General features: G+C 50.0%; 1 protein-coding gene and 2 pseudogenes across 2 annotated transcripts; all 3 read right to left on the reverse strand.

Annotated features, from left to right (window-relative positions):
• Positions 1 to 17208: 17208 nt before the first annotated feature.
• On the reverse strand, positions 17209 to 28354 carry LOC132516209 (taurochenodeoxycholic 6 alpha-hydroxylase-like). Of its 2 annotated transcripts, XM_060142616.1 has the most exons (12): positions 28160 to 28354; positions 24924 to 25065; positions 24240 to 24284; positions 23636 to 23763; positions 22542 to 22666; positions 22014 to 22168; positions 21444 to 21550; positions 21171 to 21361; positions 20943 to 21076; positions 19978 to 20042; positions 19765 to 19841; positions 17209 to 17377 (listed from the first exon to the last, which is right to left on the reverse strand). In XM_060142616.1, the coding sequence occupies exons 1-12, from the start codon at positions 28352 to 28354 to the stop codon at positions 17209 to 17211; spliced, it is 1533 nt and encodes a 510-aa protein (XP_059998599.1). The 2 variants fall into 2 exon arrangements, with proteins under 2 accessions (XP_059998599.1, XP_059998600.1); XM_060142617.1 differs by lacking the exons at positions 17209 to 17377; positions 21171 to 21361; positions 22014 to 22168 and having other exon boundaries at positions 19761 to 19841; positions 20943 to 21129; positions 21418 to 21550.
• Positions 28355 to 32080: 3726 nt separating this feature from the next.
• LOC132516210 (taurochenodeoxycholic 6 alpha-hydroxylase-like) lies at positions 32081 to 43231 on the reverse strand (annotated as a pseudogene).
• A 3726-nt stretch (positions 43232 to 46957) lies between these two features.
• On the reverse strand, positions 46958 to 58108 carry LOC132516213 (taurochenodeoxycholic 6 alpha-hydroxylase-like; annotated as a pseudogene).
• Positions 58109 to 63631: the final 5523 nt, after the last annotated feature.

A 63631-nucleotide genomic window follows, 5' to 3' on the forward strand; every position in this document is an offset into this window, starting at 1 on the left:
CCACCAACAGTGCAAAAGGGTTCCCTTTTCTCCACACCCTCTCCAGCATTTATTGTTTGTAGATTTTTTGATGAAGAATGGCCATCATTAAAAAGTCTACAAATAATAAATGATGAACCACACATGCATGCCCAGGACTTATCCAGAGGTCCTGCTTTGTCTTCCTACAGAAATTTGCTTCCCTTCACATCAGTAGTTCTTCACAGCTGAAGCTGCTGCATAACAAATGAAGCAAAATATAGGGATGTTTGCTTATTAGTTCTAACTCTAAATATTACAATGCAGATACATACTCAATAATACAATCTCTCTACCTACAATTTATGTAGCATGTTCATTCAAAGGGTACAAATAAGCCTTTCTGAATGATAACCATGCCATATGTCCATGGCAGACACAGAGTCTGTGTCTCAGACAATGGAATGTCTCACAGAGGACTCAGGCGATGCAAAGCCCAGGACTAACCTGTGTACTGATGGACCACTTGGCTAGATTTAGAAAAGATGTGGCCTTGAGAGCTGAATTTGAAAATCAGGTCGTTGTGATACAAAAGACTGTACATGTGTTGGTGGGTGAGTTTGGTAAGGTTGAACACTGCTTCCAGGTAGAATTGGAGGGTCCTGGAAGAGGCAAGATGGGACAACATGTTAGTGGGTGACAAGTACTTTCCTTTGGCCACTGACTTGTCAGTCTGTATGTTGCCCTGCTGGCTGAAGGCACACTTCACAATGGTGTCCAGGGCCTTCAGGGAGACTTGTTCAAAGATCTCCAGGTGTGGGTCTTGGGCAATGATCCCTCCCATTTGTCCTGGGGCTGGAGATGAAGATAATGATTATACACAAGCCCCTCTGCTCCTAATTTCTAAGTTCTTTTGTGTCCCTTGGTCCAGGATGTGCTCTTCCAAGTTATGGAGGCTTGAGTTTGAACCCAGCTCTGCTTCTAATCTTTCTTATAATCGTAAACAAGCTGCTTAATCTCTTAATCTCAATGTCCTTACCAGTAAAATGGGGATAATAATACCAAAGTCATAAGACTGTAGTATTGGGTGGGCCAAAATGTTCGTTCGTTTTTTTGCGTAAGACGGCTCTAGTAGCACTTAGTCGTCTTTAACTTCATTCAAAACCATTTTGTTAGATTGTATGTGACAGCTGTCTTTTCAGCATGCATTTTAAAAAAGACTTATCAAAATCGGTGAATTTTTGTGTAGCCATTTTAATACTGAAAGTGGAAGAAAAAAAAGCAACATTTTCAGCATGTTATGCTTTATTATTTCAAGAAAGGTAAAAATGCAAAAAGATTTGTGCAGTGTATGGAGAGGGTGCTGTGACTGATCAAATGTGTCAAAAGTGATTTGCGAAGTCTGGTGCTGGAGATTTCTCGCTGGACGATGCTCCAGGTTCGGGTAGACCAGTTGAAGTCGATAGCGATCAAATCAAAACAATAATTGAGAACAACCAATGTTATATCACGCGGGAGATAGCCGACATACTCAAAATATCCAAATCAAGCGTTGAAAGTCATTTGCACCAGCTGGGTTATGTTCATTGCTTTGATGTTTGGGTTCCACCTGAGTTAAGCAAGAAAAACCTTCTTGACCATATTTCCGCATGTGATTCTCTACTGAAACGTAATGAAAAACTTCCATTTTTAAAACAAATTGTGACAGGCGATGAAAAGTGGATACTGTACAACAATGCGGAACAGAAGAGATCATGGCGCAAGTGAAATGAACCACCACCAACCACACCAAAGGCCGGTCTTCATCCAAACAAGCTGATGCTGTGTATATGGTGGGCTTGGAAGGGTGTCCTCTATTATGAGCTCCTTCCGGAAAACCAAACGGTTAATTCCACCAAGTACTGCTCCCAATTAGACCAACTGAAAGCAGCACTTGATGAAAAGCCTCCAGAGTTAGTCAACGCATAATCTTCCATCAGGATAACGCAAGACCGCATGTTTCTTTGGTGACCAGGCAAAAACTGTTACAGCTTGGCTGGGAAGTTCTGATTCATCTGCTGTATTCACCAGACACTGCACCTTCGGATTTCCTTTTATTTCGGTCTTTACAAAAAATTCTCTTAGTGGAAAAAATTTCAATTCCCTGGAAGACTGTAAAAGGCACCTAGAACAGTTCTTTGCTCACAAAGACAAAAAGTTTTGGGAAGATGGAATTATGAAGTTGCCTGAAAAATGGCAGAAGGCAGTGGAACAAAAGGGTGAATACATTGTTCAATAAAGTTCTTGGTGAAAATGAAAAATGTGGCTTTTATGTTTACTTAAAAAACCAAAGGCACTTTTTGGCCAACGCGATAGTATGAAAGGATAAAATGAGCCTGACATGTAGTAAGTGCTTAGAAGTATTTGCAATCACTGTATCTGTATGTGTATCTGTATTTTGCTTTGATTTTAATTTTAGAATAGGAGGTGGGCATGGTGACAATGTCAGAAATGATGGCGCTGTGGTGCACTGGAAAGCAGGGGGCCAGTCTGAACTGGCTTAAATCCAAGTTTTGTCATATACGGAAATGAGACATATTTAGGTGATCTCATGCCTCTGACTCCCTGCCCCATTAATACGTCTTTGCGACTACAGCTGAGGTCCTGCGTGTGGAATTACCTCACCCAGTGCCTGGCATCTAGTGGGTGACCAGTAAGGACCAACAACTATTGTTGTTTCCTCAGTGTCTGAACCCTGTAAGTTGGTGGCAAACCGCGTGAAAGCTTGGAAGTTTCTGTCTCCTTCAGCGCTTCACCGGACCCAGCCTACAGCACACAGAATTCAGCCTTCTGAAATCACAAGATCTTTCCTGGGAGTGAATGAGTTTTGTTGCTTCTCTGGGCTACCTGAGACATTAACAATTTGTAAATCACTTAGGCTTTAAGTTCTCACAGTCACCTCATTCAGGACGGCTAAACAGATCGAAACTCCGAGAGGAGGGGCTTGGAGACTCAAAACTGTCTTCTCTGTGGGTCCTCTTGAAAGCCTGTGAATCGTCTCCTGCCTCAGCTGAAGCCAAAGCTCCCCTTTCGCCCAACCACAGGGCTGTCCTCTGTCTGACGTGCCGTATCTATAAATCCTTTCCATTCTCCAAGCCCTAGCTCCAGCTGCTTATGGAGTCTTTCCTGATTGCTCCTGAGCAAGGACTCCCCGCCACGTGGGCATTCCTACTCCTATTTTGTCTGAGCCATAGATGTGATGCTTTGCTCTTCTGCCTTGTTTTCTCCCAATGTGGTGAGTCTGCTGGACTCCGTCACTCCTTCATTCACGTAACTCTCACTGAGCACCTACCCCAAACGCATCCCTGGAATAGGTGCTGGGTATAGAAACATGGTAAGACGAGGGCCTTGCCTCCGGGATGCTCATGGCCTAAGAATCATATAGCCCCATACAAATAGCTGTGAGCATAGCTCTGAGGGAGCCCAGAGTCTGTTGTGCCATGTGCTTGGTAGCACCTCAGTCCAGAGGCCTGATAGAAATGCTCTCTCCTCCTCTTACCAGCTTCATCTGTATTTTCTCAGTTATCATGGTGATGAAAATTTTCAGAATGTGATGTTGAAGCCAGGTCTTACAATCTGGCGGTACTGTAGCCACTTAGAACTGTGCAGGGTCACCAGTCCTCGACCTTATGAAATGAGAAGGGCAAACACTCAGATTGCAGCCCAGGGAAATGAGGAGAGACTGGTGCCCAGGCAGCAATCCTCTGTCTATGGCCCTGGAGGGGAGAAGTCAGAGTGAACAGAGCTCGAAAGAGTGAATGAGGGTGAGTAGACCTTACATTTTGGGAGTTAGGTCCAAACCATGTTCAATTAACTAGTAATTTCACATCTTAGTCATTTTATTCAGCTTGACTCTGAGCTGCTGCTCAAAACCAGGGTGGCATCTCCTTCTCTAAATGCACTGTGGTACCTGGAACAGTGGCGCCTCTCTTCAGACCCTTGTTCTTTTTTTTTTTTGCGGTACACGGGCCTCTCACTGTTGTGGCCTCTCCCGTTGCGGAGCACAGGCTCCGGATGCGCAGGCTCAGCGGCCATGGCTCACGGGCCCAGCCGCTCCGCGGCATGTGGGATCTTCCCGGACCGGGGCACGAACCCGTGTCCCCTGCATCGGCAGGCGGACGCTCAACCACTGCGCCACCAGGGAAGCCCTAGACCCTTGTTCTTTGAACAACCTGATTTTATTGCAGCAAGTGACAGTGGCTCCTGAGGCTCGTGCGCCACCTTTCCCTTCCCACGGTTCGACTGTTCCGTAGATTCCATAAGAAGCCAATAAGTTATCTTTTTGCCTCGTTTAAGTTGTGTTTTTCTCACTTATAATTGAAATAGTCATGATTAAAACAAAACTTACGAGAGTTGTACTTTTAAAAGATCACTGTACAGTTTCCCCTTCTTTGCCCCTTTAGCTCCGGCCACTGCTGTGGTATCAACTCCGTGTGGGCCAGTTTCACTTGGGCACACCTGCACAGCCCTCTGCTGGTGCCCACACTCCTGGTGAGCTGTGTTGTTGTTGATGCCGGGGTGTGAGATGCTTGAGACCTGTTCAGTGTCCATGCAGGTATAACCGGGTACAAGGAAATTAACTCATTAAGACACAAACCCTTGAGCAATCAGAACTGAGAGTTGGTAAATGAATTCTTCTCCCTTCCTTGCCTACATAGGTTGCCCTAAGAAGCTTTAAAACTTATAAGTCCTCTCCAAAGATGGTCCCATAACATCAAACAATCAGTCAACCTTGATGCTACGCACTGATCAGATCAGTCACACACTCTTGATCGGTTTTCCTTCGTACGCTGTCCCAATGCCTTTCCCCCTTATTCCTGCTGCCTTGGATTTTGCTCTCTAAATGAAACAGCAGCACATGTGGCTTGCCTCAGTCTCTGCTTTCAGGGGAACCTAGGGGAAGATGTTTTGGTGGTCAAGCAAAGCACAGATTGGATCATGGTGAGAGTGGATGCAGAAGACCAGTTAGGAAGAAGCCAGGAAGGAAGAGGCTTGAACTTACTTAGGTGGTTGCAGTAGGATGGAGAAAAGTCAATGGATTCATATAATAAGGTAAAGGAGAGGGGGGAATCAAAGATGATACTATCTCAGGCCTAAGCAAATGCATGGCTGGTTCTTAATCTTTGGCCTTTGATCTCCAATTTCACTCTTGTATACATTCTGCTCTCTAATGCTGGGGCTGGGTCTCTGCCTACCATGTTTTAATACTCCTTTTCCAGCTGGCTTCCTGATGGGTCCTGACAATAAGGAGGAAGAGAGAAGAGACTTCCTATCTGTTTTTCAGGTTCTCTCAGCATCACCCCAGCCTCCAGCTTCTTTGAGCACTCCTTGCACCAGCCATGCAATGTCGTCTCCTGAGACATCTGAACACAGCTGCACAGAGCTTCCCTGCTGGAGGTCTGAGCACCAGCCCTGCGGGCCCCTTCCCTGAGCTCTTACTTTCTGAAATCCCATCTCTGCCCTTTGTTACCTCAGCCCTAAGGGTGGTAAGTGCTTCCCCTGGGTTACCTCACTGTACTCTTTTTTTCCCTCTTTCAGTCTTGCAAAACCTATATTAACTATAACCTGTATTTCTTTTTTCTATCTGAAATACCTAGTGTGATTTCTCTTATACTGACTGGTCCTTAAATGTTACAGTTTCATTCTTGTAAGCTAAATGCACAACTGATGAGACGCTACTGTGTGCATCATGTAAATAAAAGAAAATTCATTTTCTCTTTTTAAAAAATACATTAAACCACATGTTTCTAATAATCACAAGCAGCTCTCCCTATTTCCTTCCCGCATTCAGCCCTGAACTTCTGAAATGCACACAAATGGAATCTTTGCAAATTAAATATTGCTTTCCCACTGACTGACACACTCTTTCCAGAATGACTTTCTTTCCCTATTGAAGCATTTTCATAGAAAATAGTTTTATGATATTATACTAAGCATAAAAATACATGCTAATCTAGAGGCTTAAAAAACTCCTTTCCGGAATTGGAAAAATAGAGAAAAAGAGTACATTAAGGGGAAAGCCTTCTGGCAAGGGATACCATCTTGTTCCCATGAATGGAGAAAGGGTACAATTGTCAACTATTCCTACTGCACAGGCAGAAAGGTACTTTCTTCCCTGTTTCCAAAAGAGGTCAGGATAGGCGATGCAGCAATAAAAATGCTATTTTCAAGGAGAAAAAAATCACAGGCAACCACAAATTCTGAAAATAAAGCCAGTAAACGTCTCAGGCTCCCATAGGAAATGAAACAATTGATTGTCCACTCTATGGCTGGCACTGTGATATGTCTTTGCCTGCATTCTGTCATTTCTTCTTCTCAACAACCTTCTGAAGGAAGTTTTGTTATGCTCAGTTCGACAGGAAAAAACTGAAGCTGATGGAGGAATTCACTCAGCTATTAGGAAAGGGAGCCAGGATTTGAAATCAAACATGATTCTGATTCTAAAGCCAGTGACCTGTTCGTCTGTTGTGACCTGCGGGGTTTCTGGAGGTAAAAGTTTTAGTCTGGACAGATGTACCCAACTAGATATCCCTTGCCGTTTGACAGCAGTAGGGGTGGCTAAAATTACTTTATTGGGGCCCGTCCATTTTGTCAATAGTTGGTCTTGGCAGGACCCCCTCTTTCCAGGTTTTAAGAAGAACTTGGTCCCCAGGGTTTATTTGTAAAGGAACTGCTTCTTCCTCTGCAGTTTTAGTGGGAGCTGGCTGTGTCTTGTGGGCCTAGTCCTGGATTGCTTTCTGAACCTGTCCTAGTTTAATAATGTATCTCAGGGCCTGGTTCACTTCCACATCCAGTAGAATGTCAGTAGTAAGAAAAGGCCTCCCGTAGGTCATTTCAAACGGGCTAAGTCTCAGACCACCCCTGGGGGCTACACGGACCCTGAGGAGTGCAATAGGGAGCAAGTTGGTCCAAGGTCATGAGTGTCTTGGCAGAGCTTTGCTAAAGTTTTCTTTAAAGGATGGTTCATTTTCTCTACCTTCCCTGAAGACTGGGGATGCCAAGAGGTGTGTAGCTTGCAGTCTATCCCTAGGGCCGTTGTGAACCCCTGTGTGATTTTGGCTATAAAAGAGGACACATTAGTTGCTCTGGAGGGACTTTGGAAGTCCAAACCGAGGAATTATTTCTTTTAAAAGGGACTTACAGACTTCCATAGCCTTTTCAGATAGGGTGGGGAAGGCTTCAACCCATCCTGTGAAAGTATCAACAAATACCAGAAGGTATTTTTATCCTGATCGTGGGGGCATTTGGGTGAAATCTAACTGCCAGTCTTCCCCTGGATATGTCCCTCGGTGTTGAACTGGCCTGAGTAATGAAGGGGGGATTGGATGGGCCTGTGGGTTATTACGGGCACATAAATCACAGGCAGGTGTTACTTGTTTTACTGTTCTTTTAAGCCCCTTCCCTGAAAAAGCCTTTTGCATCAAGTCCCATAGCGCATCCCTCCCATAGTGGGTGGCGTCATGTAAGCTCTTGGTGAGTTTCCATTGTTGGGCTTCAGGGATTAGAACCCTATCCACCTTTATATACCAGCCTGTGCTTCCCTTCTCATAGCCCCATTTCTCAGCATTTTCTTGTTCCTGTGGAGAATACTGGGGAAGGCTAGGGAGTTCGGAGGAGCCAATCACTAGAGCCATAACCTGCTCAGGTTCCTGCAGTCGAGCTGCCTGTTTTGCAATTTGCAATTTGATCAGCTTTGCTGTTTCCTTGGCCCCTACAGTGGATTACTGCCACCTGGGTGGGAAGCTGCACTGCTTCTAAAAGAGCCAGGATCAACTCTTTATTATGTTTTTTTGTTAGTCTGTTAGTTTGTTTTTGTTTGTTTTGTTGTTGTTTTTTTGGCTGCATTGGGTCTTCGATGCTGCGTGCGGGCTTTCTCTAGTTGTGGCGAGCAGGGGCTACTCTTTGTTGTGGTGGGCGGGCTTCTCATTGCAATGGCTTCTCTTGTTACGGAGCATGGGCTCTAGGCGCATGGGCTTCAGTAGTTGTGGCACGTGGGCTCAGTAGTTGTGGCTCACGGACTCTAGAGCGCAGGCTCAGTAGTTGTGGTGCATGGGTTTAGTTGCTCTGCAGCATGTGGGATCTTCCCTGACCAGGGATCGAACCCTTGTCCCCTGCAGTGGCAGCTGAATGCTTTACCACTGTGCCACCAGGGGAGTCCTTTATTTTGTTTTATGGGGGAATTTCTAGCGGTTAATATTCTTCTTTATTTCTGAATGGCAGCATGAGCACATAGCATGTGGAACCCATATTTAGAGTCAGTAAAAATATTTCTTTTCCTTCCCTAATTGCAAAGCTCTCACTAATGCAATTAGTTCAGCCTTCTTGGCTGATGTCTGGTGTGGCAGGGTCTTGGTTGCTATGACGTCATCTGGACTAACTATGGCATACCCCGCCTTTCGGGTTCCCATTTCTACAAAACTGCTCCCATCAGTAAACCATTCGACCTCAGGGCTTTCAAGAGGCTCACCTAGAAGATCAGACCTGCTGGAGTAAGTTCATTCTCTGGTCTCTATACACTGATGCAGTAAGTCTCCACTCTCGGCCTCTGGAAGCAGAGTTGCTGGGTTCAGAGTTAGGCACACCTTTAAGGTCATGTCAGCGGTGTCCATTAGGAGGGCCTGATATCTTGTTAACCTTCCTCCAGTCAACCAATGATGTCCTTTGACTTCCAGCACAGACTGTACCTGATGAGGGGCTGACACATCAAAGTGTTGTCCCAGGTGAGCTTGGAAGCCTCATTAACCAACAGGGCTGTGGCTGCTACTGCCTGCAGGCAGCTTGGCCATCCCAGGGCCACTGAGTCCAGTTGTTTTGAAAATTAAGCCACTGGTCTCTGATCCGGTCCCAGCTTTTGGGTCAGGACTCCTAGTGCTATCTCTGACCTCTCGTGAACAAATAGGGTAAAGGGCTTGTCCAAACTTGGAAGCCCCAGTGTTACTCAATTCAGTCTTTAGAGTCTCAAAAGCCCGCTGAGGGTCCTTATTCCATCGAAGGAGTTCCCTTTCTCCTCGTTTTAGAGCCTCATATAGGGGTCTTGCTATAAGGCCATAACTTGGAATCCAGATACGACAGAACCCAGCCATCCCGAGAAAGCCTTGGAGTTGCCTCTTTGTGGTTGGAGATGGTAATGCACTAATTGCTGTTTTTTGATCTATGGCTAGGGCTCATGCCCCTGGGGTCAAAACAAATCCTAAATATTGAACCCGTTGCTGTGAGATCTGAGCCTTGGTTGGAGAGACTTTATGTACCTTTCTTGCCAGAAAATTTAGGACCCTAGTAGTATTTTGATCTGAATCTTGTTTGGTCTCACTATTTATCAATAAATCATCAACACCCTTCTCAAGGCTCAGTTCCCTTGCTAATGCATTTTCAAAACGATGGGGGCTGCCCTGAAAACCCTGCGGAAGCACTGTCCATGTATATTGGTTAGCCCACAGGGTGTCAGGGACTCTCTATTCAAAGGCAAAAACATATTGAGAGTCTGGATGTAGGCGAATATAGAAAAATGCATCCTTGAGGTTTAAAACAGAAAAATACTGAGCGCTCCCCGGCACTTGGGTGAGACGGGTCTATGGATTTGGCACCAATGGGTGAATAGGGATGACTGCCTCATTCACTGCTCGTAAGTCTTGCACAAACTGATACTCCCCGTTAGGCTTCTGAACAGGGAGGATAGGGGTGTTGCAAGGGGATTGGCAGGGCCTAATGAGTCCGTGTTTTAGGAATTTGCTGAGCAGCGGGTGGATTCCCCTCAGGGCCTCAGGCTTTCAAGGATATTGTCTCTTCCAGGGGTATTTTTTCCCAGGCCTTAACCTTATTTTTATTGGGGGAACACATTTTGCCTGAGGTATCCCAAACTGTAGGATCTACTTATTCTCTAATTTCTTTCCTTTTTTTTTTTAACATCTTTATTGGAGTATAATTGCTTTACAATGGTGTGTTAGTTTCTACTGTATAACAAAGTGAATCAGCTATACATATACATATATCCCCATATCCCCTCCCTCTTGCATCTCCCTCCCACCCTCCCTATCCCACCTCTAGGTGGTCACAAAGCACCGAGCTGATCTCCCTGTGCTATGCGACTGCTTCCCACTAGCTATCTTTTTTACATTTGGTAGCGTATATATGTCCATGCCACTCTAATTTCTTGGTGGATGTCTTGGGGAGTATTTTGATGCCCAAGAGGTAGGTCATTTGGGGCTACTAATAGATGCATTCTCTGTTTGAATTCTTTACCTCCTTGGACTTCACCGTGTCCTAAGAATATACTAGCTCCTAACTTATTTAGCAAGTCTCTCCTGAGGAGAGGGCCAGGGCATTCTGGCATATACAAAAATGAGTGAGCAATAATAATGGACCCAATTCCGCAGGCAAGGGGAAACATAAATCGCCTTACCTTTGGCTGTCCATCAACTCCCGTCACCGTACAGTCACGCCTGGAGAGGGGGCCGGCTGGCCAAGTCAGAACAGAGCAGGTGGCCCCAGTGTCTACAAGCAATTCAGTTCCCCTGCCTGCCATGTCAAGGGTGACCCGAGGCTCCGCTGGAGTGATGAGGATGGATTGAGTGGGACCTGGAGCCCAGCAGGCGCTTGGGCCCTGTCAGTCGGTGTGCAGGAATCTATCATCCAAGAGATTTGCAAGGAAATGGGGCCGGTCGGGGTCGCCCCTCGGGCATCCCACAGGACAGTGCTCAGGACGTTCCCTCTTCCAGTACCCCCCTTTCTGACAAAGGCACACTGGTTTGGGCCCAGGCGGCTTCTTAGTGGTCTGTCCAGCCTTCTTGGCCCTCCAGGGTCTCCTCGACGTGGTGGGTGGATCAGAGCAGCCAAAAACTGCCTTTTGTTTATTAGCCTCTCATCCTTATTGGCCTTCTCCATTAAGTCTCCATTGTTATAGACCTTGAAGGCTTCCTCTACCAAGTTTGACAGTGGGGTTTGGGGCCCAGCCTCAAGCTTTTGTAATTTTCTCCAGATATTAGGAGTAGGCTGGGTGATAAAATGCACGGCCAATAGTGTCCTCCCTTCTGCAGACTCAGGGTCTGTATTGGTGGACTTCATGAATGCTTCTGTCACCCGGCTCAGGAAGACTGCTGGGTTCTCATCTTTTTCCTGTGTAACCTCTTGGACCTTATCATCATTTACAGGCTTCACCATACACTTTTCATTCCTTCTGATAGACAAGTAATATAATGTCTCATCCTAGCCTGGCCTACACGATCTTCACAGCCCCAGTGTGGGTCATGATCTGGGATTGCGTCCCCACCCACCTGATAAATTTGGTGGCATGGACTGGTGGCCAGTAAGCCACCTGCGCGTTCCCTGGCCTTTCTCAGTATATGCTCCTTGTCATCTGGGGTGCAACAGTGGGCCAGAATAACCATGATGGCCTGCCAGGTGAGAGATCACTTAAAGGTACAGAAACTCACACAAGCTGTTGTCAAAAGCAGCGTTCCAGGACAACTCTGTTCTTTTATGAGAGAGAAACCAAATCCAGTCTTGCATCAGCCTACTCTTAATAAAATCCATTTACCTAATTAAATTTAACCCAACCTTAGAAAATCCTGACCACATACAAAATTGTTTCCTCGGTGTGGTGTTCCTCGTCCGCAAACCTTCTGCAAGTTTCTGTAGCCATAATTTGTCCCTCATCCTTTCCCCATGGAGAAATATCCAGCTCTACCACACGATCACCCTTTTTCCTTTCGACAAAATATATTTCCATTCCTCATACCTTCTTTTCTGAAAACACGCATCCTACTTTCCTTAAGCAACCATGAACTGTCCTATTTATTTATTTATTTATGGCTGCGTTGGGTCTTCATTACTGTGTGTGGCTTTCTCTAGTTGTGATGAACGTGGGTTACACTTCATTGCGGTGTGCGGGCTTCTCATTGCTGTTGCCTCTCTTGTTGCGGAGCACGGGCTCTAGGTGCACGAGCTATGTAGCTGTGGCTCATGGGCTTAGTTACTCCACGGCATGTGGAATCTTCCTGGACCAGGGCTTGAACCTGTGTCCCCTAAATCCCATTGGCAGGAGGATTCTTTTTTTTTTTGCGGTACATGGGCCTCTCACTGTTGTGGCCTCTCCCATTGCGGAGCACAGGCTCTGGACGCACAGGTTCAGCGACCATGGCTCACGGGCCCAGCCGCTCCGCGGCATGTGGGATCTTCCGGGACCGCGGCACGAACCCGTGTCCCCTACATCGGCAGGTGGACTCTCATCCACTGCGCCACGAGGGAAGTCCCCCATGAACTTTTACATAAGCATTCTCTATTGGTAGAGAACATTTCAAGGCAGTACCAAATAGCTTAATTTTTCTCTCACAAGAAGACAAAAGTAGGTAAGTTTAGACCTGTTTAGCAATTAATGTTCCAATATTTTACCTTATTTGAAATGGCCTGAATATTCAATTTAACTTAATTTAGTTTCAAATTTACCAAAATTTTGAGAGACTTGTTTTAGATGGATGTTTCCAAGACGTAATTATTCCTATAGAGGTTATCAAAAACTTATCCCAGTACTTTCACTTAAAAATTTAATGATATCAGGTTACTTCCCCTGTTGACACATTTTATAACAGAAACAATATGCACTTATTGACTTCCAGGAACCTTAGGTACAATGAAAGTTGATGACTCTAAAGACAGGTCTGTATTAATTAAACCCACAAGCTTAAGTTAGACAAGTTAATTTCTACAGAACCAGAGATTTCATAGTTTTCCTGCTTGAATTTAAAATGGCCCTCTTTTTCTTTTTTCCCTCGGTGTGGGGGACTACAGATGGATCAGATGCTTCCTGAGAGCCCAGGCAGAATAGTTACATTGCAAAGGCAGAGGCAGAGATGCAAGCCCCTTGATCCAAGGAAAGAATAGTTATGCCGATCACAAAACTTAAAGACACAAACAAGAAGTTTCAGGATAAAGTGGACGGAGTGTAGGGGTGAAGACCAAGGGGGAGGTAAAGGGAGGAGGGACAGAAAAGAATGTCAGAAAAAGAGAAAGAGACAGAAAGAGAGAGATTGCCCTTTCAACCTGCCCCCGCGGGTGTCCATGCAGGCACCAAACAGCGCTCTTCCAGAAAGGGCCAGTGACGGAGGGAGCCCACGGGGGTGATTAAGCCCGGAAACCAGCCAGTTGTATGTTGTCTGTGGGACTGTCACCCACACGTACACCAGTATATAGAAATCTGCCCCTTCAGCCCGTTCCCAGTGGGACTTTCCTTGGCGGCAGGAAAATAAAGGTGAGAATATTGGGATGATAGGGCTTCCAGCCATTCCACGATATGAGGTTTGAACATCTATCACTCTCATAATCTCTGGTCAGGGAGAGCCCTCTGGACCACGGTCTGCACGGCGTGAGGTGAGCCTCTCCCACCTCTGCCTGTCACCCGTCAAGGTGAGCCGTTGCCGGCCAGAGGGAGCAGGTCTCACAAGCTGAGAGGAGTGATGCTGTAGCTGCCTGATGTCCACTCTCTCGGAAGGACAGGACAGAAGGAGGAGAGGACGGAGAGAGGAGAGGACAGAAAGAGAAGTAGAGAGATTTCAGGAGAGGGAAAGGGACCAAGGGGAAAGGGAAAATGGTGAGGGCAAAAGGACGAAGGGAAGGGGAAAGTGTTGTCTGAATGAGGGTACTGAAGTCCCCAGGGGCCAGGAAGGCAGACTTACCAAACGTGGTGACACTGAAACAAGAGGTTCAGGTGGCCGCTTGTCACCTGCTGTGAAGCTGCGTTTGGTGGTCCCAGAGGTGCCCAGATCCTCTTCCCAGACAGGCACAAGGAAGGGCCCAACGTTGGGTGCCACAAAATATGTAACTGACCAGGGCTCTTGGCCTCCTTAATCAATAGAAGTTGATCAGAGGCCAGACAAGAAATGCAGGCAAGGCTTTATTGGGGCCCCTGCTGCAGTGGGGGAGCGAGAACAAACAACAGGTTCCCTTGCTTGCTCACTCCCCGAAGGGGGTCAAGCTTGTTTCTTACATGGGGTGAGGGTAGGGGTGTATCCAGGGGTTGGGCCAGAGGGTGACTTAGGTGGTCTGCCCACTGCTTAGGTGGTGTCGTGTGCAGGGGGAATGCGCAGCACCCTGCTTTTCCTCCTGACACCCTGTTTTTAATCTAGGCTCTTCAAAAGTGGCAGTTGGGGGTCAGAAGCAAAAGCAGCGTGCTGCCCATGCCCCCTGCACACAACACCACCTAAGGGGTGGGCAATAAGTGGTGCTGGGAGAACTGGACAGCTACATGTAAAAGAATGAAATTAGCACACTCCTTAACACCATACACAAAAATAAACTCCAAATGGATTAAAGACCTAAATGTAAGACCAGACACTATCAAACTCTTAGAAGAAAACATAGGAAAAACGCTCTTTGACATAAACCACAGCAAGATCTTTTTTGACCCACCTCCTAGAGTAACGGAAATAAAACCAAAAATAAACAAATGGGACTTAATTAAACTTAAAAACTTTTGCACAGCAAAGGAAACCATAAACAAGACCAAAAGACAACCCTCAGAATGGGAGAAAATATTTGCAAATGAAACAACAGACAAACGATTAATCTCCAAAATATACAAACAGCTCATGGAGCTCAATATCAAAAAAACAAACAATCCAGTTAAAAAATGGGTGGAAGACCTAAATAGACATTTCACCAAGGAAGACATACGGATGGCCAGGAGACACCTGAAAAGATGCTCAAATCACTAATTATTAGAGAAATGCAAATCAAAACTACAATGAGGTATCACCTCACACTGGTCAGAATGGCCATTATCAAAAAATCTAGAAACAATAAATGTTGGAAAGGGTGTGGTGGAAAGGGAACCCTCCTGCATTGTTGGTGGGAATGTAAATTGATACAGCCACTATGGAGAACAGTATGGAGGTTCCTTAAAAAACTAAGAATAGAACTACCATATGACCCAGCAATCCCACTACTGGGCATATACCCTGAGAAAACCATAATTCAAAAGGAGTCATGTACCACAATGTTCATTGCAGCTCTATTTACAATAGCCAGGACATGGAATCAACCTAAGTGTCCATTGACAGGTGAATGGATAAAGAAGATGTGGCACATATATACAATGGAATATTACTCAGCCATAAAAAGGAATGAAATTGAGTTATTTGTAGTGAGGTGGATGGACCTAGAGTCTGTCATACAGAGTGAAATAAGTCAGAAAGGGAAAAATAAATACTGTATGCTAACGCATATATATGGAACCTAAAAAAAAACAATGGTACTGATGAACATAGTTGCAGGGCAGGAATAAAGAGATAGGCATAGAGAATGGACTTGAGGACGTGGGGTGGGAGGGCGAAGCTGGGGCGAAGTGAGAGTAGCATCAACATATATACACTACCAAATGTGTAATGTATAAAATAGTTGGCTGGTGGGAAGAAGCGGCATAGCACAGGGAGATTGGCTCAGTGCTTTGCGATGACTTAGAGGGGTGGGATAGGGAGGATGGGAGGGAGGGAGACGCAAGAGGGAGGGGATAGGGGGACACATGTATGCACATGGCTGATTTGCTTTGTTGTGCAACAGAAACTAACAGAGTACTGAGAAGCAATTATACTCCAAAAAACATCTATTAAAGAACCCACAAATATTAGAAACTATCAAAACTGCTTTATCAAGGGATTTTGCTCTCTCTTTTTAAGAGTCTTTGTGTACAACTACCTTCAGTGTGTTAGGGACAGTGGGAGGGAGGCTCAAGAGGGAGGGGATATGGGGATATATGTATACATATAACTGATTCACTTTGTTGTACAGCAGAAACTAACACAACATTGTGAAGCAATTATACTCCAAGAAAGATGAAAAAAGAAAAAAAAAGTGACAGCTGGGTTTTTTGGTCTCTTGGTATATTTTGCTCAGAATTTGCCCCAACTGTGCATGGACATAGTTATTTTTAGTCCCATACACTTTCTTTGTATTTTGTTGCTCGAAGAGAGGTGTGACCAGGTGCAAGAATTGCAGCGCTACAGCAAAGGGTCCCAGTCCCAGCATGTCTCAGTTGGGCCCCTCTAAGGATGTAGCGAGGAAGCTACCACACAACAGCAGGGAGCCTCCTTCCCTGACAGGTGCCCGGGGTGAGCTTCTTCCCTCTGAGCCTTTGGAGACGAGCCCTTTCTCCTGACTCAGCTGCCGTGGGAGCCTCAGGTGACAGGCGGGTTGTGGGGCGTGAGGGACCCCAGAGTGTGAGGCTGCAGGGGCGCTGGGACACGCTTGTCCTGCTGGGGTTCTGGGCCCACAGACCAGGGGTCATGTCCCCTCCTCGTCTCCTCTGCTTTCCCTCCCCTTCTCTCTCTCTTCCATTCCATCCAGCTCCTTGCAAGGGAAGACACACACGCTCCATATGACATTGTGAATTTATCCAGGGAGTGGGAAAGAGGGGAAGCCAGGTGAGTGACAAATGGGCAGACCCGTAACACACGGGAGTGATCGGGGGCCCGAGGCGATGGTAGTCACGCAGGACTTAGCAGCTACAGTAACGGCTGCCCAGGGTGTCCGTGTCCTAATTCCCGGAACTCAGAGCAAGGCTGTTTTATCTGAGTGGGCCTGTGTAATCACAAAGGTCTGATGAAAGAGAAGGTGATGTGAAGACAGAAGCAGGGGGACATTTGAAGAAGCTGATGGATTTGAATATGGAGGAGGGCCCAGGAGCAAAGGAACACAAGGATTGCAGCTCTAGATGTGGGAAAAGGCAAAGGGAGGGATCCTCTCCTACATCCCTGCACCGGGGGCCCTGCCAACACCTTGGCTGTGTCCAGGGAAACCCACTTCCGGCTTCTGACTCCACAGCTGTCAGAGAATAACTCTGTGTTGTTCGAAGTCCTTAAGGCTGTGACCAATTGTTTTATCAGCAAAAGGAAGTGGATTCAGGGACAGACAGGCAGGCAGAAGGGGAGAAAGACAGGGAGAGAGTAGACAGACTGAAGGAGGGCAGGTGATCAGGGTTTAGGTGGACAGTCAGAGACACAGGTGGGTCAGAGACAGATGGAGAGATAAGCAGATAGGGAGCCTGGAGAAAGGTGAGATGAGGAGGGCAGAATGTCTGATGGGCAGGAGGCAGGAGATGAGGTAGGCCGCCAGGTGGGAAGATAGAAGCAGGAAGTGGGCACAGAGGCAAGGACGGGAGAGAGTGACAGCGAGACAGGCTGGCAGGCAGGGGCCCTCAGAGCTCGTCCTTGTCTCCAACAAGCATTACAGGAGCTTCCTGAGCTGCAAGTGGATCCCATTCTTGGGCTTCAGCACAACTCTTGGAATGGGAACAGGGACCCTGGAGGGATCGGATGCCAGCTCAAAGCGAAGCAAGGTCAGGGCCACGGCCACCTTCATCTCATTCATGGCAAACTGCTTCCCGATGCAGTTCCTGGGTCAGGGAGGGAAAAGGAAGTGAGCAGAGGCTTCTAACCCCTGCCGGGCACAGGGCATTCAGGGCTCTCCTCCACCTGGCCCAGCCCCGATCCCTTCCTTAGGGGTCACACTGAACGTGCCGCCCAAGCCTTGGTCCACCCTCTCCCCCTGACCTTTGCAAAGGCCACCTCTCTCCAGGACTAGCTCCTAACTCCTACTTCTGCTCTCAGCAGTAGCAAGTCCTGTTGGGGAGCGTCGGAGCTCTAAGCCACAGGGTCAAGTCACGTGAATCAGTAAATGTGAATTAGTACTTTGTTCACTCGTCCACAGGCCGTTTCTGCTTTCCGTCCAGGCCAGGGCACTGTAGGGGGGTGTGGGCAACTCTCAGGCCCTCACCACCCATGGCAGACAAGCAGGGGCCCCAGTCCCCAGACAGGACAGGACAGAGTTGTGTAAGGAAGTCAGGATGGCAACCAGGAGGCTTCTTGGAGGGGCCACGGGTTAGCGCCCCTCGACCTGCTGGACCACTAGCTTCCAGTTAATGCTCTGGCCTCCTGTCTCCCCGCAGCCCCTCAGTCAACCCGCCCCTGGAGCCTTCCCATTCTACTCCAGCAAGGCCCCTCCTCCCATCCCGGGGGCTCCTCACTGGCCTTTCCAGTCTCCTTGCCTCCCCTCCCTCTACGGCAGCCACGGCGGCTCGGGGCCTGCTGCGCCCTCCATCACAGGGAGGACACGTCGCGGGGCCTCAGCTGGCGTCACAGCGCTCTCTGGGCTGCTCCTCACTCACCTCGCACCTGTCCAGCCCCGCTTCCTCGCTCCGCTCCTGTTGAGGTCCCGTCCCCCCGCCTCTGCCGGCCACATGCTCAAGACTCAGTCTAGTGCTGCCTGGCCTCCTGCCTCTGCCGCCTGCGCCTCTTTCTCCCACATCCCCAAGCAGCTTTAGTGTTAACTCAAGGACACATCACCGTCCCGTGACCAGACAGTGCCAGAAACATGGAACATTCCACAATCTGCTCAGTGAATGAATGAACGAGTGAAAGAGTGGATGAATGCATGATGTCTGTCTTGTAAGGCCAACGTACTGACCACTACACTATGGAAACGTCGCATGTCTGTCTTGAATAGCGGTAGTGGTTTCTTGACTGTGAACTGTTGGAGCAAGGAAGGTTCCTTTCGTCTCTGTGTTCCCATCTTGTAATATATGGTTTGGCACACAGAGGCAGGTTAATAAATAGCTTTCTATTTGAACAAAGTTAATTGAATTGGAAAAGAAAGGACTGGAGTAAAATTAAACATTAATTCTGACCTCGGAATTGAGTTGCCAGGTACCCCCTGTCCTCTGGTGGCAGCCGCATGACCTGCAGCCAATGTCTACAAGGAAGAACAGGACCTTGGCACTGACCAAATCCTAGAGCAAATTCCGGGAACGTGTTGCGTCAAGCCTGTTCTGTGAAGGTTGATTCACCGACTGAAAATTTCACAGAATTACAGGCTCAGAAAAAACTTGGATTACTAAGTAGTTCCAAAGTTATGGAAGTTACTATTTCGGAGGGGATCTGTAGCCGTTGAAGATTTTCACAGCAGTCATTGTGGAGTGTATCATCCAGGTTAACAGCTATTTCATGTGTGTTTTATATTGTACACGGCAGGAACCTCTCAAATGCATGTGTCCAACACAAAATAGCGAGTTTTCTCTCAAAAGCACTTGATTGCCTTCAATTTCATCCTTTTTTGCCAAAATTAGACTCTGTAGATATTTGGACTATGGTATGTAATCCCTGCTACATGTATAGATTATTGGCAACTAGAAAAGGTGTCATGTGTATATTAATATGCTGTTATAACTTTGTTGGGCTCGACTACAGAAATAGAGAAGACACACAAGGCTTTCTTCAAATGGCAACTGTAACTGATCACATACATAGCTTGAAGCCTCAGGACAAGGAAGGCAGCTGGAAATCGAAACCCATGCAAACACGACGGCTGATACAGTGAGAGGAGGATTGGTAATTAAGTAAAAAAGACAGTGGGCTGGACTAGAAATGTGCCAAGAGAGAAAACCACCTTCTAAGATGACTGATACTTGGGAAAAGCAAACATCTGAAGTTTACCTTTCATGAAAAATTCTAAAGCTGAAAAGTCATACTCCTAAAGTGAGGAAAACCCTGGAATACTTTGGAGCAGCCACGGCCATGGCAATGTGGCTGGTCGTTGTGGAAGTCAGGAGGTCATGGTCTCTGTGGCGTGCCCTGAAGACCTTCTTGTACATGGGGACACACACCTCCTTCTCAAAACGTCAACATAGAGGGACATAACTGCATACACCACATATGAATGGAGACAGTCACACACATCAGGTAGCACCCAGTGACACCCAGATGCCCCAGGTACAGAAGGCCTCACCTGGATCCTCCTGAGAAGGGCAGGAAAGCATGGCTGTGTCGATCAGAACCTGGTGCAAACCGGGATGGGTCAAACACCTGCAGAGAGAGCACCGGGGCCAGGGCAGGCGGGGTCAAACTCCTTGCACCAATCCACCAGGGGACAAGAATCCCCAAGGGGGAGCAGGAGAGGTGCCGGTCTGGAGAGAGCATTCCATCCCCTCCTCCATCATACCTCTGGTTTCGGCCACACCTTCGGGTTGTGGTGAAGCCCATAAAAGGAGAGGGAGAGTGGGATTCCTGTGGGGCAAGGAGGAGAGAGAGAAGACTGATGGTACCCATGGCAACAGGGGCAATGTGCACAAAAGGCCTGGGAGCCACCATGAGAGCTACCCTCCATCACTCTGAATGAAGTGGTGCTCTTGCAAGACAGGTGGGCTGGAGGTGACAAAGCACATGAGCACAGATTAGGAGCAGGTAACCATGGCCAGGACTGAGAAGGAAAAGAATTGGAGGCTTAGTATCAGGATCGCCTCACATGAAAACTCACAGTTATCAGGTGTCATCATGAGCCCTCGGGGAAAGTGCATTAACTCATCTAATCCTCACAGCAGCCCTCAAGGAAGGCACTCCTATTGCCATGTGCAGATGAGGCACCTGAGCCTCCAAGAGGTTGAGGGATGTGTCTGTGATCCCACAGCTAGGAGGTGGCTGGGCTGGGATTCAGACCCACTGGGCAGTGAGCCATTGGGTAGCTTCCAACCATGGCAGGGCTCTCAGACCTGATCATCAGCTGCTCTCGGCCATCCACCTGAGGGCTCCTCAGAGACTGGACCATCTGACCCATGACAGTGCATTCCCTGAGCTCCCTCGTTTACATAGACCCCACATGGAAAGAACCACATCTCCCCTGGCTTACTTCTGCTTCTCTCTTAAGCCTTCACGTCTCAAGGAATTAGAATTATAGGGCTCCATTACAAGCCCACATTCAAGGGCTAGCATTTGCTTACTGAGCTCTCATTGGTTCAAGTTCTGTGTCAGGCGTTTTACAAAACCTCCAAACTGCAGAGGAAATATTAATTATCTTGAGGCGGAAACATCAGACAGAGCATCCCAGGGCTGGAAAGCACATGTGGATTTCTGATCTCCCACGTGGTCACGCAGAGTGCTTAGTTCAGTGGGTGTGGGTGAAGTTCATACCTGCAGGTAAGGAGCGTCCATCAGGGAAGGTGATGGGCTTGCTCAGATATCTGCCAATGAATGGCACTGGTGGATAGAGTCGCAGTGCCTCCTTGATGCACATGGTGGTGTAGGGCATCTTGTCCAGGTGGTCCCTGAAAGGTAGCCCATTTGAGAGCGGCAGAGCCAGACAACCAGGGGTCCTCCACTCGCGGAGGGGCGAGGTCCTCCCACCTGCTGGGCGCTCACCAGGTGATGGATGCGCCATCCCCCAGGAGGCTCTGGATCTCTTCCCGGCACCTCTGCTGATGCTCAGGGTGGCAGGCCAGAGCATAGAGGGTCCAGGAGATGCCACTGGCTGTGGTGTCGTGACCCTCAAACATGAACGTGTCCACTTCGGCACGGAGCTCCCTGTCAGACAAGCTGCTCCCATTCTCCATCTGCGGAGGCAGGGCGAGTGCAGGGTCTGCCCTTCCTCTGTGCTTCTGGGCAAAGCCTCAGGCCTCTCCTGCCCACACTCACTCTGGCGAAGAGGAGGATGTCCAGGAAATCCAGGTGCCTCTTGCTCCTCACCTTCTCCAGCTCTCCCTCCTTCTGCAGGTGAGCCTTCCTCATCTTGATCACTCCATCTGTCCCAGAACAGTGGTTCCCAGGCAGAGCTGAGGGCTCTGGGGAACCAGATGCAGCACCCACCGTAGCCCTATCTGCCCCCAGGCCCAATCTGGGTACCAGGTGGATGAGGACGAGGGTGGGAATGGGCGCACATGTCAGGGCAGAGAGCTCCAGCATCGTCTGATCCAGGTCGGGAATCCCCTCAATAGCACAGCCCACGGAGGCTCTGCCTGGATGATGCTGGGAGGGGGTCTCATTCCACCGTCAGCAGCGTGGTGACACATGTGTCTCCCTGCACCTCACCTGACACCCTGACGTCTCGGGTCCCAACCCCTGCACCAGGAAGTACCCGGTGTGGGTGTGTGCCAGCCCCTGAGGAGGAAGCAGGAGTCTGGGCCCTGCCTGCGGGGTCAAGGCCGGGCCCTTTTACATGTGCATGATGGGGGTGGGTGGGCGGGAGCCGCCCAGGAGGAGCAGAACCTGTGTGCCGATGGGCGAGCTGGCAGGCGCGGTGGCTCCAGCGGCCTTCAGGGCTCAGCCTGTAGATGATGTCGCTCTGGTGGGAAGCATTTCTTAATCGGGAAAAAGTCAGATTGCCGAGGTCCTTGATGGCCTGGATGTAGGACTGGATGTTCCTGAAGGGAGAGGATGCAGAGGAGACTGGAGTGGAGGGAGCCTCTGACCTGGAGACGGAGTGGGGCTCCGGGTGGGGATTCCTCAGTCAGCGGGGACAGGCAGCACTGAGGCTTTGTCATTTCTGCCTCACAGCCCAGGAGACCCTCAGTCCTTTACAAGTGGCCTGAGCGGCCAGGCTTCTCCCTGGGCAGGAATCAGGGACCTGTGACTGAGTCAAGGTTGGTCTGGGTGCAATTTGACTGTGGTCCATGGCTCTGTGCAGAATGTTGCTTTCTGTGCTGATAAGCGTCCACGCTGCCCTAACTGCCTCTCAGGTAAGTCCTCCCCAGCTGGTGAGAACAAGGACCCTGCCGTTGAAAGGTTGTCACTGACCTGTCTGTCTGGATGCTGCCCTGGTGGCTGAAGGCGCACTTCATGATGGTGTCCAGGGTCATCAAGGAGACGTGTCCGAGGACCTCCAGATGTGAGTCCAGGCTGACGAGCTCCTCCCACTTGTCCTGTGGTGGGAGGGGGACATTGACCCTGCTCTGCTCCCCCAGAAGGCCTGTGCTGACAAGGCCGGGCTCTCTCTCTGTCTCTCTAAATCTTCTGATGAGTTTTTCTCACTGTCAAAGCAGATGTGTTTTAGCAGTTTGAAGCTGTAACACATGTGTGTAATGTGATGTCTATTTTCTCGGGATCATTTATTATGTAATTAATTATACTCTCTCATAATATTCTGAATCAATTCTGAATTCTAGGAACAATTTATGATGATAATCACCCTGTGGCAGACCAGAAAACATTGTTTCTCAAGGGACAAACGGGTAATCTTTTGTGTCCTGAGATCGGAACTGGACAGGAGATGGCCAACTCTTATAAGCAAATATTTCAAGGCAAGGAAAAGGTTAAGGGACTCTATTTGGGCTCCTATGAAGGGGCGATTCCTTTCATTTATCCATTGTTAACTGAGACCAGTAGGTGCTCAGTCTGGATCAGAGGTGATGTTTGTCAAGACCTGGCTCTGTGAGTGTAGACGTGGCCTCATTTCCTCCCATGAGTGGCTCAATTCCATGCAGAGGCCTTGGGCCCCAGGCCAGAGACTAGTTGAGTGACATCCTGGGATGTCCACTCTGCCACTGAAGCTGCCATTGTCCAGGGCATCCGGGGGCGGCTTGCACCACTATCCAGGGAATGACCCTTGCTCTAATCCTCTGTGTTGAAGATGTGGAGATGAGAGGAGAGTGGACCCTGAATACACTATGTCCCTGCTTTCCCTTGCCTCAGAGCAAATTGTGGATACAAGCTGCTGCCTGGGCACCCCTTTGTCCCATCCAGTTTTGGTGAGCTCTGTCTCACAGTACGTTCTGATTGCATCATTCTGGGGGCTGGGTCTGATGGACACCTGAGGGACACAAGGGTCTGAGAGTGGACTTTGTCAGCAGTGCTGGATGTGAGTGGGTCCAGGTGACGAGGGATAGACTCACCAGCATCACTCGGACAGAGTCGGCCATGAGACCCACGTAGGGCTTCAGGATGTCGTAGTGGAAGGCTGGGGTCAGCATCCGCCGGTGCTGGAACCACGTCTGCCCCTCCAACACGAGCAAACCTTTCCCTGGGCCACAGATGGGTGTGTGTGTGGGTCGGGGAGCCTGGATCAGAGGGACGACTAGGGACAACTTGGGAGGAACCAAGGGTGTCAGGAAAAGACACATCATAGGCAAAGGTAGGAAAGGCTAGTACAGTTCAGGAATGTGAATTTCCAAAATGACTGGTCCATAGGATGTGATTATGACAGCTGTGAGACAGAGGTTGAAAAAAAGTAGGGGGGCAGGTGATAGAAGGAATTAATAGTCAGGCTGAGAATATCGCAGAGGACTGAGAAGTGATGAAGAAGAGGCTGAGCTTCAGGAGGGCTCTCAGCACCATTACAAAGGGTGAGAGTTTCACTGGAAGGAGAGAAATGAGGCTTGACTGAGAGATGAGGTGGTGACAGGGTGCCTGGTACCCGTTGTTCTCCATTAACCAAAGAGGCAGCACTTGGTAAACCTAACTGGTGGGTGGACTGCAGTTGTATTTAAAAGTACTTACCAATCCAGGGGATCAGCATTCTGTAGGCATCGTGAGACTTTGGGTCTGAAAGGGAAGGAAGGGAAGTGGAGGGCACCGAACAAGGCAGGCAGCCCCCAGAGCAGCTGTGGCACCTTCCATTCCTCATGCTGGTCAGCTGGCAGTCTGTCTCTAGCCACCTCCCTCTTGCCTCCCATCCCTGACTCTCTCTGTCCTAATGGTCACTGTGGGCCCAGGAAGGCAGACTCAGTGTCCCAGCAGCAGAACACCCACAGGACTAAGACGGTGAATCGGCAAGAAAGATAGGCTCTGCTCAGCACCACAGAGTAAGAAAGGAGCCTGTGGTTTTCCTCCAGTTTGTGGTGGTTTGGCCATTTCATGACCCAGGACAGGCAACAGTGAGAGGTGCCAAACCTACATCAGTGTGGACAGGGAATTGTCTTCCAGACCTGGGATCATCTCAGTTGGGTTAAAACAAGAAAGAAAGTAAGACAGGAAAGAGAAGCCAGCCCCACCCGGGTGTTGAAGCACTCACTGTACGTGAGTAATGCTGGCCTTAGTCTGGCTTGTGGGCTGCAAGGACGGCTGGTAGGGAGCCAGGTACTGATGGCTGTAGTGCCAGTTTCTTCTGGAATTTCACAGATCCAGGGCCATGTACCCGAGAGGGAAGATTTTCTCCTGCTGGGATGTGGGTTTCCCTCTCACCTGATCTCCCCAGGACCACCTTCATGTAGTCAGGGTCATAGATCAACACCAGGGCTTTCGTCCCCCACAGCCAGCGAGCACAGGCACTTGGGTATTTCTCTACCCTCTTCAGTAGGGGTCGCAGCTCGGTCTCGTCTTGGAACTGTCCCCAAGGGAAAGATAAATCAATAAAACCCTTCTCTGAGTTCCAGTGCTGCAGTGGGGGTGAAGGGCAGGATGTGTACAGGGAGATCGTTCTGGATCGATCAGCAGAACTAGGAGTTTGGAACTATTTCTTCTGACCTGGGCTCTGCCCCAGACCTGCTGGCTGTCCACCTTTGTCCTAAGACCACATTCTGTTCCCTTGTCGGGTAGAGCCCTGGGCCACCAGTACGAACTGCCTACAGAAACTTACATCAGGGAATCACTCCCTGGTGTAGAAAACTTTGGGAGGTGATTCGTACAACATTTGCATGAGCAATTTATGATAATTCGTATCACTTAATAAGCAGTTTTGTCATAGAATTTTAGTTAGAGAATAAAATAGATTATATTAAAAAAATAAATTTATATATTAATTTCCTTTTGCTTACTGATTGCTATATATCATCAATATTTTCCCAGCATACATGTAAATGTTTGCTAATATGAAAGTGTCGGATGTATATGGCTAAGTGAAAAAAACTAAGTACTAAATTGTATGTGTATATATTATTATTTTTTTATTATTTTTGTGGTACGCGGGCCTCTCACTGTTGTGGCCTCTCCCGTTGCGGAGCACAGGCTCCGGACGCTCAGGCTCAGTGGCCCTGGCTCACGGGCCCAGCCGCTCCGCGGCATGTGGGATCTTCCCGGACTGGGGCACGAACCCGTGTCCCCTGCATCGGCAGGCGGACTCTCAACCACTGTGCCACCAGGGAAGCCCGTGTATATATTGTTTTACATATTGAGCGTATACACAGTGATAGGATAGATTCTGGATGTATACATGAAAATGGTATTGAACTAAGGTTCTTATATGTGTATTTTAAATCTTATTTTCACTTACCAATAACCAGAAACTTTTATGCACTTCCCACCGCCCAGAGGAATCTCTTGAAACTCCTCATGTTGGACCACAAAGACCCTTGCTTTCTGGCTTTACCCTCTCTATTCTTGCCTCCGGCCGGGCTGGTGAGTCCACAGGACCCATTGCTCTGCCCGCAAAGATGCTGCTGCCTGTGCGCCTTGCACTGGCCCCACCTGCTCACACTTCTAGGCCTCTGCCCAGGTTCTTTCCTCTACCTGGTGTGCCCCTCCTCTTAGCCACAGAGCAACTGCCTCTCCTTAACCTTGCAGATTCAGCTTCATTGTATCACCTCTGGATTTCTCATCAACATTTGGTCCTAGGCATGTTCCATGCAGTCACCTCGTCTTTAATTCAATGGCTTCTGTGTAACTCAAAGCATCCCCCTGCCACTTTGGTATCTAATCTCTGCCTGCATCCTTCTACCATCAGGACTCACCAGCTCTGAGGCAACTTGCCTACTGTGGGATGGGTTCCTTCACTGAGCACGTATTTACTGAGCATCTACTATGTGCCAGGCACTGGTTTAAGGCACTGAATGAGGATGCGGCTGTAGATGCTTGTCTGTTTGGAGCCTCCAGGAGGAGACAGCGAGATTGAGGACATGACAACCGTAGGGGCTCATGAATGTGTGATGGAGGGAAGACCAGGCCTCTGGGGAAGCTTTGTGGAAGGGGCCCTAACTCAGATCTGGACATTAGAAAGCTCTTCGTCATGCTCTTGCTCATTCGTCGAGTCATCATTTACCAAGATGCTCTCGGGTTACAAAGAAGAACCAGAGGCAGGCTCTCCCAGAAGGAGCTCACAGCTATGACACTGCAGACAAAACTAGCTGAATCCGGTTAGCACTGCCTTATGAGAAGGACAGCCAAGGGAAGAAGGATTGTCCATCCGCTCCTGGGAGACCCGGAAAGACATCTTGGAGGAGGTGGCTTGGAGTTGGGCCTTTGTAGACAGACATATGAGGGACAAGATCATTCCAGGTAGAGGGCACATGGGAGCAGAGTCCCAGAGGCCAGAATGCCCAGGCAGGCGGGGAGGACGCTGAGTAACCTGGGGTGCAGGAGATTAGGAAGGAGAGGGGAGAGAGGTACTGGGCCAGCCCACATGGGGCTCGGGCTGTTTCCGGTTCCCGTCTTTGGCTCCACTCTACTCTAATCACGCTGCAGAGAAAGGGAGGCCTCAGCTTTCTGCAACCCCTGATTTTCTCCCAGCATTTGTTCAGTCCACAAACCCTTGATGAGCCCCTCTCCAGGTGACCCCTGGCTTGGCTCTGAGCCCCCCGCCGACCAGGCTAGTGCTGCAAGTGCTGGGTGGGTAGGCGCTGCCCCTGCCCAGCCTGCAAGCCGCTCCTTCCCTCCTTCCTGTCCCTCCACACACTGGATGGGCAGCCCTCTGCACAGGCTCCGTGCAGGGTGCTGGGGGTGAGGGGGATTTCACGCTCGGTTCCGAGAGCACATAGTCCACTGAGGGAGGACACCAGGCGGGTGACCTCACCCTGTGGATGCTGCAACTCAAATGTCAGTTCTCCTTACCTGGCATCATCCTGGGAACCTCGCTCCTGTGTGCCAGCAACTTGTCAGGGTTTAAGCACCGAAATCAGGAGACTGGAAAATTCCTCAGTCTTAAACCGAGCCAGTTTGTCCCTACAGCTGACGTAACCCCCCACCCAGCAGGTGGGCCTCTTTTCCTGTGACCTGACACCTTCCTAGATTCCTGTCTGTCATCTCCACGGACAGTGAGCCCACGGGGCAGCGTCCATCAGACTGATGTCTGTGCTCCCAGGCAAGCTCAGGGCCAGGCAGAGAGGATGCGATTGAGGGATGGGGCAGGGAAGCATCTAGAAGCCTGTTCTATGAGAACAGCTGAAGCTGCTCAGCCTGGAGACAGGGGAGACTCAGGAAGGAAGAGCCACTGTCCTCAAAGTGCAGGGCTGCCAGGACAGCCTGCAGATCTCCCTAAGGAAGGAGTGTCTGACAGACCCAAGGACACCAGCACGGGGTCCTGGGAGGGAGGGAGCTCCCCGGACTGGGATGAGGAGCCAAGACCTGAGAGGTATGCTGGGTCCTTTTGTGAGGCCACGTGCTCGCCCCACAACAAGGCTTCGTCCCATGGGCTTGCTCACCAGGACCATGGTCTGAGAGCCCCGGCCCTCCCTGCCCTCCCACTTCCCCGTCCCACTCCATCCTACCTCCTGCATGTGCCCATAGAGCCAGTGGGAAGGAGGAGACGGGAACTGCTGGAGGGCTTTGAGCAGCCACTGTCTGTGCAGGTAGAGCTGTGCTGCCTTGAGCAGAAGCAGAACCAGGCCGAGCAGGGAGGCCACCTGCAGGAGCCCAGAGACACCGCCCAGGGCTCTGGGGGTGCTCAGTGTAGAGACACTCATGGTGCAGCGGCTTCTGGATTGCTGACTGTCCCTGAAGGTGGCTGACCTCCCCTGAGCACCCAGCCTGGTCAGGGAGGCTTGCCCCGCCCACCTAGGGGAGGGTGAAGGTGAGGGCAGAGCTCAGACCTGGGTCTCCAGGGTTGATTAACTGTGGAGGATGCACTTCTGGAAACAGTGTGAGAAAAACTTCCTCAGCTGACAGTGACAATGGCCAAGCGCAAACCCACTTTCCTTCTCCATATTACCTACCAAATATTTAATGAGCACCTACAACATGTCAGGCAGTCTGCTAAGTGCTGGGACACAGCTGCAAGCAAAGCAGACATGAATCTTGCTGACTTCAAGACAGTCATAGTCTAGTTTACCAATGTTCAGTAGATTTGGTTGGTTTTATTATCATCCCATTTCAGAGGGGAAAACTGATTTCAGAGAAGAAAAGTGATGTGGCCAGAGGAAAACAGCCTCTGCTTGTCCCAGTTGAAACTGAAATCCTTCTCTGTTGGACTTCAAAGCTGCCTGCCTCAGCTGCCTCTGAAATGTTCCCCGGGGCTTGTACCCATCCACTATGCAGTGTGTCCTGGGTGACTGTGCCAGTGGACAGAGCACTGGCCTTGGATTCAGGAGGTCCAGCCCCAGGGCAGTTTCGCTACATATGAAGCTAGAGACTTGTCCTCTCTGAGCCTCAGCTTCTCCTTTGAAAGGTGGGATAATAATTCATTTCCTATTTACATCCAATGAATGTTCATTCAGTCATTCATTCACTCAGCAAATATTTCTTGAGCTCACAGGCTATAGGTAAAGGTATAAAACTATATTAGTTAAGAAAAATTGTAGGCTTGTGCTGGAAGAATGAATAGTGTCCAGACCGATCAGGAAAGGAGAAAACTAAAAAAAAAGAATGGGGCTTTGAAGGGTGAATAGGAGTTCACCAGGCAGAGAGTGCTTCTAGAGGGATGGGCACTGAAAAAGTCATGCAGGTCATATGTGAAAGAGCAAGGGATGGGGAAACCTTCATTTTCTGTCTCTTACATCCCTGTTTCATGATTCTCTTTCCCAAGATCTAATCCAGTGCCCGTAATTCAGAAAGTAAAACACCAAAGATTTCCATGAAGAATTACTTGGAAGCAAGCTCTCTTAGGAGCCTTGAGTTTCCTCCTGACCTGCTCCCCCACCAAGTTTAACTTCTGTCCCAAGAGCCTCTTCCTTTGCCTGTCCTCATGACAGGTGCTTCACATATAACCTATAGGGCCACATTCTGGGCTGCTCTCCTAACTGAAGATCAGAGGTAACTAACAACCTACACATACCCCCTTGCAGCACAACCTTTCACCCCCTCTCAGGTTCCTCTCAGGTCTCTGCTTCTGCTTCCCCCGAGATTGTGAGCAACTAGACTTTCCTTTGTTGGTTCAGCAACTAGGTCCAGCACTAGGAACAGTAAAGTGAGTGAGTGCCCATCGGCCCATGCTGTCAGAGTGACCAGCCCGAGCCCTTCTGCACCACCTGACGCCAGGGGACCTGCCAAGCTTCCTGCCCAGGACAGTCCCGGCTAACTCTCCTGCCCCACCCCCGGTCAGGCACAGAGTGTACTCCTGACCCCAACTTTTTTTTTAAACATCTTTACTGGAGTATAATTGCTTTACAATGTTGTGTTCGTTTCTGCTGTACTACAAAGTGAATCAGCTATATGTATACATATATCCCTGTATCCCCTCCCTCTTGCATCTCCCTCCCACCCTCCCTATCCCACCCCTCTAGGTGGTCACAAAGCACCGAGCTGATCTCCCTGTGCTATGCGGCTGCTTCCCACTAGCCATCTATTTTACATTTGGTAGTGCATATATGTCCACCTGGCCCTTTCTTGGAGCTGAGTGAACTAGCCCTGTGACCTAGGAATGGGGAGGGGACTGGACAGAAGGTTCCAGCTACAGGCAGCGGCTGGGGGGAGACGTCCCCTTCAGGAGGCACATGGCGGCATCACAGCACAGCACAGGGCTGCAGCGGGGTCTCCTCTGGCATCCGGGGCCCTGGGTTAGGAAGGGCAGGGGTGGGACGGGAGGAGGACCTGTGTGCAGAAGCAGCAAGAGAGCAGGGCTGGTGCAGAGAGGCTGGTGGAGGAGTGCGAGGGCCCTGGCGCTGGTCAGGGTCAGGAGGACCAGTCCCCCCGAGGTCTCCAGGAGTGCCAGGGTTGAAGAAGCCTGTCCTTGCTCAGGGGCTGGGCAGACATGCCGGGGACTGCAAGGGGCTGTCCTGTGGGGGAGGTACACCGGCTGGTCCTCTGCTTCGGGTCTGACATCCTCTCCCAGCAGCCAAGCCTCGTGCCCAGCTGGTCCTCCCAGAGCCTCCTGCACAGCCGCCCGCTCGGGCCTCTGAGGAGCCTGCAGGCCCTGCGTGTGAGGAAGGGTTGCCGGGGGCTGGTGACATGGCCAGGCTGAACTCTTCTCAAATCTCATTTGGGGTGAAGGATTGGCTTCCTGAGGCGCTCGCGCTGAGCCAAGTCTGTAAGGCTTCTTTGCTCAGGGCAGGATGGGCTCTGGCTGGGCCCCTCTAAGGATGTAGCGAGGAAGCTACCACACAACAGCAGGGAGGCTCCTTCCCTGACAGGTGCCCAGGGTGAGCTTCTTCCCTCCGAGCCTTTGGAGACGAGCCCTTTCTCCTGACTCAGCTGCCGTGGGAGCCTCAGGTGACAGGCGGGTTGTGGGGTGTGAGGGACCGCAGAGTGTGAGGCTGCAGGGGCGCTGGGACACGCTTGTTCTGCTGGGGTTCTGGGCCCACAGACCAGGGGTCATGTCCCCTCCTCGTCTCCTCTGCCTTCCCTCCCCTTCTCTCTCTCTTCCATTCCATCCAGCTCCCTGCAAGGGAAGACACACACGCTCCATGTGACATTGCGAATTTATCCAGGGAGTGGGAAAGAGGGGAAGCCAGGTGAGTGACAAATGGGCAGACCCGTAACACACGGGGGTGATCGGGGGCCCAAGGCGATGGTAGTCACGCAGGACTTAGCAGCTACAGTAACAGCTGCCCAGGGTGTCCGTGTCCTAATACCCAGAGCCAGAGAACAAGCCTGTTTTATCTGAGTGGGCCTGTGTAATCACAGAGGGCCTTATGAAAGAGAAGGCGATGTGAAGACTGAAGCAGGGGGACATTTGAAGAAGCTGATGGATTTGAATATGGAGGAGGGCCCAGGAGCCAAGGAATGCAAGGATTGCACCTCTAGATGTGGGAAAAGGCAAAGAGAGGGATGCTCTCCTACATCCCTGCACCGGGGGCCCTGCCAACACCTTGGCTGTGTCCAGGGAAACCCACTTCCGGCTTCTGACTCCACAGCTGTCAGAGAATACCTCTGTGTTGTTCGAAGTCCCTAAGGCTGTGGTCAATTGTTTTAGCAGCAAAAGGAAGTGAATTCAGGGACAGACAGGCAGGCAGAAGGGGAGAAAGAGAAGGAGAGAGTTGACAGACTGGAGGAGGGCAGGCGATCAGGGTTTAGGTGGACAGTCAGAGACACAGGTGGGTCAGAGACAGATGGAGAGATAAGCAGATAGGGAGCCTGGAGAAAGGTGAGATGAGGAGGGCAGAACGTCTGACGGGCAGAAGGCAGGAGATGAGGTAGGCCGCCAGGTGGGCAGATAGAAGGAGGAAGTGGGCACAGAGGCAAGGACGGGAGAGAGTGACAGCGAGACAGGCTGGCAGGCAGGGGCCCTCAGAGCTCGTCCTTGTCTCCAACAAGCATTACAGGAGCTTCCTGAGCTGCAAGTGGATCCCACTCTTGGGCTTCAGCACAACTCTTGGAATGGGAACAGGGACCCTGGAGGGATCGGGTGCCTGCTCAAAGCGAAGCAAGGTCAGGGCCACGGCCACCTTCATCTCATTCATGGCAAACTGCTTCCCGATGCAGTTCCTGGGTCAGGGAGGGAAAAGGAAGTGAGCAGAGGCTTCTAACCCCTGCCGGGCACAGGGCATTCAGGGCTCTCCTCCACCTGGCCCAGCCCCGATCCCTTCCTTACGGGTCACACTGAACGTGCCGCCCAAGCCTCGGTCCACCCTCTCCCCCTGACCTTTGCAAAGGCCACCTCTCTCCAGGACTAGCTCCTAACTCCTACTTCTGCTCTCAGCAGTAGCAAGTCCTGTTGGGGAGCGTCGGCGCTCTAAGCCACAGGGTCAAGTCACGTGAATCAGTAAATGTGAATTAGTACTTTGTTCACTCGTCCGCAGGCCGTTTCTGGTTTCCGTCCAGGCCAGGGCACTGTAGGGGGGTGTGGGCAACTCTCAGGCCCTCACCACCCATGGCAGACAAGCAGGGGCCCCAGTCCCCAGACAGGACAGGACAGAGTTGTGTAAGGAAGTCAGGATGGCAACCAGGAGGCTTCTTGGAGGGGCCACGGGTTAGCGCCCCTCGACCTGCTGGACCACTTGCCTCCCAGTTAATGCTCCGGCCTCCTGTCTCCCCGCAGCCCCTCAGTTAACCCGCCCCTGGAGCCTTCCCATTCTACTCCAGCAAGGCCCCTCCTCCCATCCCGGGGGCTCCTCACTGGCCTTTCCAGTCTCCTTGCCTCCCCTCCCTCTACGGCAGCCACGGCGGCTCGGGGCCTGCTGCGCCCTCCATCACAGGGAGGACACGTCGCGGGGCCTCAGCTGGCGTCACAGCGCTCTCTGGGCTGCTCCTCACTCACCTCGCACCTGTCCAGCCCCGCTTCCTCGCTCCGCTCCTGTTGAGGTCCCGTCCCCCCGCCTCTGCCGGCCACATGCTCAAGACTCAGTCTAGTGACCGCCTGGCCCCGCCTCTGCCGCCTGCGCCTCTTTCTCCCACATCCCCAAGCAGCTTTAGTGTTAACTCAAGGACACATCACCGTCCCGTGACCAGACAGTGCCAGAAACATGGAACATTCCACAATCTGCTCAGTGAATGAATGAACGAGTGAAAGAGTGGATGAATGCATGATGTCTGTCTTGTAAGGCCAACGTACTGACCACTACACTATGGAAACGTCGCACGTCTGTCTTGAATAGCGGTAGTGGTTTCTTGACTGTGAACTCTTGGAAGCAGGGAAAGTGCCTTACGTTTCTGGGTTCCCATCTCCTAATACATGACTTGGCACACAGAGGCAGGTTAATAAATAGCTTTCTATTTGAACAAAGTTAATTGAATTGAAAAAAAAATTGGAATAAAATTAAATGTTTATTCTGACCTAGGAATTGAGTTGCCAGGTACCTGCTGTCCTCTGGTGGCAGCGACATGATGTGCAGCCTGTCTACAGCGGAGAAGGACCCTGGCAGAAACCAAACCCAGAGCCAATTCTGGAAGCATGTTTGCTTCAAGCCTGTTCTGTGAAGGTTGATTCACCAACTGAAAATTTCACAGAATTTTAGATTCAGAAAAACTTGTTTTACTAAGTCGTTACTAAGTAATGGAAGTTACTATTTCAGCAGGGGACCTATACTGTTGAAGATTTTCACAGGAGTCATTTTGGAGTGACTCATCCAGCTTAACAGCTATTTCAAGTGTCCTTTATATTTTACATGCCACAAACTTCTCAAATGCAGGTGTCAATTACAAAATAGTGAGTTTTCTTTCAAAAGCACTGATTGCCTTTAATTTTATGCCTTTTTGCCAATGTTAGACTCTGTAGATTCTTGGACTATGGTGTATAATTCCCGCTACATATAAAGAATTATGGCAACTAGAAAAGGTGTCTTGTTTATATTAATAAGCAGTCATGACTTTGTTGGCTTCAACTGCAGAGATAGAGACTACACACTGCTGTGTAACTTTCTTCAAACAACAGAAACTGTAGGTGATCACATACATGGATTGAAACCTCAGGACAAGGAAGGCAGCTGGAAATCCAAACCCATGCAAACACGACGGCTGATACAGTGAGAGGTGGATTGGTGAATTAAGTAAAAAATGCAGTGAGCTGGACTAGAAATGTGCCAAGAGAGAAAACCACCTTCTAAGATGACTGATAATTGGGAAAAGCAAACATCTGAAGTTTAAGTTTCATGGAAAATTCTAAAGCTGAAAAGTCATACTCCTAAAATGAGGAAAACCCTGGAATACTTTGGAGTGGCCACGGCCATGGCAATGTGGCTGGTCGTTGTGGAAGTCAGGAGGTCAAGGTCTCCGTGGCCTGTCCTGAAGGCCTTCTTGTACGTGGGGACACACGCTGCCTTCTCAACACACCAACATACAGGGGCATAACTGCATATACCACATATGAATGTACACAGTTACACACATCAGGTAGCACCCAGTGACACCTGGCTGCCCCAGGTACAGAAGGCCTCACCTGGATCCTCCTGAGAAGGGCAGGAAAGCCCTGTGTCAAACAGAACCCGGTGCAAACCGGGATGGGTCAAACACCTGAAGAGAGAGCACCAGGGCCAGGACAGGTGGGGTCAAGCTCCTTGCACCAATCCACCAGGGGACAAGAATCCCCGAGGGGAGCAGGGGTGGTGCTGGTCTGGAGGGAGCATCCCATCCGCTCCTCCCATGGCCATCATACCTCTGGGTTCGGCCACACCTTCGGGTTGTGGTGAAGCCCATAAAAGGAGAGGGAGAGTGCGATACCTGTGGGGCAGGGAGGAGAGAGAGAAGACCGATGGTACCCATGGCAACAGGGGCAATGTGCACAAAAGGCCCAGGAGCCACCATGAGAGCCACCCTCCACCCCTCTGAATGAAGTGGTGCTCTTGCAAGACAGGTGGGCTGGAGGTGACAAAGCACATGAGCACAGATTAGGAGCAGGTAACCATGGCCAGGACTGAGAAGGAAAAGAATTGGAGGCTTAGTATCAGGATCGCCTCACATGAAAACTCACAGTTATCAGGTGTCATCATGAGCCCTCGGGGAAAGTGCATTAACTCATCTAATCCTCACAGCAGCCCTCAAGGAAGGCACTCCTATCCCCATGTGCAGATGAGGCACCTGAGCCTTCAAGAGGTTAAGGGATGTGTCTGTGACCCCACAGAGAGGAGGTGGCTGGGCTGGGATTCAGACCCACTGGGAGGTGAGCCAATGGGTGGCCTCCAACCATGGCAGGGCTCTCAGACCTGATCATCAGCTGCTCTCGGCCATCCACCTGAGGGCTCCTCAGAGACTGGACCATCTGACCCATGACAGTGCATTCCCTGAGCTCCCTTGTTTACATAGACCCCACATGGAAAGAACCACATGTCCACCTGTTTCTGTCTGCTTCTCTCTTAAGCCTTCACGTCTCAAGGAATTAGACTTTTAGCCCTCCGTTATAACCACATTCAGGAACTGACATTTGCTTATTGAGCTTTTGTTGGTTCAATTTCTGTGTCAAGCATTTTTCAAAAGTCGTCCAAACTGCAGAGTAAATATTAATTATCTTGAGGCGGAGATAATAGTCATGTCATCCTGGAACTTGGCAAGCCCATGTGGATTTCTGATCTTCTGTGTGGTTTTGCAGAGTGTTTAGTTTAGTGAGTGTGGTGAAGTTCATACCTGCAGGTAAGGAGCGTCCATCAGGGAAGGTGATGGGCTTGCTCAGATATCTGCCAATGAATGGCACTGGTGGATAGAGTCGCAGTGCCTCCTTGATGCACATGGTGGTGTAGGGCATCTTGTCCAGGTGGTCCCTGAAAGGTAGCCCATTTGAGAGCGGCAGAGCCAGACAACCAGGGGTCCTCCACTCGCGGAGGGGCGAGGTCCTCCCACCTGCTGGGCGCTCACCAGGTGATGGATGCGCCATCCCCCAGGAGGCTCTGGATCTCTTCCCGGCACCTCTGCTGATGCTCAGGGTGGCAGGCCAGAGCATAGAGGGTCCAGGAGATGCCACTGGCTGTGGTGTCGTGACCCTCAAACATGAACGTGTCCACTTCGGCACGGAGCTCCCTGTCAGACAAGCTGCTCCCATTCTCCATCTGCGGAGGCAGGGCGAGTGCAGGGTCTGCCCTTCCTCTGTGCTTCTGGGCAAAGCCTCAGGCCTCTCCTGCCCACACTCACTCTGGCGAAGAGGAGGATGTCCAGGAAATCCAGGTGCCTCTTGCTCCTCACCTTCTCCAGCTCTCCCTCCTTCTGCAGGTGAGCCTTCCTCATCTTGATCACTCCATCTGTCCCAGAACAGTGGTTCCCAGGCAGAGCTGAGGGCTCTGGGGAACCAGATGCAGCACCCACCGTAGCCCTATCTGCCCCCAGGCCCAATCTGGGTACCAGGTGGATGAGGACGAGGGTGGGAATGGGCGCACATGTCAGGGCAGAGAGCTCCAGCATCGTCTGATCCAGGTCGGGAATCCCCTCAATAGCACAGCCCACGGAGGCTCTGCCTGGATGATGCTGGGAGGGGGTCTCATTCCACCGTCAGCAGCGTGGTGACACATGTGTCTCCCTGCACCTCACCTGACACCCTGACGTCTCGGGTCCCAACCCCTGCACCAGGAAGTACCCGGTGTGGGTGTGTGCCAGCCCCTGAGGAGGAAGCAGGAGTCTGGGCCCTGCCTGCGGGGTCAAGGCCGGGCCCTTTTACATGTGCATGATGGGGGTGGGTGGGCGGGAGCCGCCCAGGAGGAGCAGAACCTGTGTGCCGATGGGCGAGCTGGCAGGCGCGGTGGCTCCAGCGGCCTTCAGGGCTCAGCCTGTAGATGATGTCGCTCTGGTGGGAAGCATTTCTTAATCGGGAAAAAGTCAGATTGCCGAGGTCCTTGATGGCCTGGATGTAGGACTGGATGTTCCTGAAGGGAGAGGATGCAGAGGAGACTGGAGTGGAGGGAGCCTCTGACCTGGAGACGGAGTGGGGCTCCCGGTGGGGATTCCTCAGTCAGCGGGGACAGGCAGCACTGAGGCTTTGTCATTTCTGCCTCACAGCCCAGGAGACCCTCAGTCCTTTACAAGTGGCCTGAGCGGCCAGGCTTCTCCCTGGGCAGGAATCAGGGACCTGTGACTGAGTCAAGGTTGGTCTGGGTGCAATTTGACTGTGGTCCATGGCTCTGTGCAGAATGTTGCTTTCTGTGCTGATAAGCGTCCACGCTGCCCTAACTGCCTCTCAGGTAAGTCCTCCCCAGCTGGTGAGAACAAGGACCCTGCCGTTGAAAGGTTGTCACTGACCTGTCTGTCTGGATGCTGCCCTGGTGGCTGAAGGCGCACTTCATGATGGTGTCCAGGGTCATCAAGGAGACGTGTCCGAGGACCTCCAGATGTGAGTCCAGGCTGACGAGCTCCTCCCACTTGTCCTGTGGTGGGAGGGGGACATTGACCCTGCTCTGCTCCCCCAGAAGGCCTGTGCTGACAAGGCCGGGCTCTCTCTCTGTCTCTCTAAATCTTCTGATGAGTTTTTCTCACTGTCAAAGCAGATGTGTTTTAGCAGTTTGAAGCTGTAACACATGTGTGTAATGTGATGTCTATTTTCTCGGGATCATTTATTATGTAATTAATTATACTCTCTCATAATATTCTGAATCAATTCTGAATTCTAGGAACAATTTATGATGATAATCACCCTGTGGCAGACCAGAAAACATTGTTTCTCAAGGGACAAACGGGTAATCTTTTGTGTCCTGAGATCGGAACTGGACAGGAGATGGCCAACTCTTATAAGCAAATATTTCAAGGCAAGGAAAAGGTTAAGGGACTCTATTTGGGCTCCTATGAAGGGGCGATTCCTTTCATTTATCCATTGTTAACTGAGACCAGTAGGTGCTCAGTCTGGATCAGAGGTGATGTTTGTCAAGACCTGGCTCTGTGAGTGTAGACGTGGCCTCATTTCCTCCCATGAGTGGCTCAATTCCATGCAGAGGCCTTGGGCCCCAGGCCAGAGACTAGTTGAGTGACATCCTGGGATGTCCACTCTGCCACTGAAGCTGCCATTGTCCAGGGCATCCGGGGGCGGCTTGCACCGCTATCCAGGGAATGACCCTTGCTCTAATCCTCTGTGTTGAAGATGTGGAGATGAGAGGAGAGTGGACCCTGAATACACTATGTCCCTGCTTTCCCTTGCCTCAGAGCAAATTGTGGATACAAGCTGCTGCCTGGGCACCCCTTTGTCCCATCCAGTTTTGGTGAGCTCTGTCTCACAGTACGTTCTGATTGCATCATTCTGGGGGCTGGGTCTGATGGACACCTGAGGGACACAAGGGTCTGAGAGTGGACTTTGTCAGCAGTGCTGGATGTGAGTGGGTCCAGGTGACGAGGGATAGACTCACCAGCATCACTCGGACAGAGTCGGCCATGAGACCCACGTAGGGCTTCAGGATGTCGTAGTGGAAGGCTGGGGTCAGCATCCGCCGGTGCTGGAACCACGTCTGCCCCTCCAACACGAGCAAACCTTTCCCTGGGCCACAGATGGGTGTGTGTGTGGGTCGGGGAGCCTGGATCAGAGGGACGACTAGGGACAACTTGGGAGGAACCAAGGGTGTCAGGAAAAGACACATCATAGGCAAAGGTAGGAAAGGCTAGTACAGTTCAGGAATGTGAATTTCCAAAATGACTGGTCCATAGGATGTGATTATGACAGCTGTGAGACAGAGGTTGAAAAAAAGTAGGGGGGCAGGTGATAGAAGGAATTAATAGTCAGGCTGAGAATATCGCAGAGGACTGAGAAGTGATGAAGAAGAGGCTGAGCTTCAGGAGGGCTCTCAGCACCATTACAAAGGGTGAGAGTTTCACTGGAAGGAGAGAAATGAGGCTTGACTGAGAGATGAGGTGGTGACAGGGTGCCTGGTACCCGTTGTTCTCCATTAACCAAAGAGGCAGCACTTGGTAAACCTAACTGGTGGGTGGACTGCAGTTGTATTTAAAAGTACTTACCAATCCAGGGGATCAGCATTCTGTAGGCATCGTGAGACTTTGGGTCTGAAAGGGAAGGAAGGGAAGTGGAGGGCACCGAACAAGGCAGGCAGCCCCCAGAGCAGCTGTGGCACCTTCCATTCCTCATGCTGGTCAGCTGGCAGTCTGTCTCTAGCCACCTCCCTCTTGCCTCCCATCCCTGACTCTCTCTGTCCTAATGGTCACTGTGGGCCCAGGAAGGCAGACTCAGTGTCCCAGCAGCAGAACACCCACAGGACTAAGACGGTGAATCGGCAAGAAAGATAGGCTCTGCTCAGCACCACAGAGTAAGAAAGGAGCCTGTGGTTTTCCTCCAGTTTGTGGTGGTTTGGCCATTTCATGACCCAGGACAGGCAACAGTGAGAGGTGCCAAACCTACATCAGTGTGGACAGGGAATTGTCTTCCAGACCTGGGATCATCTCAGTTGGGTTAAAACAAGAAAGAAAGTAAGACAGGAAAGAGAAGCCAGCCCCACCCGGGTGTTGAAGCACTCACTGTACGTGAGTAATGCTGGCCTTAGTCTGGCTTGTGGGCTGCAAGGACGGCTGGTAGGGAGCCAGGTACTGATGGCTGTAGTGCCAGTTTCTTCTGGAATTTCACAGATCCAGGGCCATGTACCCGAGAGGGAAGATTTTCTCCTGCTGGGATGTGGGTTTCCCTCTCACCTGATCTCCCCAGGACCACCTTCATGTAGTCAGGGTCATAGATCAACACCAGGGCTTTCGTCCCCCACAGCCAGCGAGCACAGGCACTTGGGTATTTCTCTACCCTCTTCAGTAGGGGTCGCAGCTCGGTCTCGTCTTGGAACTGTCCCCAAGGGAAAGATAAATCAATAAAACCCTTCTCTGAGTTCCAGTGCTGCAGTGGGGGTGAAGGGCAGGATGTGTACAGGGAGATCGTTCTGGATCGATCAGCAGAACTAGGAGTTTGGAACTATTTCTTCTGACCTGGGCTCTGCCCCAGACCTGCTGGCTGTCCACCTTTGTCCTAAGACCACATTCTGTTCCCTTGTCGGGTAGAGCCCTGGGCCACCAGTACGAACTGCCTACAGAAACTTACATCAGGGAATCACTCCCTGGTGTAGAAAACTTTGGGAGGTGATTCGTACAACATTTGCATGAGCAATTTATGATAATTCGTATCACTTAATAAGCAGTTTCGTCATAGAATTTTAGTTAGAGAATAAAATAGATTATATTAAAAAAATAAATTTATATATTAATTTCCTTTTGCTTACTGATTGCTATATATCATCAATATTTTCCCAGCATACATGTAAATGTTTGCTAATATGAAAGTGTCGGATGTATATGGCTAAGTGAAAAAAACTAAGTACTAAATTGTATGTGTATATATTATTATTTTTTTATTATTTTTGTGGTACGCGGGCCTCTCACTGTTGTGGCCTCTCCCGTTGCGGAGCACAGGCTCCGGACGCTCAGGCTCAGTGGCCCTGGCTCACGGGCCCAGCCGCTCCGCGGCATGTGGGATCTTCCCGGACTGGGGCACGAACCCGTGTCCCCTGCATCGGCAGGCGGACTCTCAACCACTGTGCCACCAGGGAAGCCCGTGTATATATTGTTTTACATATTGAGCGTATACACAGTGATAGGATAGATTCTGGATGTATACATGAAAATGGTATTGAACTAAGGTTCTTATATGTGTATTTTAAATCTTATTTTCACTTACCAATAACCAGAAACTTTTATGCACTTCCCACCGCCCAGAGGAATCTCTTGAAACTCCTCATGTTGGACCACAAAGACCCTTGCTTTCTGGCTTTACCCTCTCTATTCTTGCCTCCGGCCGGGCTGGTGAGTCCACAGGACCCATTGCTCTGCCCGCAAAGATGCTGCTGCCTGTGCGCCTTGCACTGGCCCCACCTGCTCACACTTCTAGGCCTCTGCCCAGGTTCTTTCCTCTACCTGGTGTGCCCCTCCTCTTAGCCACAGAGCAACTGCCTCTCCTTAACCTTGCAGATTCAGCTTCATTGTATCACCTCTGGATTTCTCATCAACATTTGGTCCTAGGCATGTTCCATGCAGTCACCTCGTCTTTAATTCAATGGCTTCTGTGTAACTCAAAGCATCCCCCTGCCACTTTGGTATCTAATCTCTGCCTGCATCCTTCTACCATCAGGACTCACCAGCTCTGAGGCAACTTGCCTACTGTGGGATGGGTTCCTTCACTGAGCACGTATTTACTGAGCATCTACTATGTGCCAGGCACTGGTTTAAGGCACTGAATGAGGATGCGGCTGTAGATGCTTGTCTGTTTGGAGCCTCCAGGAGGAGACAGCGAGATTGAGGACATGACAACCGTAGGGGCTCATGAATGTGTGATGGAGGGAAGACCAGGCCTCTGGGGAAGCTTTGTGGAAGGGGCCCTAACTCAGATCTGGACATTAGAAAGCTCTTCGTCATGCTCTTGCTCATTCGTCGAGTCATCATTTACCAAGATGCTCTCGGGTTACAAAGAAGAACCAGAGGCAGGCTCTCCCAGAAGGAGCTCACAGCTATGACACTGCAGACAAAACTAGCTGAATCCGGTTAGCACTGCCTTATGAGAAGGACAGCCAAGGGAAGAAGGATTGTCCATCCGCTCCTGGGAGACCCGGAAAGACATCTTGGAGGAGGTGGCTTGGAGTTGGGCCTTTGTAGACAGACATATGAGGGACAAGATCATTCCAGGTAGAGGGCACATGGGAGCAGAGTCCCAGAGGCCAGAATGCCCAGGCAGGCGGGGAGGACGCTGAGTAACCTGGGGTGCAGGAGATTAGGAAGGAGAGGGGAGAGAGGTACTGGGCCAGCCCACATGGGGCTCGGGCTGTTTCCGGTTCCCGTCTTTGGCTCCACTCTACTCTAATCACGCTGCAGAGAAAGGGAGGCCTCAGCTTTCTGCAACCCCTGATTTTCTCCCAGCATTTGTTCAGTCCACAAACCCTTGATGAGCCCCTCTCCAGGTGACCCCTGGCTTGGCTCTGAGCCCCCCGCCGACCAGGCTAGTGCTGCAAGTGCTGGGTGGGTAGGCGCTGCCCCTGCCCAGCCTGCAAGCCGCTCCTTCCCTCCTTCCTGTCCCTCCACACACTGGATGGGCAGCCCTCTGCACAGGCTCCGTGCAGGGTGCTGGGGGTGAGGGGGATTTCACGCTCGGTTCCGAGAGCACATAGTCCACTGAGGGAGGACACCAGGCGGGTGACCTCACCCTGTGGATGCTGCAACTCAAATGTCAGTTCTCCTTACCTGGCATCATCCTGGGAACCTCGCTCCTGTGTGCCAGCAACTTGTCAGGGTTTAAGCACCGAAATCAGGAGACTGGAAAATTCCTCAGTCTTAAACCGAGCCAGTTTGTCCCTACAGCTGACGTAACCCCCCACCCAGCAGGTGGGCCTCTTTTCCTGTGACCTGACACCTTCCTAGATTCCTGTCTGTCATCTCCACGGACAGTGAGCCCACGGGGCAGCGTCCATCAGACTGATGTCTGTGCTCCCAGGCAAGCTCAGGGCCAGGCAGAGAGGATGCGATTGAGGGATGGGGCAGGGAAGCATCTAGAAGCCTGTTCTATGAGAACAGCTGAAGCTGCTCAGCCTGGAGACAGGGGAGACTCAGGAAGGAAGAGCCACTGTCCTCAAAGTGCAGGGCTGCCAGGACAGCCTGCAGATCTCCCTAAGGAAGGAGTGTCTGACAGACCCAAGGACACCAGCACGGGGTCCTGGGAGGGAGGGAGCTCCCCGGACTGGGATGAGGAGCCAAGACCTGAGAGGTATGCTGGGTCCTTTTGTGAGGCCACGTGCTCGCCCCACAACAAGGCTTCGTCCCATGGGCTTGCTCACCAGGACCATGGTCTGAGAGCCCCGGCCCTCCCTGCCCTCCCACTTCCCCGTCCCACTCCATCCTACCTCCTGCATGTGCCCATAGAGCCAGTGGGAAGGAGGAGACGGGAACTGCTGGAGGGCTTTGAGCAGCCACTGTCTGTGCAGGTAGAGCTGTGCTGCCTTGAGCAGAAGCAGAACCAGGCCGAGCAGGGAGGCCACCTGCAGGAGCCCAGAGACACCGCCCAGGGCTCTGGGGGTGCTCAGTGTAGAGACACTCATGGTGCAGCGGCTTCTGGATTGCTGACTGTCCCTGAAGGTGGCTGACCTCCCCTGAGCACCCAGCCTGGTCAGGGAGGCTTGCCCCGCCCACCTAGGGGAGGGTGAAGGTGAGGGCAGAGCTCAGACCTGGGTCTCCAGGGTTGATTAACTGTGGAGGATGCACTTCTGGAAACAGTGTGAGAAAAACTTCCTCAGCTGACAGTGACAATGGCCAAGCGCAAACCCACTTTCCTTCTCCATATTACCTACCAAATATTTAATGAGCACCTACAACATGTCAGGCAGTCTGCTAAGTGCTGGGACACAGCTGCAAGCAAAGCAGACATGAATCTTGCTGACTTCAAGACAGTCATAGTCTAGTTTACCAATGTTCAGTAGATTTGGTTGGTTTTATTATCATCCCATTTCAGAGGGGAAAACTGATTTCAGAGAAGAAAAGTGATGTGGCCAGAGGAAAACAGCCTCTGCTTGTCCCAGTTGAAACTGAAATCCTTCTCTGTTGGACTTCAAAGCTGCCTGCCTCAGCTGCCTCTGAAATGTTCCCCGGGGCTTGTACCCATCCACTATGCAGTGTGTCCTGGGTGACTGTGCCAGTGGACAGAGCACTGGCCTTGGATTCAGGAGGTCCAGCCCCAGGGCAGTTTCGCTACATATGAAGCTAGAGACTTGTCCTCTCTGAGCCTCAGCTTCTCCTTTGAAAGGTGGGATAATAATTCATTTCCTATTTACATCCAATGAATGTTCATTCAGTCATTCATTCACTCAGCAAATATTTCTTGAGCTCACAGGCTATAGGTAAAGGTATAAAACTATATTAGTTAAGAAAAATTGTAGGCTTGTGCTGGAAGAATGAATAGTGTCCAGACCGATCAGGAAAGGAGAAAACTAAAAAAAAAGAATGGGGCTTTGAAGGGTGAATAGGAGTTCACCAGGCAGAGAGTGCTTCTAGAGGGATGGGCACTGAAAAAGTCATGCAGGTCATATGTGAAAGAGCAAGGGATGGGGAAACCTTCATTTTCTGTCTCTTACATCCCTGTTTCATGATTCTCTTTCCCAAGATCTAATCCAGTGCCCGTAATTCAGAAAGTAAAACACCAAAGATTTCCATGAAGAATTACTTGGAAGCAAGCTCTCTTAGGAGCCTTGAGTTTCCTCCTGACCTGCTCCCCCACCAAGTTTAACTTCTGTCCCAAGAGCCTCTTCCTTTGCCTGTCCTCATGACAGGTGCTTCACATATAACCTATAGGGCCACATTCTGGGCTGCTCTCCTAACTGAAGATCAGAGGTAACTAACAACCTACACATACCCCCTTGCAGCACAACCTTTCACCCCCTCTCAGGTTCCTCTCAGGTCTCTGCTTCTGCTTCCCCCGAGATTGTGAGCAACTAGACTTTCCTTTGTTGGTTCAGCAACTAGGTCCAGCACTAGGAACAGTAAAGTGAGTGAGTGCCCATCGGCCCATGCTGTCAGAGTGACCAGCCCGAGCCCTTCTGCACCACCTGACGCCAGGGGACCTGCCAAGCTTCCTGCCCAGGACAGTCCCGGCTAACTCTCCTGCCCCACCCCCGGTCAGGCACAGAGTGTACTCCTGACCCCAACTTTTTTTTTAAACATCTTTACTGGAGTATAATTGCTTTACAATGTTGTGTTCGTTTCTGCTGTACTACAAAGTGAATCAGCTATATGTATACATATATCCCTGTATCCCCTCCCTCTTGCATCTCCCTCCCACCCTCCCTATCCCACCCCTCTAGGTGGTCACAAAGCACCGAGCTGATCTCCCTGTGCTATGCGGCTGCTTCCCACTAGCCATCTATTTTACATTTGGTAGTGCATATATGTCCACCTGGCCCTTTCTTGGAGCTGAGTGAACTAGCCCTGTGACCTAGGAATGGGGAGGGGACTGGACAGAAGGTTCCAGCTACAGGCAGCGGCTGGGGGGAGACGTCCCCTTCAGGAGGCACATGGCGGCATCACAGCACAGCACAGGGCTGCAGCGGGGTCTCCTCTGGCATCCGGGGCCCTGGGTTAGGAAGGGCAGGGGTGGGACGGGAGGAGGACCTGTGTGCAGAAGCAGCAAGAGAGCAGGGCTGGTGCAGAGAGGCTGGTGGAGGAGTGCGAGGGGCCTGGCGCTGGTCAGGGTCAGGAGGACCAGTCCCCCCGAGGTCTCCAGGAGTGCCAGGGTTGAAGAAGCCTGTCCTTGCTCAGGGGCTGGGCAGACATGCCGGGGACTGCAAGGGGCTGTCCTGTGGGGGAGGTACACCGGCTGGTCCTCTGCTTCGGGTCTGACATCCTCTCCCAGCAGCCAAGCCTCGTGCCCAGCTGGTCCTCCCAGAGCCTCCTGCACAGCCGCCCGCTCGGGCCTCTGAGGAGCCTGCAGGCCCTGCGTGTGAGGAAGGGTTGCCGGGGGCTGGTGACATGGCCAGGCTGAACTCTTCTCAAATCTCATTTGGGGTGAAGGATTGGCTTCCTGAGGCGCTCGCGCTGAGCCAAGTCTGTAAGGCTTCTTTGCTCAGGGCAGGATGGGCTCTGGCTGGGCCCCTCTAAGGATGTAGCGAGGAAGCTACCACACAACAGCAGGGAGGCTCCTTCCCTGACAGGTGCCCAGGGTGAGCTTCTTCCCTCCGAGCCTTTGGAGACGAGCCCTTTCTCCTGACTCAGCTGCCGTGGGAGCCTCAGGTGACAGGCGGGTTGTGGGGTGTGAGGGACCGCAGAGTGTGAGGCTGCAGGGGCGCTGGGACACGCTTGTTCTGCTGGGGTTCTGGGCCCACAGACCAGGGGTCATGTCCCCTCCTCGTCTCCTCTGCCTTCCCTCCCCTTCTCTCTCTCTTCCATTCCATCCAGCTCCCTGCAAGGGAAGACACACACGCTCCATGTGACATTGCGAATTTATCCAGGGAGTGGGAAAGAGGGGAAGCCAGGTGAGTGACAAATGGGCAGACCCGTAACACACGGGGGTGATCGGGGGCCCAAGGCGATGGTAGTCACGCAGGACTTAGCAGCTACAGTAACAGCTGCCCAGGGTGTCCGTGTCCTAATACCCAGAGCCAGAGAACAAGCCTGTTTTATCTGAGTGGGCCTGTGTAATCACAGAGGGCCTTATGAAAGAGAAGGCGATGTGAAGACTGAAGCAGGGGGACATTTGAAGAAGCTGATGGATTTGAATATGGAGGAGGGCCCAGGAGCCAAGGAATGCAAGGATTGCACCTCTAGATGTGGGAAAAGGCAAAGAGAGGGATGCTCTCCTACATCCCTGCACCGGGGGCCCTGCCAACACCTTGGCTGTGTCCAGGGAAACCCACTTCCGGCTTCTGACTCCACAGCTGTCAGAGAATACCTCTGTGTTGTTCGAAGTCCCTAAGGCTGTGGTCAATTGTTTTAGCAGCAAAAGGAAGTGAATTCAGGGACAGACAGGCAGGCAGAAGGGGAGAAAGAGAAGGAGAGAGTTGACAGACTGGAGGAGGGCAGGCGATCAGGGTTTAGGTGGACAGTCAGAGACACAGGTGGGTCAGAGACAGATGGAGAGATAAGCAGATAGGGAGCCTGGAGAAAGGTGAGATGAGGAGGGCAGAACGTCTGACGGGCAGAAGGCAGGAGATGAGGTAGGCCGCCAGGTGGGCAGATAGAAGGAGGAAGTGGGCACAGAGGCAAGGACGGGAGAGAGTGACAGCGAGACAGGCTGGCAGGCAGGGGCCCTCAGAGCTCGTCCTTGTCTCCAACAAGCATTACAGGAGCTTCCTGAGCTGCAAGTGGATCCCACTCTTGGGCTTCAGCACAACTCTTGGAATGGGAACAGGGACCCTGGAGGGATCGGGTGCCTGCTCAAAGCGAAGCAAGGTCAGGGCCACGGCCACCTTCATCTCATTCATGGCAAACTGCTTCCCGATGCAGTTCCTGGGTCAGGGAGGGAAAAGGAAGTGAGCAGAGGCTTCTAACCCCTGCCGGGCACAGGGCATTCAGGGCTCTCCTCCACCTGGCCCAGCCCCGATCCCTTCCTTACGGGTCACACTGAACGTGCCGCCCAAGCCTCGGTCCACCCTCTCCCCCTGACCTTTGCAAAGGCCACCTCTCTCCAGGACTAGCTCCTAACTCCTACTTCTGCTCTCAGCAGTAGCAAGTCCTGTTGGGGAGCGTCGGCGCTCTAAGCCACAGGGTCAAGTCACGTGAATCAGTAAATGTGAATTAGTACTTTGTTCACTCGTCCGCAGGCCGTTTCTGGTTTCCGTCCAGGCCAGGGCACTGTAGGGGGGTGTGGGCAACTCTCAGGCCCTCACCACCCATGGCAGACAAGCAGGGGCCCCAGTCCCCAGACAGGACAGGACAGAGTTGTGTAAGGAAGTCAGGATGGCAACCAGGAGGCTTCTTGGAGGGGCCACGGGTTAGCGCCCCTCGACCTGCTGGACCACTTGCCTCCCAGTTAATGCTCCGGCCTCCTGTCTCCCCGCAGCCCCTCAGTTAACCCGCCCCTGGAGCCTTCCCATTCTACTCCAGCAAGGCCCCTCCTCCCATCCCGGGGGCTCCTCACTGGCCTTTCCAGTCTCCTTGCCTCCCCTCCCTCTACGGCAGCCACGGCGGCTCGGGGCCTGCTGCGCCCTCCATCACAGGGAGGACACGTCGCGGGGCCTCAGCTGGCGTCACAGCGCTCTCTGGGCTGCTCCTCACTCACCTCGCACCTGTCCAGCCCCGCTTCCTCGCTCCGCTCCTGTTGAGGTCCCGTCCCCCCGCCTCTGCCGGCCACATGCTCAAGACTCAGTCTAGTGACCGCCTGGCCCCGCCTCTGCCGCCTGCGCCTCTTTCTCCCACATCCCCAAGCAGCTTTAGTGTTAACTCAAGGACACATCACCGTCCCGTGACCAGACAGTGCCAGAAACATGGAACATTCCACAATCTGCTCAGTGAATGAATGAACGAGTGAAAGAGTGGATGAATGCATGATGTCTGTCTTGTAAGGCCAACGTACTGACCACTACACTATGGAAACGTCGCACGTCTGTCTTGAATAGCGGTAGTGGTTTCTTGACTGTGAACTCTTGGAAGCAGGGAAAGTGCCTTACGTTTCTGGGTTCCCATCTCCTAATACATGACTTGGCACACAGAGGCAGGTTAATAAATAGCTTTCTATTTGAACAAAGTTAATTGAATTGAAAAAAAAATTGGAATAAAATTAAATGTTTATTCTGACCTAGGAATTGAGTTGCCAGGTACCTGCTGTCCTCTGGTGGCAGCGACATGATGTGCAGCCTGTCTACAGCGGAGAAGGACCCTGGCAGAAACCAAACCCAGAGCCAATTCTGGAAGCATGTTTGCTTCAAGCCTGTTCTGTGAAGGTTGATTCACCAACTGAAAATTTCACAGAATTTTAGATTCAGAAAAACTTGTTTTACTAAGTCGTTACTAAGTAATGGAAGTTACTATTTCAGCAGGGGACCTATACTGTTGAAGATTTTCACAGGAGTCATTTTGGAGTGACTCATCCAGCTTAACAGCTATTTCAAGTGTCCTTTATATTTTACATGCCACAAACTTCTCAAATGCAGGTGTCAATTACAAAATAGTGAGTTTTCTTTCAAAAGCACTGATTGCCTTTAATTTTATGCCTTTTTGCCAATGTTAGACTCTGTAGATTCTTGGACTATGGTGTATAATTCCCGCTACATATAAAGAATTACGGCAACTAGAAAAGGTGTCTTGTTTATATTAATAAGCAGTCATGACTTTGTTGGCTTCAACTGCAGAGATAGAGACTACACACTGCTGTGTAACTTTCTTCAAACAACAGAAACTGTAGGTGATCACATACATGGATTGAAACCTCAGGACAAGGAAGGCAGCTGGAAATCCAAACCCATGCAAACACGACGGCTGATACAGTGAGAGGTGGATTGGTGAATTAAGTAAAAAATGCAGTGAGCTGGACTAGAAATGTGCCAAGAGAGAAAACCACCTTCTAAGATGACTGATAATTGGGAAAAGCAAACATCTGAAGTTTAAGTTTCATGGAAAATTCTAAAGCTGAAAAGTCATACTCCTAAAATGAGGAAAACCCTGGAATACTTTGGAGTGGCCACGGCCATGGCAATGTGGCTGGTCGTTGTGGAAGTCAGGAGGTCAAGGTCTCCGTGGCCTGTCCTGAAGGCCTTCTTGTACGTGGGGACACACGCTGCCTTCTCAACACACCAACATACAGGGGCATAACTGCATATACCACATATGAATGTACACAGTTACACACATCAGGTAGCACCCAGTGACACCTGGCTGCCCCAGGTACAGAAGGCCTCACCTGGATCCTCCTGAGAAGGGCAGGAAAGCCCTGTGTCAAACAGAACCCGGTGCAAACCGGGATGGGTCAAACACCTGAAGAGAGAGCACCAGGGCCAGGACAGGTGGGGTCAAGCTCCTTGCACCAATCCACCAGGGGACAAGAATCCCCGAGGGGAGCAGGGGTGGTGCTGGTCTGGAGGGAGCATCCCATCCGCTCCTCCCATGGCCATCATACCTCTGGGTTCGGCCACACCTTCGGGTTGTGGTGAAGCCCATAAAAGGAGAGGGAGAGTGCGATACCTGTGGGGCAGGGAGGAGAGAGAGAAGACCGATGGTACCCATGGCAACAGGGGCAATGTGCACAAAAGGCCCAGGAGCCACCATGAGAGCCACCCTCCACCCCTCTGAATGAAGTGGTGCTCTTGCAAGACAGGTGGGCTGGAGGTGACAAAGCACATGAGCACAGATTAGGAGCAGGTAACCATGGCCAGGACTGAGAAGGAAAAGAATTGGAGGCTTAGTATCAGGATCGCCTCACATGAAAACTCACAGTTATCAGGTGTCATCATGAGCCCTCGGGGAAAGTGCATTAACTCATCTAATCCTCACAGCAGCCCTCAAGGAAGGCACTCCTATCCCCATGTGCAGATGAGGCACCTGAGCCTTCAAGAGGTTAAGGGATGTGTCTGTGACCCCACAGAGAGGAGGTGGCTGGGCTGGGATTCAGACCCACTGGGAGGTGAGCCAATGGGTGGCCTCCAACCATGGCAGGGCTCTCAGACCTGATCATCAGCTGCTCTCGGCCATCCACCTGAGGGCTCCTCAGAGACTGGACCATCTGACCCATGACAGTGCATTCCCTGAGCTCCCTTGTTTACATAGACCCCACATGGAAAGAACCACATGTCCACCTGTTTCTGTCTGCTTCTCTCTTAAGCCTTCACGTCTCAAGGAATTAGACTTTTAGCCCTCCGTTATAACCACATTCAGGAACTGACATTTGCTTATTGAGCTTTTGTTGGTTCAATTTCTGTGTCAAGCATTTTTCAAAAGTCGTCCAAACTGCAGAGTAAATATTAATTATCTTGAGGCGGAGATAATAGTCATGTCATCCTGGAACTTGGCAAGCCCATGTGGATTTCTGATCTTCTGTGTGGTTTTGCAGAGTGTTTAGTTTAGTGAGTGTGGTGAAGTTCATACCTGCAGGTAAGGAGCGTCCATCAGGGAAGGTGATGGGCTTGCTCAGATATCTGCCAATGAATGGCACTGGTGGATAGAGTCGCAGTGCCTCCTTGATGCACATGGTGGTGTAGGGCATCTTGTCCAGGTGGTCCCTGAAAGGTAGCCCATTTGAGAGCGGCAGAGCCAGACAACCAGGGGTCCTCCACTCGCGGAGGGGCGAGGTCCTCCCACCTGCTGGGCGCTCACCAGGTGATGGATGCGCCATCCCCCAGGAGGCTCTGGATCTCTTCCCGGCACCTCTGCTGATGCTCAGGGTGGCAGGCCAGAGCATAGAGGGTCCAGGAGATGCCACTGGCTGTGGTGTCGTGACCCTCAAACATGAACGTGTCCACTTCGGCACGGAGCTCCCTGTCAGACAAGCTGCTCCCATTCTCCATCTGCGGAGGCAGGGCGAGTGCAGGGTCTGCCCTTCCTCTGTGCTTCTGGGCAAAGCCTCAGGCCTCTCCTGCCCACACTCACTCTGGCGAAGAGGAGGATGTCCAGGAAATCCAGGTGCCTCTTGCTCCTCACCTTCTCCAGCTCTCCCTCCTTCTGCAGGTGAGCCTTCCTCATCTTGATCACTCCATCTGTCCCAGAACAGTGGTTGCCAGGCAGAGCTGAGGGCTCTGGGGAACCAGAGGCAGCACCCACCGTAGCCCTATCTGCCCCCAGGCCCAATCTGGGTACCAGGTGGATGAGGACGAGGGTGGGAATGGGCGCACATGTCAGGGCAGAGAGCTCCAGCATCGTCTGATCCAGGTCGGGAATCCCCTCAATAGCACAGCCCACGGAGGCTCTGCCTGGATGATGCTGGGAGGGGGTCTCATTCCACCGTCAGCAGCGTGGTGACACATGTGTCTCCCTGCACCTCACCTGACACCCTGACGTCTCGGGTCCCAACCCCTGCACCAGGAAGTACCCGGTGTGGGTGTGTGCCAGCCCCTGAGGAGGAAGCAGGAGTCTGGGCCCTGCCTGCGGGGTCAAGGCCGGGCCCTTTTACATGTGCATGATGGGGGTGGGTGGGCGGGAGCCGCCCAGGAGGAGCAGAACCTGTGTGCCGATGGGCGAGCTGGCAGGCGCGGTGGCTCCAGCGGCCTTCAGGGCTCAGCCTGTAGATGATGTCGCTCTGGTGGGAAGCATTTCTTAATCGGGAAAAAGTCAGATTGCCGAGGTCCTTGATGGCCTGGATGTAGGACTGGATGTTCCTGAAGGGAGAGGATGCAGAGGAGACTGGAGTGGAGGGAGCCTCTGACCTGGAGACGGAGTGGGGCTCCCGGTGGGGATTCCTCAGTCAGCGGGGACAGGCAGCACTGAGGCTTTGTCATTTCTGCCTCACAGCCCAGGAGACCCTCAGTCCTTTACAAGTGGCCTGAGCGGCCAGGCTTCTCCCTGGGCAGGAATCAGGGACCTGTGACTGAGTCAAGGTTGGTCTGGGTGCAATTTGACTGTGGTCCATGGCTCTGTGCAGAATGTTGCTTTCTGTGCTGATAAGCGTCCACGCTGCCCTAACTGCCTCTCAGGTAAGTCCTCCCCAGCTGGTGAGAACAAGGACCCTGCCGTTGAAAGGTTGTCACTGACCTGTCTGTCTGGATGCTGCCCTGGTGGCTGAAGGCGCACTTCATGATGGTGTCCAGGGTCATCAAGGAGACGTGTCCGAGGACCTCCAGATGTGAGTCCAGGCTGACGAGCTCCTCCCACTTGTCCTGTGGTGGGAGGGGGACATTGACCCTGCTCTGCTCCCCCAGAAGGCCTGTGCTGACAAGGCCGGGCTCTCTCTCTGTCTCTCTAAATCTTCTGATGAGTTTTTCTCACTGTCAAAGCAGATGTGTTTTAGCAGTTTGAAGCTGTAACACATGTGTGTAATGTGATGTCTATTTTCTCGGGATCATTTATTATGTAATTAATTATACTCTCTCATAATATTCTGAATCAATTCTGAATTCTAGGAACAATTTATGATGATAATCACCCTGTGGCAGACCAGAAAACATTGTTTCTCAAGGGACAAACGGGTAATCTTTTGTGTCCTGAGATCGGAACTGGACAGGAGATGGCCAACTCTTATAAGCAAATATTTCAAGGCAAGGAAAAGGTTAAGGGACTCTATTTGGGCTCCTATGAAGGGGCGATTCCTTTCATTTATCCATTGTTAACTGAGACCAGTAGGTGCTCAGTCTGGATCAGAGGTGATGTTTGTCAAGACCTGGCTCTGTGAGTGTAGACGTGGCCTCATTTCCTCCCATGAGTGGCTCAATTCCATGCAGAGGCCTTGGGCCCCAGGCCAGAGACTAGTTGAGTGACATCCTGGGATGTCCACTCTGCCACTGAAGCTGCCATTGTCCAGGGCATCCGGGGGCGGCTTGCACCGCTATCCAGGGAATGACCCTTGCTCTAATCCTCTGTGTTGAAGATGTGGAGATGAGAGGAGAGTGGACCCTGAATACACTATGTCCCTGCTTTCCCTTGCCTCAGAGCAAATTGTGGATACAAGCTGCTGCCTGGGCACCCCTTTGTCCCATCCAGTTTTGGTGAGCTCTGTCTCACAGTACGTTCTGATTGCATCATTCTGGGGGCTGGGTCTGATGGACACCTGAGGGACACAAGGGTCTGAGAGTGGACTTTGTCAGCAGTGCTGGATGTGAGTGGGTCCAGGTGACGAGGGATAGACTCACCAGCATCACTCGGACAGAGTCGGCCATGAGACCCACGTAGGGCTTCAGGATGTCGTAGTGGAAGGCTGGGGTCAGCATCCGCCGGTGCTGGAACCACGTCTGCCCCTCCAACACGAGCAAACCTTTCCCTGGGCCACAGATGGGTGTGTGTGTGGGTCGGGGAGCCTGGATCAGAGGGACGACTAGGGACAACTTGGGAGGAACCAAGGGTGTCAGGAAAAGACACATCATAGGCAAAGGTAGGAAAGGCTAGTACAGTTCAGGAATGTGAATTTCCAAAATGACTGGTCCATAGGATGTGATTATGACAGCTGTGAGACAGAGGTTGAAAAAAAGTAGGGGGGCAGGTGATAGAAGGAATTAATAGTCAGGCTGAGAATATCGCAGAGGACTGAGAAGTGATGAAGAAGAGGCTGAGCTTCAGGAGGGCTCTCAGCACCATTACAAAGGGTGAGAGTTTCACTGGAAGGAGAGAAATGAGGCTTGACTGAGAGATGAGGTGGTGACAGGGTGCCTGGTACCCGTTGTTCTCCATTAACCAAAGAGGCAGCACTTGGTAAACCTAACTGGTGGGTGGACTGCAGTTGTATTTAAAAGTACTTACCAATCCAGGGGATCAGCATTCTGTAGGCATCGTGAGACTTTGGGTCTGAAAGGGAAGGAAGGGAAGTGGAGGGCACCGAACAAGGCAGGCAGCCCCCAGAGCAGCTGTGGCACCTTCCATTCCTCATGCTGGTCAGCTGGCAGTCTGTCTCTAGCCACCTCCCTCTTGCCTCCCATCCCTGACTCTCTCTGTCCTAATGGTCACTGTGGGCCCAGGAAGGCAGACTCAGTGTCCCAGCAGCAGAACACCCACAGGACTAAGACGGTGAATCGGCAAGAAAGATAGGCTCTGCTCAGCACCACAGAGTAAGAAAGGAGCCTGTGGTTTTCCTCCAGTTTGTGGTGGTTTGGCCATTTCATGACCCAGGACAGGCAACAGTGAGAGGTGCCAAACCTACATCAGTGTGGACAGGGAATTGTCTTCCAGACCTGGGATCATCTCAGTTGGGTTAAAACAAGAAAGAAAGTAAGACAGGAAAGAGAAGCCAGCCCCACCCGGGTGTTGAAGCACTCACTGTACGTGAGTAATGCTGGCCTTAGTCTGGCTTGTGGGCTGCAAGGACGGCTGGTAGGGAGCCAGGTACTGATGGCTGTAGTGCCAGTTTCTTCTGGAATTTCACAGATCCAGGGCCATGTACCCGAGAGGGAAGATTTTCTCCTGCTGGGATGTGGGTTTCCCTCTCACCTGATCTCCCCAGGACCACCTTCATGTAGTCAGGGTCATAGATCAACACCAGGGCTTTCGTCCCCCACAGCCAGCGAGCACAGGCACTTGGGTATTTCTCTACCCTCTTCAGTAGGGGTCGCAGCTCGGTCTCGTCTTGGAACTGTCCCCAAGGGAAAGATAAATCAATAAAACCCTTCTCTGAGTTCCAGTGCTGCAGTGGGGGTGAAGGGCAGGATGTGTACAGGGAGATCGTTCTGGATCGATCAGCAGAACTAGGAGTTTGGAACTATTTCTTCTGACCTGGGCTCTGCCCCAGACCTGCTGGCTGTCCACCTTTGTCCTAAGACCACATTCTGTTCCCTTGTCGGGTAGAGCCCTGGGCCACCAGTACGAACTGCCTACAGAAACTTACATCAGGGAATCACTCCCTGGTGTAGAAAACTTTGGGAGGTGATTCGTACAACATTTGCATGAGCAATTTATGATAATTCGTATCACTTAATAAGCAGTTTTGTCATAGAATTTTAGTTAGAGAATAAAATAGATTATATTAAAAAAATAAATTTATATATTAATTTCCTTTTGCTTACTGATTGCTATATATCATCAATATTTTCCCAGCATACATGTAAATGTTTGCTAATATGAAAGTGTCGGATGTATATGGCTAAGTGAAAAAAACTAAGTACTAAATTGTATGTGTATATATTATTATTTTTTTATTATTTTTGTGGTACGCGGGCCTCTCACTGTTGTGGCCTCTCCCGTTGCGGAGCACAGGCTCCGGACGCTCAGGCTCAGTGGCCCTGGCTCACGGGCCCAGCCGCTCCGCGGCATGTGGGATCTTCCCGGACTGGGGCACGAACCCGTGTCCCCTGCATCGGCAGGCGGACTCTCAACCACTGTGCCACCAGGGAAGCCCGTGTATATATTGTTTTACATATTGAGCGTATACACAGTGATAGGATAGATTCTGGATGTATACATGAAAATGGTATTGAACTAAGGTTCTTATATGTGTATTTTAAATCTTATTTTCACTTACCAATAACCAGAAACTTTTATGCACTTCCCACCGCCCAGAGGAATCTCTTGAAACTCCTCATGTTGGACCACAAAGACCCTTGCTTTCTGGCTTTACCCTCTCTATTCTTGCCTCCGGCCGGGCTGGTGAGTCCACAGGACCCATTGCTCTGCCCGCAAAGATGCTGCTGCCTGTGCGCCTTGCACTGGCCCCACCTGCTCACACTTCTAGGCCTCTGCCCAGGTTCTTTCCTCTACCTGGTGTGCCCCTCCTCTTAGCCACAGAGCAACTGCCTCTCCTTAACCTTGCAGATTCAGCTTCATTGTATCACCTCTGGATTTCTCATCAACATTTGGTCCTAGGCATGTTCCATGCAGTCACCTCGTCTTTAATTCAATGGCTTCTGTGTAACTCAAAGCATCCCCCTGCCACTTTGGTATCTAATCTCTGCCTGCATCCTTCTACCATCAGGACTCACCAGCTCTGAGGCAACTTGCCTACTGTGGGATGGGTTCCTTCACTGAGCACGTATTTACTGAGCATCTACTATGTGCCAGGCACTGGTTTAAGGCACTGAATGAGGATGCGGCTGTAGATGCTTGTCTGTTTGGAGCCTCCAGGAGGAGACAGCGAGATTGAGGACATGACAACCGTAGGGGCTCATGAATGTGTGATGGAGGGAAGACCAGGCCTCTGGGGAAGCTTTGTGGAAGGGGCCCTAACTCAGATCTGGACATTAGAAAGCTCTTCGTCATGCTCTTGCTCATTCGTCGAGTCATCATTTACCAAGATGCTCTCGGGTTACAAAGAAGAACCAGAGGCAGGCTCTCCCAGAAGGAGCTCACAGCTATGACACTGCAGACAAAACTAGCTGAATCCGGTTAGCACTGCCTTATGAGAAGGACAGCCAAGGGAAGAAGGATTGTCCATCCGCTCCTGGGAGACCCGGAAAGACATCTTGGAGGAGGTGGCTTGGAGTTGGGCCTTTGTAGACAGACATATGAGGGACAAGATCATTCCAGGTAGAGGGCACATGGGAGCAGAGTCCCAGAGGCCAGAATGCCCAGGCAGGCGGGGAGGACGCTGAGTAACCTGGGGTGCAGGAGATTAGGAAGGAGAGGGGAGAGAGGTACTGGGCCAGCCCACATGGGGCTCGGGCTGTTTCCGGTTCCCGTCTTTGGCTCCACTCTACTCTAATCACGCTGCAGAGAAAGGGAGGCCTCAGCTTTCTGCAACCCCTGATTTTCTCCCAGCATTTGTTCAGTCCACAAACCCTTGATGAGCCCCTCTCCAGGTGACCCCTGGCTTGGCTCTGAGCCCCCCGCCGACCAGGCTAGTGCTGCAAGTGCTGGGTGGGTAGGCGCTGCCCCTGCCCAGCCTGCAAGCCGCTCCTTCCCTCCTTCCTGTCCCTCCACACACTGGATGGGCAGCCCTCTGCACAGGCTCCGTGCAGGGTGCTGGGGGTGAGGGGGATTTCACGCTCGGTTCCGAGAGCACATAGTCCACTGAGGGAGGACACCAGGCGGGTGACCTCACCCTGTGGATGCTGCAACTCAAATGTCAGTTCTCCTTACCTGGCATCATCCTGGGAACCTCGCTCCTGTGTGCCAGCAACTTGTCAGGGTTTAAGCACCGAAATCAGGAGACTGGAAAATTCCTCAGTCTTAAACCGAGCCAGTTTGTCCCTACAGCTGACGTAACCCCCCACCCAGCAGGTGGGCCTCTTTTCCTGTGACCTGACACCTTCCTAGATTCCTGTCTGTCATCTCCACGGACAGTGAGCCCACGGGGCAGCGTCCATCAGACTGATGTCTGTGCTCCCAGGCAAGCTCAGGGCCAGGCAGAGAGGATGCGATTGAGGGATGGGGCAGGGAAGCATCTAGAAGCCTGTTCTATGAGAACAGCTGAAGCTGCTCAGCCTGGAGACAGGGGAGACTCAGGAAGGAAGAGCCACTGTCCTCAAAGTGCAGGGCTGCCAGGACAGCCTGCAGATCTCCCTAAGGAAGGAGTGTCTGACAGACCCAAGGACACCAGCACGGGGTCCTGGGAGGGAGGGAGCTCCCCGGACTGGGATGAGGAGCCAAGACCTGAGAGGTATGCTGGGTCCTTTTGTGAGGCCACGTGCTCGCCCCACAACAAGGCTTCGTCCCATGGGCTTGCTCACCAGGACCATGGTCTGAGAGCCCCGGCCCTCCCTGCCCTCCCACTTCCCCGTCCCACTCCATCCTACCTCCTGCATGTGCCCATAGAGCCAGTGGGAAGGAGGAGACGGGAACTGCTGGAGGGCTTTGAGCAGCCACTGTCTGTGCAGGTAGAGCTGTGCTGCCTTGAGCAGAAGCAGAACCAGGCCGAGCAGGGAGGCCACCTGCAGGAGCCCAGAGACACCGCCCAGGGCTCTGGGGGTGCTCAGTGTAGAGACACTCATGGTGCAGCGGCTTCTGGATTGCTGACTGTCCCTGAAGGTGGCTGACCTCCCCTGAGCACCCAGCCTGGTCAGGGAGGCTTGCCCCGCCCACCTAGGGGAGGGTGAAGGTGAGGGCAGAGCTCAGACCTGGGCCTCCAGGGTTGGGTTTTTATGTTTTGTTTTGTTTTTAAAATTTAAACCAATCTCTTTTTTGTTACAAAATGTAAGTAATATAAAAAGAAGATAATATTTATAAATAGAAGTGGGAGTTTGTGTTGTACCAGGATCCTGCAAACTATCACATACTTACATTTTTAAACACTTTAACCAAATTGAAATAAAACAGGGAAATAAATGTTTTTTCAAACTTCCTTGAATAATGTATCTCTGTGATATCTTGTTTATCACTGTGATATTGTACAGACCAGAATTTAAGTCTGTCGTATCATCTAGCCGTGGACTACCGTGCATGACCACACGAATCATTTTCATTTGTCCAATGCAACTGAAAACTCCATCCCACCCTTTTTTTCAACTAACCAGCAGGTTAATGCACACAGAGTGTATGGATGCTTAAATATTTTCTTAAGTTTGCAGTGATATGTCTGTGTGAATACCCCTGTCTTCCTTCTTAAGAAATGAGAGAATACAAATTTGAAATGTAGTGAAAGATGGCTACTACTGAAATATGATATTTTTTGAAAAAGATTTGGGATAATGTACTTAATATTTAAAGAAATCTTTATTCAGATGTCTTGCTTTAGTCACCTTTTGAGGCTGATAGACACTTAAAGCAAGATTCCTTTCAGAGTCATTGTTTTCACTCTACTGTTTATTAGTCACTGAATTAATTTGTATTTTTCTGTTGGATTAGATAAAATAGGTAGCTGAGAATCTTGTAATCTTTATATTGTTAGCTATATTATAGGTGCAGCTTCTTTTGCTGTATATGAAGTCTTTCCTGAATACAGTGTTTTTTCAGAAATTAAAAAAATGCTGAAGAAAAGAGGACAAATTAAATTTTCATGAAGGCAATCTTAATCAGCAGTGACAGTGTAAGAGAAACATGATTGCCACTTGGTCATCATGGAGAGGCACTTAGATTTGGTGTCAGTGCGTCTGTTAACAATGACTAAAGTCTTTCTTGGAGCAAGTGCATACTCCAACATAACTGTACCTGCCTAGAAAGAGAGGGCTCAGCAGTAGGCACCACTCAGCGAAAACAAAAAACAAACCCAAAACAATTAAGAAAATGGTAATAGTAACATACATATCGATAATTACCTTAAATGTGAATGGATTAAATCCTCCAACCAAAAGATATAGGCTCATTGAATGGATACGAAAACAAGACCCACATATATGCTTTCTACTGGAGACCCACTTCAGACCTAGGGTAACATACAGACTAAAATTGCAGGTAAGGAAAAAGATATTCCATGAAAATGGAAATTAAAAGAAAGCTGGAGTAGCAATCCTCATATCAGATAAAGTAGATTTTAAAATAAGGAAATAAGGAATGTTACAAGAAACAAGGAAGGACACTACATAATGATCAAGGGATCAATCCAAGAAGAAGATATAACAATTGTAAATATATATGCACCCAACATAGGAGCACCTCAATACATAAGGCAACTGCTAACAGCTATAAAAGAGGAAATTGACAGTTACACAATAAAAGTGGGGGACTTTAACACCTCACTTACACCAATGGACAGATTACCCAAACAGAAAATTAATAAGGAAACACAAGCTTTAAATAACACAATATACTAGATAGATTTAATTGATATTTATAGGACATTCCATCCATAAACAGCGGATTACACTTTCATCTCAAGTGCACACAGAACATTCTCCAGGATACATCACACCTTGGGTCACAAATCAAGCTGCAGTAAATTTAAGAAAAATGAAATCATATCAAGCATCTTTTCTGACCACAATGCTATGAGACTAGAAATCAATTACAGGGAAAAAACGTAAAAAATACAAACACATGGAGGCTAAACAATACGTTACTAAATAACCAAGAGATCACTGAAGAAATCAAAGAGGAAATCAGAAAATACCTAGAGACAAGTGACAATGAAAACACGACAATCCAAAACCTATGGTAGCAGCAAAAGCAGTTCTAAGAGGGAAGTTTATAGCTATACAAGCTTACCTCAAGAAACAAGAGAAATCTCAAATAAACAATCTAACCTTACACCTAAATCAACTAGAGAAAGAAGAACAAAAAAGCCCAAAGTTAGTAGAAGGAAAGAAATCATAAAGATCAGAGCATAAATAAATGAAATAGGAATGAAGAAGACAATAGCAAAGATCAATAAAACTAAAATTTGGTTGTTTTGAGAAGATAAACAAAATTGATAAACCTTTAGCCAGATTCATCAAGAAAAAAGGGAGAGGATTCAAATCAATAAAGTTAGAAATGAAAAAGGAGAAATTACAACTGACACTGCAGAAACACAAAGAATCATAAGAGACTACTACAAGCAACTATCTGCCAATAAAATGGACAACTTGGAAGAAATGGACAAATTCTTAGAAAGGTACAACCTTCCAAAACTGAACAAGGAAGAAATAGAAAATTCTTAGAAAGGTACAACCTTCCAAAACTGAACAAGGAAGAAATAGAAAATATAAACAGACCAATCACGAGTAATGAAATTGAAACTATAATTAAAATCTTCCAACAAACAAAAGCCCAGGACCAGATGGCTTCACAGGCCAATTCTGTCAAACAGCTAGAACAGAGCTAACACACCTATCCTTCTCAAACTCTTCCAAGAAATTGCAGAGGGAGGAACACTCTCAAACTCATTCTATGAGGCCACCGTTACCCTGATACCAAAACCAGACAAAGATACTACAAAAAAAGAAAATTACAGACCAATATCACTGATGACTATAGATGCAAAAATCCTCAACAAAATACTAGCAAACAGAATCTAGCAACACATTAAAAGGATCATACGCCATGATCAAGTGGGATTTATTGCAGGGATGCAAGAATTCTTCAATACACTCAAATCAAGCAATGTGATACACCATATTAACAAATTAAAGAATAAAAAACATATGGTCATCTCAATAGATACAGAAAAAGCTTTTGACAAAATTCAACACCTATTTATTGCAAAAACTCTCCAGAAAGTGGACATAAAGGGAACCTACCTCAACATAATAAAGGCCATATATGACAAACCCACAGCAAACAACATTCTCAATGGTGAAAAACTGAAAGCATTTCCTTTAAGACAAGGAACAAGACAATGATGTCCACTATTGCCACTATTATTCAACATAGTTTTGGAAGTCCTAGGCACGGCAATCAGAGAAGAAAAAGAAATAAAAGGAATCCAAAGTGGAAAAGAAGTAAAACTGTCCCTGTTTGCAGATGACATGATACTAAACAAAGAGAATCCTAAAAATGCCACCAGAAAACTCCTAGAACTCATCAATGAATATGGTAAAGTTGCAGGATACAAAAGTAATGCACAGAAGTCTCTTGCATTCCTATACTCTAACAATGAAAGATCAGAAAGAGAAATTAAGGAAACAATCCCATTTACCATTGCAACAAAAAGAATAAAATATCTAGGAATAAACCTACCTAAGGAGGAAAGACCTGTACTCAGAAAACAATAAAACACTGATGAAAGAAATCAAAGATGACATAAACAGATGGAGAGATATACCATATTCTTGGATTGGAAGAATCAACATTGTGAAAATGACTATACTACCCAAAGCAATCTGCAGTTTCAATGCAATCCCTATCAAAGTACCAATGGCAGTTTTCACAGAATTAGAACAAAAAAATTTTACAATTCGTATGGAAACACAAAAGACCCCAAATAGCCAAAGCAATCTTGAGAAAGAAAAATGGAGCTGGAGGAATCAGGCTCCCGGACTTCAGACTATACTACAAAGCTACAGTAATCAACACAGTATGGTACTGGCACAAAAACAGGAATATAGATCAATGGAGCAGGATAGAAACCCCAGAGATAAACCCACGCACGTATGGTCACCTTATCTTTGTTAAAGGAGGCAAGAATATACACTGGAGAAAAGACAGCCTCTTCAATAAATGGTGCTGGGAAAACTGGACAGCTACATGTAAAAGAATGAAATTAGAACACTCCCTAACACCATACACAGAAATAAACTCAAAATGGATTAAAGAGCTAAATGTAAGGCCAGACACTATCAAACTCTTAGAGGAAAACAGGTAGAACACTCTATGACATAAATCACAGCAAGATCTTTTTTGACCCAACTCCTAGAGAAATGGAAATATAAACAAATGGGACCTGATGAAACTTACAGGCTTTTACATAGCAAAGGAAGCCATAAACAAGACGAAAAGACAACCCTCAGAATGGGAGAAAATATTTGCAAATGAAGCAACTGACAAAGGATTAATCTCCAAAATAACTCATGAAGCTCAATATCATAAAAAAACCAACCTAATCCAAAAATGGGCAGAAGACCTAAATAGACATTTCTCCAAAGAAGGTATACACATGGCCAAGAGGCACATGAAAAGATGCTGAACATCACTAATTAACAGAGAAATGCAGATCAAAACTTCAATGAGGTATCACTTCACACCGGTCAGAATGGCCGTCATCAAAAAAATCTGTGAACAACAAATGCTGAAGAGGATGTGGAGAAAACGGAACTCTCTTGCACTGTTGGTGGGAATGTAAATTGATACAGTCACTATGGAGAACAATATGGAGGTTCCTTAAAAAACTAAAAATAGAACTACCATACGACCCAGCAATCCTGGGCATATACCCTGAGAAAACCATAATTCAAAAAGGGACATGTACCCCAATGTTCATTGCAGCACTATTTACAATAGTCAGGACATGGAAGCAACCTAAGTGTCCATAGACAGATGAATGGATAAAGAAGATGTGGCACATATATACAATGGAATATTATTCACCTCTAAAAAGGAATGAAATTGGTTCATTTGTAGAGACGTGGATGGAGTTAGAGTCTGTCATACAGAATGAAGTAAGTCGGAAAGAAAAAAAAACAAATATTGTGTATTAACGCATATATGTGGAATCTAGAAAATTGGTACAGATGAACCTATTTGCAAGGCAGGAATAGAGACGCAGACATAGAAGACGGACGTGTGGACATGGTAGGGGAAGGGGGGCTGGGATGAATTGGAACATTAAGATTGACATATACACACTACCATGTGTAAAATAGATAGCTAGTGGGAACCTGCTGTATAGCACAGGGAACTCAGCTCAGTGCTCTTTGATGATCTAGATGGATGGGATGCAGGGGGAGTGGGAGAGAGCCCCAAGAGGGAGGGGATACATGTATACATACAGCTGATTCACTCGTTGTACAGCAGAAACTAACACAACGCTGTAAAGCAACTATACGCCAATGAAAAAAAAATTACAATGATAAATATAAAAAAGTGTAATTATAAGGCCATATTTTATTCTCTATAATATTATTGACTTTTCTCTCATTAAAATAAATGGTAGTTAATAGATC

This window comes from Lagenorhynchus albirostris, chromosome 2 (genome assembly GCF_949774975.1).
Source record: "Lagenorhynchus albirostris chromosome 2, mLagAlb1.1, whole genome shotgun sequence".
NCBI lineage: Eukaryota > Metazoa > Chordata > Mammalia > Artiodactyla > Delphinidae > Lagenorhynchus > Lagenorhynchus albirostris.

Coding starts and splice junctions, on each gene's coding strand:
- LOC132516209 (XM_060142616.1), bottom strand. CDS start 28,354: ATGAGTGTCTCTACACTGAGCACCCCCAGAGCCCTGGGCGGTGTCTCT. Junction 23,764..24,239: donor AATGCTGATCCCCTGGATTG/GTAAGTACTTTT, acceptor TCTGTGGCCCAG/GGAAAGGTTTGCTCGTGTTG. Junction 20,043..20,942: donor TGGACGCTCCTTACCTGCAG/GTATGAACTTCA, acceptor CTTGCCCCACAG/GAATCCCACTCTCCCTCTCC.